This window comes from Oryctolagus cuniculus, chromosome 3 (genome assembly GCF_964237555.1).
Source record: "Oryctolagus cuniculus chromosome 3, mOryCun1.1, whole genome shotgun sequence".
NCBI lineage: Eukaryota > Metazoa > Chordata > Mammalia > Lagomorpha > Leporidae > Oryctolagus > Oryctolagus cuniculus.
In genome coordinates, this window is record NC_091434.1 from 36,102,223 (window position 1) to 36,171,243 (window position 69,021).

Here is a 69,021-nt window from a genome sequence, read left to right on the forward strand (position 1 = left end):
TGCTATGGCCTGGGAAAGCAGCAGAATGGCCCAAGTCCTTGGGCCCCTGCACCTGTGTGGGAGACCCAGAAGAAGCTCCTGCCTCCTGGCTCCTGGCTTTGGATCAGCACAGCTTGGGCCATTGCAGCCAGTTGAGGAGTGAACCAGTGGATGGAAGACCTCTCTCTCTCGCTTGCTCTCTCTCTCTCTCTCTGCCTCTCCTTCTCTCTCTGTGTAACTCTTTCAAATAAAAAAAAAAAAAATTAAAAAAAAAAAAAGATACTAGATCAAGGCCAAAGGGTTCTTAGAGTGATTTCCTTAAGTTGCCCACGTTCCTTCCCCTTCGGTATCTTGTTTAGGGCTCCTGAATTCCAGAAGTGGATGTGATGTAAGTTATTTGAAGCAACTACGCTAACCTGAACAGCAGAAACTGGGCCACCAGGATGCCCTGGGAACTCACTACTCCAATTTCCTCCATTTCCCTTCCACTGTACTCCCTGCCCCCCTCCTTGGCGGCTTCAAGAGAAGGAGCTTCCAGACCCGTGGGCATCGTGCTGGAGTCCTTTCACTTCATGGCATCAAAGCTGCTGCCAGTTCCCGAGTTCCAGAGGTGAGCCGAGCTGAGTCACAACCAGGAAGACGCAGGGCAGATGCCAGCAGTGAAGGGCCACATGCTGAGTACACACTGTGTGCCGGACACTGTGCTGCCCACGTGGCATCCCGCTCCACTCACGCTCCGACACAGGTTCCATCCTTAGCCTCCTTTCATGGATGAGCGAACTGAGAGCCACAGAGATGACCTACCCCAGGGGTGTATAGCTGAGAAGTCATGGAACCAGGTCAAACCCAGCCAGTGAGGCTCTGGGTTTCAGAGTCTTGGTTTCCACTTCCAACTGTCACGCCAGTCCTCCTTCGTTAATCAGACATTACTGGTAACACCTCACATTTTTGTGGTGGAAGGGTACTCAGGTCTCAGAGGAAGTTCCAGTATACTTGAATGCAAGGAAAATAAGCTTTCCTAATAAAATTTATTTGCAGTAGTTCCACCTCTAAGGAGGAAATATTGCACAAGTTATGGTTGAATTCAGCATGCGCTCAGCAGGTTGTGTGTGTTTTCATTTGATATGAATCTGCTCGCTTTTTCCCAACCATCATGCTTCTTGGTTTGCAGGACACTGGGTGGTAACTGATCTTAAAGTGGAGCAGGCCTTGCTTCTCTGTAAACAGTGGTTTACACCAAAATCCCCTACATCTGATCTTTCTCATCTTCTCAAAAATCTCAGTTAATACAATTACTTATGCTTTGAAATATTCAGAACTGCTTTTCCTGTGCCTGGAAAATAAACTGCCAAAACTTTCCATTCACCCCACAGGAAGCACTTTTTGGTTTGCTTTTAGTTTATCATACATTTTTCATTCCATGACTTAAGAGGGTTTGATTTATGTGTGCAGATGCCTGGGGTGAGGGTGGGAAATGGAAAGTTTGGTACATTAAAAGTGGATGTTTATTATTTCTTGCTTTGTGGGCAACCAGTTTTGAGGCCCCAGGCTCACTTTTCTGAAGCTCTGCAAATGAATCCTTCTTTTGCTTTGCTCAAAACCTACTGAAAGCAACATTTGTGTGGGCAGAGCTCATACAGGAGGTCACTGAGTCTAAACAACAGGGTTCAAAAGCACCCCAAACATGCCTATGCTTCACCTAAACTTGGTTTGCCATTCTAGATGGACAGGCACCCAAAAGGAAGTATCTTCCCTTAACCAAAATTGTTGCTCCTTCTCCATCGTCTGTGGGGTGGAGTGGCAGCTCCAACCACCAAAGCATGTAGCCAGCCCTCGACTACCTTCCACTGATTTCACCAATAAGCCCTAATTATTCCACTTCCCAACTGTGTCCCAGGTATTTTTGGTTCCTATCCTCTCAGGGTCACTACCTTAGCTGAAGCCTCCAGCATCTGCCTCGTAGTCGTTCTGCTCTCATTCTTGTCCTGTTTCAGTCTGTCGCCCCACTACAACCAGAGTAGTCCTTGTAAAACATAAATCAAATTCTTCTCTGCCCCATTGAGCACCTCCTACTGGCTTCCTGTTGGCCATAAATAAGGCCCAAATCTTCCCAGTTCCTTTACGAAGGGCAGCTCCCTTCCCAATCCAGCCCCATCTCTCGCCATATTTGCTCTTTCTTCCTCCTACACTGAAAGCATTAATCACAAACTCTTCTTCCCACTTCCAGAAGCTTTCTTACTGTGCACAATTTCCCTCCTGACCCATGTTTCCTTCTCCTGTAGAAATCCTACCATTCTTCAGGTCCTTGCTTATATACCCAACAATTCAGTGAAGACGGCATCCCCAACCCATCTCACACATCATCAACCACTTCCATAACCACTGACATTCGGTGGCTTTTCTGCACCCTGCAATGTCCCTCTGTATCCTCAATCCTTTTTTTTAAAGATTTGTTTATTTATTAGAAAGACAGAGTTACAGAGAGAGGTAGAACCAGAGAGAGAAAAAGAGAGGTCTTCCTTCGACTGGTTCACTCCCCAGATGACCACAATGGCCAGAGCTGCACCTATCTGAAGCCAGAAGCCAGGAGCTTCTTCCAGGTCTCTCATGTGGGTGCAGGGACCCAAGCACTGGGCCATCTTCTACTGCTTTCCCAGGCCATAGCAGAGAGCTGGATTGGAAGTGGAGAAGATGGGACTCGAACCGGTGCCCATATGGGATGCTGGTGCTGCAGGCCAGGGCTTTAACCCACTGTGCCATAGTGCTGGCCCCATATCCCCAGTCCAAATATTCATCAAGCTACTGTCATGGCCTGTTTGCTCTTTTGCAGCCCCTCCAAGGCTGTAAGCAACATCAGAACAAGGACTGAAGATACACTCTTTACAGCCATATCTATAGGGCCTAGCACAGTCTTTGGTACACAGTGAAGGCTTTGTAACTATTTGGTGAATGACTGGGTGTTTGAAGAATCCTTGACTTTTGAAGGAACCATATTACTTCGGGGATTCTCACCAATGACTGTTTTGCTCTTTGAATGATAATGCAAGTGCTCAAATCATCAAAATGTAGTTGTGTTTCACATTGAAATTAATTCAGTAAGTATAACAATTCATCATCCTGAGTCATCTCTTATCTGATCAGTTGTTCATCCCTAATCATCAAACAAAAGAATATTTGATTTTAACAGCCAAATGTTTTCTCATTTAAAGTTATTCGTTAATCCACAAAGCCCAGAAAACTAATTGTAAACTTCCATGAGAGATGAAAATCATTGTCAGATGTGACTATAAAACAACATGATGACTATTTTTTTAGAAATATCCCTTCAGGGCTGGCCCTGTGGCATAGTTGGTAAAACCACTGCCTGCAATCTTAGCATCCCATATGGCTGCCAGTTTGTGTGCTGGCTGTTCCTCTTTCAATCCAGCTCCCTGCTAATGCAGGGAAAAAGCAATGGAGAATGGCTCAAGTGCTTGGGTACCTGCCACCCATGTGGGAGACCTGGATGAAGCTCCTGGGTCCTGGCTTTGGCCTGGCCCAGCCCTGGCCATTGCAACCAACTGGGGAGTGAACCAGCCAATGGAAGATTTCTGCCTCTCTCTCCCTCTCCTTCTTTCTCTAGAACTCTGACTTTCAAATTAAACAAATAAATCTCTAAAAAAAAAAAAAAAAAAAAAAAAAAACCCTCCCTTCATTCCAGGGATCCCATTCCTTTCAGTGTCTCCAGGGTTCCTGCTCCCTTAGTCCTATCAGCCCCTGGATTGCCACCCTTAGCTCCTTCCCTTTGGTTTACAAGCATACTAGAATCTTCCCAATCATTCACACACACACACACACACTGCTGTCTACTTCTGTCTTAGTAAAGACAAGTCCACATTCCATCTTTGCTCTTCATTTTTTCCTTAATTGTTCCTTGACCCACTGTAGATTGGCTTCCATCTGTCATTCCAATGGAAGTGCTTTTCCTAAGCTCACCCATGAGTCCGACACTGCCAACTCCAGTGTTCACTCTCTCCTTACTGCTCTTGACCTCTCTGATGCATTTGATGTTCTACTTTATGTTTGATGTTACACTTACTTTATGGAAATAGTCCCACTCACTCCTGACTGAGTTTTTAGAACTAAGAGATATCTGCTAATTTTAGGCTCCCTTGCATGCCTCGCTAGTTATTCTATTCTGAATTTAAAGTCCAACTCTCAGAAGGAAATCTTTCTCCTCTCATCTCAAGCAACACTTCACTGAAGTCCCCATTAGGCTCTAGAAATGGGCAGAATCGTTGCCTTCCTCTTTCTTTCTTCCTATCTCTCAGGTCCCTTTCTTTGTGTGGACTCCTTTACCAGTTCTTTTAATTCTGCTCTCTTTCTAAATGGTGATATTGCCATTCCCCAGAATTCAAACTCCAGGTCTCCTTTTAACTCTGTATACTCCATTTAGTTCTATATACTTCTCTTGAGTGATCAAGCAGATGAGGCCATTTGCCAATCAAAAACAAAATGGGCTAAAATACTGTCGCCACTTGTCTTCTGTATGACTCTTGACCTCATTCTGAAAGCTGTTTCAAACATGTTTTGAACCACAATAGAATAGGGGAATAAGTACACAATCATTCCCAAAAGATTTTTTAAAAACCCTCAAAACTTATAAGGATACAGGGCCACATAGATAGGCCTAATGAACGAGGTAGAGTGATGAAGGGGCAAGTTGAACAGCTCACAGGAGGAGGCACAGCCAATTGGCTCCAGCTATACATTGCCACAAGGGAATATCTTCTGACTTTATCTGAATACACACAAAAGTCTAGTTTCTGTTGTTGGAAGTAATGTGATTTTTAGATCTGCAACTTATTCAACAGAATTAAAATACAATGTAAGCCAACATTATGAAAAGCAAACAAAATATATCTGAAGATTCACTTTGGCCCATGGACTATTAATTTTCAACCTATGCTTTTGAGGGTAACACTTGCTATGCAGTACATATTTACCCATATTCATATAAAGTCAGGGGACCCTTGCTCTAGACCTGACTCTGTCATTTGCCAGCTGTGTGGCCCTGAGTCAGATGCCTAACCTCTCTGAGCAGAACTGCACTCATATGTAACCTCAGAGGATTCGTCTGAGGATCAAGTCATGTATATGAAAGCTCTTGAGAACTCCTACATTATGCCAAAAATCTAGTGATGATGGTTTGAAAGTTTCACGACACTTTAATATGCTTTGATATTAAAAAAATCTTTTTACATTTGATTCACCTTGACTTTTCATACGCAGGATGAAGACTAGTGACTCCCTGGCAAAAAGCAGGCTTTTATGTGTGCTTTTGGTAGTCACATGACAACAGCCTCACTGGCCTCCTTCCAGTGGTCATCCAATAATCTCTCCCCAGTTGTCAATGTGTTTTTTTAGGATATAAAATGATAACTTCAAACTTAACGAAATTCATTCCATTTCAAAAAATGCTTTTTTTTCTTTCTTTACAAGAACCTAAAATTGGCAAAAGAAACCTCTTCTTCAAATAATATTTAGAGCCTAAGTGTCCTTCACTCGAGGGGCTCAGAAGGCTGGAACATATTATTAGAATGCAGTGGAAACTACAGAGGTTAAGTCAAATCACACTGAGTTCCTCAGGCTGTGCTTTGTGTGAATGGATGACACCTACTGGTATAAACTGAAAATCCACTTTCTCTCTTTAAGAAGAAAAAGAAGGCCGAGAAAGAAATTCACAGTGAGCAGAATCCAATACCGTCAAAAGCACAGTGGCCAGAGTGCAAGCCAACGATTTCATGGAATCATAAGAAAGTGTTTACAACACAGTAGTGGAGAAGCCAAAGTGTACGTCTGCCGTATCTCTGAGCTATTACTTGAAAGTGTATATAAAAGTTTAGAAAGAAAGCATGCAGAAATGATACATTAAAAAATGAAATGATAGGCACCAGAATATTTATTTAGTATTTAATTTGTATTAATCACTATTTTTTTGTTTCTATTTTTCTGCACTTTTGATATTTTCTCCTACAACCATGCATCATTCTCATAACAGGAAGAAATAAACACTCTGTGTGGGATGTTGTTTATTCTTCCTTAAAGCCTGTTATCTTACATGTGAAGAAGTAAAATGTCTAAAGCACAAAGGTAGAGGTGATTAAACAGCTTTATGGGCCAGTGCTGTGGCACAGTAGGTTAATCCTCCGCCTGCGGCACTGGAATCCCATATGAGCACTAGTTCGAGTCCCGGCTGCTCCTCTTCCAATCCTGCTCTCTGCTGTAGCCTGGGAAAGCAGTGGAGGATGGCCCAAGTCCTTGGGCCCCTGCACCCACATGGGAGACCTGGAAGAAGCACCCGGCTCCTGGCTTCGGATCTGCACAGCTCCAGCTGTTGCGGCCATCTGGGGAGTGAACCAACGGAAGGAAGACTTTTCTGCTCTCCCTCTCACTGCCTGTAACTCTACCTCTCAAATAAATAAATAAAATCTTAAAAAAAAAAAAAAACAGCTTAAGAATGAGCTTTAAAACATGGCCAGCCAAGGTCTCTGTTCTTGCAAGACCCACTGTAACCGAATATTTCACAAATGAACCTGAGGGTCACTGTCAAACTATCACGGGTTCTCTCTGCCCAATCTCACTGCTCCCCGAATCCACCGGAACTTTTGATTCTCTTCAGTATCGAATGCCTAGAGCTCTGTTACTACTTCTAAACCCTAGAAGCATCCCAAGCCTAGTAATTCACAGATTTCATGAGCCATTTTATTTTTAAAGGCAAATGGAGGATTAATAGATGCAGTTACAAGTGCTAGGAGAATGTCTAGATGTAAAACTAATCTCATACTTGCTATCAATCTCCATCTCCATTTCTTAATCACTACTTCACCTGTGAAGGCAGACTTTTTTTTTTTTTTTTTTTTGGTGACTGTAAGAAAAGAACATGTAGCGAGAGTACTTCCCTTTAGTGAGTTCTGAGTCACTTGAGAAGAGAGGTGCGAGGGTCTCACAAAGGCTCTGGGAATTTGACAGAATATGAACAATGACAGCTGAGATAGGTCAACAGGTAGCTGTTTTTGGATCATGTTGCATCAAGAGATGTCACAAGTGTCTTTGAAGTTCGATGAAGAATATGGAGTGACAGACCAGAATGTTTAGAGATCAAGGCCAGTAAAAGTGACGATAACAGAAAATGTATGGATTCACAGTTGCACAGCCTGGTACAGTGTGCAATGACTCGTTCCCACTGTGTTAGAATGGAAGCCGGAGTCTTGGAGAAGTCAATGTTTAGCCCAAATGTAGTTGAGACAGAGACAGAACCAGAACCAGAACTCAGACACGCCTGCTTCTACATTACTGTTACATGTGCCTCGAAAGAAACAGAGAAACAAACGTGTGGGGCTTACGGGCCTTTATCCTGAAGGCTCCACCTCTGTTTATCACAGTTCACATTTTCCTAGGCTGAACGACAGCCACTATAAATAATTCTGGACTAGGCTTCTCCTCAGTTAACCATTGATCATTCTCCACATCTTAGATGCACTGAAGTGTCTAGACTTGCCTGAAGTTAGTTTTGTATAAGTCATTTGATATAAATTTGGCAGGTGCAATTTTAAAGCCAAGTAAGTGAAGGTCACATTTTAGTTTCCAAACCCCTACCTTAAAGTTTTAGAATCGTTTAATGACAGATACACAAGTCATTGGGAGCTCAACCCCAGAGCTCAAAGGACAAGAAGCTTCTCTGAATGACACACAGATCAAAATCCCCAAGGAACAGGAGGCGAGTAGAGTGAGAACCATGAGAACATTGTCAGAGTGACAGCGATGTTCATACAGAGGAATATCTTTAATAAAAAAAGAATAAAGAAGACTGCTCAGCTTGCACATGTTAAACCATATTATGAAGTTATAATAATCAGATCTTTTTATACTGGCACACAGGTAGACAACCCAAACAGAATACACATATAGAATAAGGTTCTTCTGCATATAAGAAGGTAAAGTCTGATAAAGTCAATATATGAGGTAGATTTAAGCTGCATTTAACAGAAAACATTCTCTCTAGTTCACCCCAAAAGGGATTTGTTACCAGGTACTATAAAATCTTTGGGAGGACTGAAGAAGCAAATTCTACTCTTTGCTTCCAGAAATAACTCCCAGCCCCAGACTTACACAGGTTTTAGCTTGACTGTACAATCTGCCATGGCTACCTTTGTGGGTTTCCCTGTCAGGAATCTACTTACACTGGGGCTTTCCTGCGTGTGCCATAATGTGTTAACAAAATACACATCTTCCGCTAATGCAGTTCCAAAAACAAGTGTCATATTGGCATGTATGATGGGAGAACCAAAATTACTTCTGAACCACAACAGCAAGAGACCCTGGAAAAGGCAGCTTTTAGATTGCTAGCCTCTGCAATACAGAAAACCTCACTTGGAGGAGAAAATGGACCTAGAGTCAGCCAATTTCAGTATCCATCAAAAACAGCATTTCACACTGGCTATAAGGAAAGAGTGGCTTCATAACTGCTGCCAAAGCATTTGGGTAAGTAGTTGGAGAAACATTCATGTAGAAATAAGCTACATTCAAATGTAAAGGTTAAATTATAAAATTCACATTTAAAAAATGAAAGAATATGAAAAAATATTTTCTGAGGACAAAAGCAATAAAAGAAATCCCATATACACATTAGTAGGTTGGATCTAAAAATAATTCTCTTCACATAAAATAGAATGACTGCAATTCAAACAAATTAGGAACAATATTTACAAGCCAAAGGATTAAAATTCTTATATTTAAGATATTTACACAAATTGAAAGAAAGCATTAAGAAACCATGGATAAACAGGCAAAGCACTTGAATGTAAAAATAAAAATATAAAAATGCAAACATTTAAGAATGTGTGTATGATAAAAAGTAACAAATATAAAGAAATGTGAAGTACAAATATTAATATATTGAAAAATCAAAGCTAAAAATAGTCATAAATTATTGGTGAAAAGTATAATTCTCAATAAAGCTTAGTAATTATAAATTTTTATATTTGCATAATATTTAAATATGTAATGTAAAAGCTACCAGATATATGGAAAATTGACAAAAACACAATAATTATGAGAGATATCTCTAAGTCTTTGACAGTTCTAATAAGCCAAAAGTATTAAGTAGAGGGAATTTGAATAAAAATGTAAAACTTAAATTTATTAAATACATATTAAAATTTAGCATATCAGAGACTACATATGCTTTTCCATCACATATGGAGCATCTCTGAAAAGTAATGGTGTGTTAAGACTCAAAGACATCCAAAATATCATTCAAAGGCTGAAAGTATCTCTCTTATTTGACCATTATTCCATAAAACCAAAAAATGACAAAATTTTAAATGTTAAAGCATAGCTGCTTGTAAATTTTAAAAGTCACTCTCTGAAATGATTCTTTGACTGAAGACTCAATAATAAATTCCAATAATAGAGTATTTGGAGAATATGACAATAAGACGCAACTTACCAAAACATTAGATGTGGCCAAAGCTACCACTGGGAAAAAAATGAATTCACACAACTTTGATTCTTTTCACTACTAAACAAGAATGAAATGACACTAACAAACAAATCATTGAAATTAATAGATACAAAAAAGAAAAAGTGAAATAAGGTTTTCCAAAGCCTAAACTCAGAAGCAGGCCTTTCCCTAAAGGCAGATCCACCCGTGTCCCACTTCAGTACTCAGCTCCAGCCCTGACTCCACTTCCTGCCCATGAAGATCACTGAAAACAGTGGTTACTGCTCAAGCGACTGAGTTCCTGCCATCCACAAAAGAAATTTGAATTTAGTTCCCATGTCCTGGTTCTGACCCCAGCCATTGCAGGCGTTTGCAGGTTCTCTCTCTCTCTCTCTCTCTGCCTTTCAAATAAAATAAATATAATTTTAAAATAATAAACAGTGGTGGTGAAATAAGTTTATGTTTCAAAATTAAATGTAAAAAAAAGAACCATAAAAAAGAATTTGAAGAAAATTCAGATTAGAAAAGTAAATTCTAACTGTCAAGAATGATAAACTCCTTCAGTTACTTCTCAGGCATTCTCCTTATCTGTATTGTTAGTTCTGTTAAAACGATGATCATGTGCTTTAAAATAACAAAACATTTTTGAGAAAATACATAGATGAATATTTGCCTGATAGGGGTAAACAAATAACTCTAAATTTAGAAACAAAGGAAAAAACTGTGATACATATAATTCATAAAAACTCACAAATTCCCATACATCACAAATTTATAATTAAAAGTAAAATGGTGAAGAGTAAAAATATTTGCAACTCATATAACAGCAAAAAGCCAAAGAGATCAATGTAAAAACATCTTACAAGTCACTAATAAGATGGGCACTCTAATTTTGCAAACTGGCTTAAAAACTTCAATGGCTAATTTACAAATAAAGAAGGGCAAACCTCCAAAATCCACATTAAGAAAATAAAAATATAAGCTCACTAGTAAGCCAAAAGAAACGATATATATGAAATCTGGAGACACAATTTTCCCACAAAGTTGGCAAAAACATTTCAATGTTATTTGAAAGATACTCAACGATGTTTAAAAGAAATTACATAAAATCTAGCGTTCTGTTTGGTAAGGAGATAGGTAATGGGCACTTTCACCCACAGCTTGTAGGAGTCAGCACCGATAAAACTTCTGAGGGGTAATAAACAGGAGAAGTCTTTTAGTAATCATTTTGTATTTATTTATTTTGAGAGGCAGAGAGAGAGAAAGACTGGGGCAGATCTTCCACCTGCAGACTCACTCCTCAAATGCCCACAAGATCCAGTGCTGGGTCAGCCTGAAGCTTGGAGCCAGGAACTCAATCCAAGTCTCCCAAGTGCACAACAAGGACTTGATTACCGGAGCCTCCACCTGCAGCCTCCCAGGATGCACATTAGCAGGAAGCTGGAATGGATAGCAGTGCCAGGACTTGAAGTCAGTTCTCAGATACGAATGTGAACTTGCCAAGTAGAGTCTTAACCACCAGCCCAAATGCCTGCCCCACATTACACTACAGCGCACCACAGCACGGTCTCCTAATCCACCAGCACTCTCTCAGGAGGCTCGATCCATGGCTCTGCCAGGCATTTCCAAGGAGGCCAGACTCACCATTGACACTCAGGTTAGGACCCCAAACCCACGCACATTTATACGTCTCCATTATAAACAAACTTATAACTACACAAACTGTAAACACGGAGATGCTATTGCATCTTCTGTCTGGCCATTTGGAATATTCCAGATGGCTACGTGAATTTTATTCTCTTAATCGTTTAACAATAGAGAGACAAAGCCTAAAGAGTAATATGTCAGGGTATGTATTTGCTCCAGCTTTGAGAAGTTTCCATGGAAATAGCCTTAGATATATACAGCCTGAAAAAGAACAACAGCAAAGCAAATAGGACATGTAATTGTTAAGTACTTTTTAACCTTCCCGGACTAAAAGGAAAGATTCCCCAGAATATTTTCACAATAACTTAAAGATATATAACCAGCAGCAACTTCTAAATGTGCTATATTTTTCATTGCTCCTGCAGATTGTTAATATTACACAAATTATAAATTAATGTTACATGTTCCTGTGGATGGTCTGTGTCTGCATTTTGCATTCACAATGGATAGGTAACATCTATTCCCCAAAATTTGCCAGCTGACAATCTCTAAGGAATTTCATTTTTCTGCTATCAAATGTATTTTTTTTTTTTTTTTGACAGGCAGAGTGGACAGTGAGAGAGAGAGAGACAGAGAGAAAGGTCTTCCTTTGCCGTTGGTTCACCCTCCAATTGCTGCCGCAGCCGGCGCACCGCACTGATCCGATGGCAGGAGCCAGGTACTTATCCTGGTCTCCCATGGGATGCAGGGCCCAAGCACTTGGGCCATCCTCCACTGCACTCCTGGGCCACAGCAGAGAGCTGGCCTGGAAGAGAGGCAACCGGGATAGAATCCGGCACCCCGACCAGGACTAGAACCCGGTGTGCTGGCGCCGCAGGGCGGAGGATTAGCCTAGTGAGCCGTGGCGCCGGCTCAAATGTATTTTCAACCTTGCTAGTCTTTGTCTTACAACACAAATCACAGAAATGAAGGAACATGTAATGATAAATGAGATGTATAGAGAACAAAATAAAGAAAGATTGACTTTAAGACCACAAGAATGTATTAGTTGGGAATTTCTATTATAAATCACAGAAACCCAAATTGGGTTAACAAAGAAAATGAAGCATTGTCTCATGAACTAAAAAATAAGTGGAAGGGGATTTATCTTTGGGCGCAGTAAGATCCAGGAAGCTCTTTATTTGTATCTTTTTTGCTGTTTTCTGTGTTGGTGTCATTCTTAACCAGCTTCTTCCAAGAATTTCTGTTTAAATCTCCCAGCTTTGCAAATACAACAACAAATAGAGTTTTTGGCATCAGCTGAAGACCTAGCTGCAATATAGGTCTCATTCCTATTTTTCAGCAATCACTGTAGCAAAGGAAACGCAGAGCTCTGATTGGGTGGACCTGCTCATGTGCCCATCCCTGGAGCCAGAGGTAAAGTGAACCTTAACCCCGTGAACTAAGAGTTGCAAAAAAGTAGTCCCTTAAGAAAAACCAAGGTGCCATTACCAGAAAAGAGGGAAAGTAACGTAGCACAGACAAAAACGCCAGAAGTTTGCACAGATGGGAAGATGTTTTCTTTACCTGCCATGGGAGATAAAATAAATGCTCAAGATACAGTATGAAAACTCACGGTGGTAGATGTATAAGGAAACTTTTAGACTAATGCGTAGTGATCGGCAGAAACTTTTCCACAGTCCCTGCATCAGCCCAAATATTTGTAGGGAAGGAGAAAACGGGAGACTGCAGTTAGCACTCATTATTTTGACATGGGCTAGGCAGGCAGCAGTGAGGAAAAAGGAGCTAAGAGACTTCCAGGTGTCTCCTTGCTGCAGCCAAGCAGCACCGAAAGCCCCACCCCTGTCTGTGTTGCTCCAACATGCTACCGGCTCGGAACAGCCACTTCTCCTCATGCACCTGAACCTCCCTTCCTCATCCCGGCCCAGGCGCCATTCTAACCACAAGTGCGCTGAGCTCCAGGTGGGACCCCTCCAGACCGTCCCAGAGATCAGCGCTCGCACCGAAGCCCAGCCAAGCTCCGCCCTGCTTGTATATTCAATTAGGACAGCAGTCCTTACCTCATTAAGGGGCAACCCGAACTTCAGTGGGCACAGCAGCAGCAGATGCCACCCTTTCCTCAAGAGGAGAAGCTCCCACACTCAAGTCTGCATGTGTACTACCTCTTTAAATAAATCCTGCTCTCCCACTGCACTCGATCTAGGTCTCTGCTTTGAATTCCTCTGAAATAAACCCAGAGGGAAGCCTGTTTCTCCAACTGCTTGGTCAAAGGCCTGGCACAGTTCATGCTCCGGTCCTCAGATTCAACAAGAAAGGAAAACCTTGGAGTGAGCCCTTTTCCACCCTGCTGTGGACTCTGGGAAGCTGACCCTTCCACCACCGGACCACAGTAACTTCCCCAACCCCTGCCTTCCGTTTCCTTCCAGTCATGGGAGCTCTGGCCAGAAATTAGAGACAGCAGGAGGAAAGTGAACCCAGAGTATTTACTCTCTGAGCTATCTCCCTTGGAAACCTCAGCTCCTGTAAGAGATCGATGCCCCTCCCCCTCTCCCTCTCATACACACACACACACACACACACACTCTCTCTCTCTCTCTCTCTCTCTCTCTCTCTCTCTCACAGCGACTCCTACAGTTCTACAGTAATCCTCCTTCCCTCATCCCCTCCCCTTGACCTTTACACCTAGAAGGCGCTGGTCATGACTTCCTGCTGTTGCTTGCCCTGGGAGGTTTCTCCATCTCTTGTTTTTCTTAGTCCTGTTCACACCTCTGCAGTCTCTTAATTAACTTTCCAGTTGCCCCTACTGGAGTTTTCCACCCATTTTCCTTCCAGGAGGGTAGGCGCTGCCCAGTTGATCCAAGGACCAATTCTGTAAGGAGATGAGTTTGGTAAGTGCCTGGCTCCATATTATTACTTCTGGGGTGAGGCCAGGAAAAGGTCTTTAACTCACTGACCCTTATCTACCGAGCTATGCGCTGATGCCTCAATTTCCTCTAAATGCAACCAAAACCTTTCATTACACTGTCACAGAGAGGACACAATGTGTGAATTTCCCTGACGTAAAACAGCTTTGCTGTATCAATGACTGAAAACGGATTCTTTCTTGAGAAATAGCTTTGTTGACAGAGTGACAGAGTGAGATAGAAGAGCCAGGCTGCCTGACTCAAGACAGTGGTCCCACCCCAAAGAATAGCCACCTGGAAGAAATGAGGTTACCCACTGGGCTGATTGTGGCTCTCAAAGATCAGTTGTTGACATCGTAACCCCCAGTACCTTAAAATGTGACCATATTTAGTAGGGCCTTTAAACAGGTAATTAAGGTAAAATGAAGTCATGTGGAGTGAGCCTCAACCCGTAAGACTGGTGTTCTTATAACAAAAGGGTGGGACACAGACGCACAGAAGTAGAACTGCGTGATGATGTAGAAGTCAGCCATGTAAAGCCAGGGGTCCTGGAACAGGTCCTTCCCCTGTGGTCCTCAGAGGATAAACAACCCTGACAACATCTTGATCTTGGATTTCCAGGCTCCCAAACTCTGAGAAGTTTCTGTTGTTCATACCCAGTCCACAGTAATTTACTGGGGAAGCCCTGGCAAGCTCTTACACCCACTCCCCATTTCCTAAGGTAAAGCCTTCTCTCTCCACCAGACCAAGAAAACCAAATCTATTTTATCAGCAAGATGAAGCAACAACTGGTGTGTATAAACTCTAAAGTAAGGGGATTATTTTCTTACCTACCCTTTCATAATTATATGCTATCTGATCCATCATTTTGAGCAAATTAGTGCATTTATTTAGTTGGCTGTTTGGGGAATTAATGCTCAGCAAATACTGGTGCATTTGGGGGTCACTTCCTATCCTACCAAATACTGGGACAAAGCCTTGAGAAAGAACTTGGCATTTCAGGACATAATGTGTCATCTCTTCTCACACAACGATAGTATTCAAGAACCAACCACCCAGCAAAGAGGTATAAAGTCTCCAGGAAATTTTACTAACGTGAAAAGAGTAAAAAAAAAAAAATGAATTAAATAAATGAGATCCCTGGATTGCAGAGGTCAATTCCCTTCCTGAGTCCTAGGTATTAGTACTCCAACAAAAGCTATTTATATAGCCTTCCCTGGGAGTGCTGGGTCTCTTGGAATCCATACCCTGGCCTAACTCAGACACCTTAATTTGCAGGATTTGCTTGCTAAGGATCAGTCTATGCAGTTTGTTGTCCGTCACTGCCCTGTCTGAACAAGGAAAGTCAAAACAGCTACAGAAAGCCAAGCGAAGAAAGAGCCCCAGGCAGTCATCGTTATTTTTCTCTCCCTAGGGATAAATGCTCTCTGGTTACCTTCTGTTTCTATTGCAATTATTAAAAAGTAATGAGATTCCCTTCTGAAATTCGTGCTGGGGAACCCACTGCCTTAGAATAAATGTAAAAGCATCAGGTACGTTTGGCACTGATTAAAAACTAACTCAAAATCAAAACCAAATTGTTAAGGTTTTAAAGGTCTCCGCCTCAAAAACCAAATGTCAAAGGTAACAGAAATGCCACTAGTGGAATCACTTGTTTTATTCTATCTCACTTTAGTTTCAAGTTCCAGAGCGGCTCATTTTTACTAGATTTACTGAGGTGCCATGCTCTTAACAATAGTTTACGCGAGTTTTCCCTTCAAATATACAAAATTAGAAGTGTTACTGCGTCCCTAAATGTGATTTTTATTACATTCCGTGCCCGCCCAGGAATTTTTCCTGCGAAACACAACTTGATTTCATAACAGAAATGCTGGATTCCCTTCACAGACTCTTGCTTGGCTACAAACTTTATGGGAGCAACAGTGTTCATTCAAAGAAGCTGGCTGGCTGGCTGGCTGGTGCGGAGATTAAGTGCCGGCTTCCAAAGCAAGGCCTTCTGGGTTGGCATCCTGGCTTCCCCACCTTACCAACTGATGGTTCCATGGTCAAATGGAACCTCCCAGATCCCAGCCTTCTCATCGTGTAAAATGAAGATAGTGACAGCCCCTAGCTCATTACTGTATCCTAGGAACTAAGTTAACACGAGTAAGGCACGTCATCTAGCATCTAATCTGTTTTATTTGCTCAAGAAATATTAGCTGCTGTTGTTGTCAAGGAAGCAAAAAAATTGTACTTCTCTTGCTACTCATCAAGGGCAAGTCTCAACCCCACCGCCTACGCCTAAGCCATGCATTCAGCCAATGAGCAGACTGGGGTCGCCTTTGTGAATGAAAGGGTGACCTTGCGTGGTTTGCCAGCCACCACCCCCAGAGGGCTGTCAGGGGCTCTGAGCTGGGGATGTGTTGTGGTGAGGTTTTTGGCCTAAGCTTTCTTGGTGGGTTTGGCTTTGACGCAGTTGAGGTTGTTTACTGTTTCTAAAAAAACATGTCAGCATATTTCGTGTTCTGCCTGTAAGATTTAGTAAAAACCTAAAGCTATTCCTTAATGGATATGCATTAACATCTGAATATAGAAATAAGACAACTAATGGGAAGAGTGAGAAAGAAAAGAGGAGCGAATGAAGCGAAATGCTGAGCTTGACATTCAGGTTGGAGGTCAAACAAGTTTTCTTAGACTAATGGATAGTGGGAAAAACTCCCTTAAACCTTTCCTTCCTTTCCAATTCCATCCAGAACATTTGTGGAAGAGAAGGAAATCATAATTACTTTTTAAAAAGTTTGCAAAAATTACTGCAGGGGATATGTTTATGTAGAGTCTCGCATCGGCAGTGTTCTTGCTGAATGACCCAGAATTGAATGCTGTAATAGCAATCCGTCAAGAACATAAGTTAGGAGCCAGCGCTGTGGTGTAGTAGGATAAGCACCAGCCTACAGTGCTGGCAACTCATATGGGTGCCGGTTCAAGTCCCAGCTGCTTCGCTTCCCATCCAGTTCCTTGCTGATAGCCTGGGAAAGCAACAGATGGCCCACGTGCTTGGGCCCCTGCACCCACCTGGCTCCTCGCTCCTGGCTTCTGGCTTCTGATTGGGCCAGCTCCGGCCTTCGCAGCCATTTGGGGAGTGAACCAGCAGATGGAAGACCTCTCCCTGACTCTCTGTAACTCTGCCTCTCAAGTACATAAATAAATCCTAACAAAATAAAACAAAAAATGAATGTAAATTACCTAAGTCAGATTTTAGAAAATTTCGTTGTACTCCCGCATTAATGCATAAAACAGGCAAAATGGCACATACCTTGAAAACCCACCCTCTCCAAGGGCGTCAAGGATAAAAGCATCATGGGAAGTAGTTCCCTCTGGTCACTGTTCACAGCCCTGCAGTTGCGCAGAATTGGAACCGGAAATTGCGAACGTTACCTTAAAGAGATTCCAACACAGGGAAGGAAGGGTTCAGGTGTCTGGGGTCCTCCGCTGAAGACCTCGCTGCCAAGCCCTAGCCGGTGGCTGCCGCTCCCGGATTGGTCAGACCGCTGAACGCCAGCTGAGAGACGAGCCGTGATTGGTGGGTGAGGAGAGCCGGAACTGACGCCAGAGGGTGCGAGGTGAAAGGGCAAAACGTGCCGGGTGCAGATGGGCCGAACGAGGACGAGAGACGGACGGCGGCGGAGGGAGAGAGAGCTGTGAGGAGACGGGCAGTCCTTGTGGGGAAAGACGTGACGGGGAGGTTTCTGGAGAGACCGGTCGTCTCCCCGTCTTCCAGACGTCCTGGAAGGTCCTGGGTGGCTTTGTCTGGGTTTTAGCTATTTCCCAGTGCCACTTGGGCTGTGAGAATCTTCATATTTATACTTTTAGTAAACTTAGTTCTGATAGTTTTTATCTGAAGGTTAAATAAGTTCAATTTCATATTAATCATAAAGTGGAAAGCCACTGGTGTTTGCCGTGAGTAAAAGGTGATGACAAAATAGTAAGAAATAATTCATGAAATTCTAGCCAAATACTATTGGGGTGGGGGAAGTTTGCTTGGTGTTAGGGAGGTGTTAAAGGTATCAGGGCACCAAAATGAGACCTCGCCCTTGATGTAATCAAAAAGAAGCGAGATAGGAAAGAACGCGCTCGTTTTGCAAGGCAGTGTCTGAAGTCACTTCTGCTCGGACCGCCTAACACTGGTGCTGTCCACTCTACCTTAGTGCTTCATTCTCCTAGAAGAGCTATGCTTGTATAAATTAACCCAGTTTTCCTTGAACAGCCGTCAGTGTTACTAGAATCTCGTTAACCTGAGGCGCCCGCCCCGCCCCGCCCCACTTCGCCAGACTAAATCATTTCCCGGGTTCTGAAGGTTTACAGTAGAAGCCCCAGGACTAGAGCTGGGAGACCCCAGAGGAATGCCAAGAAGGCGCTGAGCCCATGGATAACACCTGTGCCATCCGGGGTGGCAGGCAAGAGACACACGTGTCCTGGAGACTGGTCCAAGTTGAAATGTGCAGTGTAAAATACGCACCAGGTTTTTAAAAATAGTACAGAACATTCTTCTTATCAGTTTTATGCTGGTTGAATATTACTTGTTTTATTTGTGGAAGTTAATACATAGTATACAAATTATGTGGATGTCACACCGTTTGATATGTAGTTATAAATGTTACTTCACTGAATTATACCATGTGCATAAGAATACACCCTTGTTTCCCCATGCTATGATCATTGTTATGAATCCCTCATTTGGTGATATTAATATTCCTGTTTGCAAGATACTCCTGTTTGCAAGAAAAAATGGTATATTCGTATACATATATAATACCTACATTTGAAGTGAATGTGGCAAAATGTTAAAAATTGTTAAATTTTCAAACTAAAAACTTTAAAATAATTATCTTTATGCTGATTACACATGTAAATGTTATTTTGGATATATTGATTAAATGTACTAGTAAGATTAAATTCACTTCTTTTTAATTGTTAAAGTATTTTATTTGACCAATTTTAGACTTCTTACAGAAAAAGGGCAAAATTTTAGAGCATTCCTACATGCCTTTTACCTAGCCTGCCTTTAAGTTACTATTTATATAACCACAGCAAAATTATCAAAACCAGGGAATTAACAGTGATATAATCCTATTAACTAGACTACACTCGAGTTTCAAATTTCACCGGTTTTCCCACTCATGTCTTCCCCGCCCCCGACCCCCTGTGCTGGTTGACACCATACATAGGTAAAATAATTAGTACGTGACTTAAAAGAGCATGTTCATAACAGAAATATATGGGTTTAATCATCTACACTCTTCTAGGCTCTTTGATGTATTTTGCTTTCAATACCAATGACACCAAAGGTTTATTGAGAACTGCTCTGTTAATCGCTTTTCTAAATACTTCGCATGTATTCAGCAATTTAATCCCCGTCTTATCTCTGCTTTGCAGCCAAGAAACCTGAGGCATGAAAGCTGTGAATTGCACAAGACCCTCATTGAGCTCCAGAAGTGGCAGATCCAGAATCTGAACACAGAGGGAACTCCAGAGCCTGGACTTAGAGCCACTACACTCTTTTAAAGGTACAGCATCAGTTAGTTCCCATTCTACATCTCAGCTGTTACCCACTGTCAACTCTCTCTCTTCATTTTTCTCTCTTCCTGCATGACAGAGTGGGAGAATGGATGTGGACTCAGTGAGTGTCTGTCCACTGCGCTAAGAATTTCACAGCACAGTATCTTGTATAATGCTCACACAGTTCCATTTTACAGATAAGAAAACTGAGGTTCAAAAATCCCAAGGGGCAGTGGCTTGGATTCCCTTCTTTGACTCTCTGGCTTTCTGTTCTATGCACCTACTCCCCAGTTAGCTGAGCAGCATACATGTTTTGAGTGCTTCCTAGCTTTGAGAGATCAGTGCTCCCAGGGATTCTCTCCAAGACCCTGATGCGCCTTTGCAGGCAGCAGAAGGGGAACATAGCATCCCTTTAGCACAGAGTACAAAACTGGGTAAGTGCCAGATGTCGGTAGCCTGTTCACCTAGGTAAAGGATGTGAGATAACTCTTGTTAGCCACACTGTCTGGTGGAGAAACTAGAGCGTTTGACCTATTTGTAACTAAGCAGGCTAATTCCTTTTACAAGCAGTACAAAGACACAGCCTAGAAAGTGATATTACAAGGGGTAGGTGCTGCAATGCAATGGGTTAAGCTGCTGCTTTGTGCTTCTGATCCAGCTTCCTGCTGATGCTCCTGAGGCACAGCGGATTATGGTTCAAATACTAGGATCCCTGCCACCCATGTAGGAGTTCTGGCTGGGGTTCCTGGCTCCTGGCTTTGGCCTGGCCCAGCCCTGGCTTTTGCAGGCATTTGGGGAGGGAAGCACCAGATGGAAGCTTGCTCTCTTGTCTCTGTTTCTGTCTGTGTCTCTCTGTGTCATTCTACCTTTCAAATAAATAAGTACATAAAATCTTTTTTTAATGGAACTGCTTATTGTTGAACGTGGAGTTTGTTATATTAATCAATGCTCACGCCAGTGGCTGAGTGACAGAATATTCTTTAATGAAAGGGTAGAACTGGGCACCGCTTCCTGGGGCTGTGCCTTCTAAGTGGAGAGTGCCAGAGTCTTCCAGTGACTCCTGAAACCATACCAGTGGGGCTGCCTCAAAAAATATTTTAAATGGTGATGTGATTGAACGATTGAAAGGAGTTATATGCAACTAAGCATACTTTGATAAGATGCAGGAGTGAGGTCTCCTTTTATTATCTATTAAAAAGAAAAAAATTTCTATTTCTAGGGGTTCCCTGCTCTGTAATCCCTTTCCTTCACATTATAGAGCCTTCTGTAGTTCCTAAAGATAGCCACTAGATGGAGCTCCTGAACCACATTTAACTCCCCAAACCCACAGCTGCACAAACGTTTTTGTTCCTTTTTGGAAGGAAACAAAAAAAGAAAAACTAACTCCATAAGCCTGCATGCAATGCAGTGTAATGGACAAGATATTCTTAAATTCTTTTATAAAAACAGTTCTAGGAATAGGCCCAGGGAACAAAGAATTCCGTCTCACCAACAGAAGCCATGACTTATTGCCTGGCGTACCCTGACACCTGTCCCTTGAATTGTTCTCTTGAGAGGATTTTGTGTCTGAATTGAAGGAGAGGACTGCCAGGAACACTGCCTGTTTTGTTTTTGCTTTGCTTTGGGGGTGAGGGGTACACTTCCATGCAGATCGGAGAATGAAAGGGGTGTTCTGGGAGGGTTATGCTGGTGAGGGCAGTATTTTGCACGTCTTCCTGCACACACTCCACCATCCCAGAAGCTTGCGTGGCCAGCGGTGGATCTGCACCCCAAAGGGCAGGATGAGTGATTTTGAATAGACCATGCATGCACACCTAGGGCAGAAACAAAACAAGGTGACAAAGACTGCTAAGTACAAAGCACCAGGCATGGCCCCAGCACCCTGCGGGACCTGGCCTGAGCCACCGGAGGAGAATGAAGAGATCAGATGGAGGCTTGCACCAAGTCGTCGGTCCAGTCCGTGCTTGGCGTTGAGAGAGCGTAAAGGATGGTGAGAGTCTGAGGCTGGCTAGTCAGTGGACCCTGAATTCACAGGCTGGGCTGCAACACTGGCAGGGGACCAGCCTGCGCTGAGCACCTGCTGCACACGGGGACTCCCGAAGCTCTTGGAAAAATGGAATTAAAAGAAAATGGTCATTTTTTCATGAACTTTTTGAAGACCACCACACATCCATTCAGAAGATAGCTTATTTTTTCTCATTTAAAATTTTTCATTGATGTATTTTTATTTATGTGAAGGGCAGAGAAAGACAGACATCTCCCATCAGCTCATTCAGTCTTCAGATGCCTGCAGCAGGCTGGGCCAGGCTGAAGCTGGGAGCCTGGAACTCCATCGAGGTCGCCTGTGTGATTGACAGAGAGCCAGCTAGCTGGACCATCACCGCCGCCTCCCAGGCTGCTCATTCACAGGAAAGCGGCAGCGGAAGCAGAGCTAAGACTCAAACCCAGGCCCTCCAATATGGGATGCTGCTGTCCCAAGCAGTGTCTTGACCACTGTGCCAGATGCCTCCCTCTTACTTTGCTCTCAAAGCAGTTCCAGAATGAAGACTGGAATCTAGATAGCTCACAAGACCCTGCTCAGAGTCCAGCAGGTAGCGAACGGCAGAGCCAGGCCAGTTCTCAAAGCCAGTCCCCGTGCACTTGCGGCAATGTCTCCTCAGTGCTTGCAGTGTGTCGGCGTCAGTGCATTGTTGCATTTTACACCCAGGACAGGTGTAACCAATCGGTGTTACTCTGATCCCCACTTTGAGGATGCAGCAGCCAAAGCACCTGGAGGTCAGGAAGCTCATCTAACAGAACACAGCTAGGGAGTCACGGGCTTTAGATTCAGAACCAGGTCAGCGGGTTCTGCACTGTTGCTCTGAACCAAATCACTGCCCAGAGTCCCTTGGCCTTGCGGCAGGTGCTCAGGCTTTGGCCCAGTTACAAAGCCTTGGCCCAAAGGTCTTAACTGCCAGAAGGGAAAGGAACAGGGTTTGCTTTCCCCACGCTGGGAGTGAGACTAGGTAACACTTGTTTAGAGCCTCCTAATGGCCAGTTTCTGTGTTTCTGCTTTCTATGGATGACATCATTTGGATCTCACAGTCATCCCAAGAGAAAAGAATCATTACCCTCACGTTTAGGTGGGAAAATCTGCACCAGAAAGATTGCTTAACATACCCAAGGACAACAATTAAAAAACGAATAGAGGCAGAATCAAAATGTAATGGCTGTTTAACTTGAAGGAATTTCCATGAAATACTGTTGAATGAGGAAAGCAAAATGCAAAAATATATAGGCAATGTACATACATAAAAATATACTACCATGGAGAAAAATGTAGGATGGTACATATCAAATTGTTAATCTGGCTTTTAGGGATGATGTGTTAAGAATGCAAAAACATTTATGCATCCATGAAATATACACAGATGTATATTTAGCCTAGGGATTGAAACAGTAGTTATGATGCTGTACCCCAGGACCAGCACTGCGGGTATAGTAGGTTAAGCCTCCGCCTGCAGCACCAGCATCCCATATGGGCATCAATTCAAGTCCTGGCTGCTCCACTTCCCATCCAGCTCCCGGCTAATGGCCTGGGAAAGCAGCAGAAGATGGTACAAATCCTTGGACCCCTGCACCAACGTGGGAGACCTAGAAGAAGCTCCTGGCTCCAAATTGGCTCAGCTCCGGTCGTTGCGGCCATTTGGGGAGTGAACCAGCAGATGGAAGACCTCTCTCTCTGACTCTACCTCTCTCTGTAACTCTTTCAAATAAAAATAAATAAATAAATAAATATTTTTAAGAAGTCATGAAATACATACAAAAGGGCAGTATACAGAAATTAATTTAAACCAGTTAATTGATAAAATTCAGTAGGCAATCTAATAAAATCTTTTGGTTTATACTTCATTATTGTGGATGAGTTCTTCTAATGCTGTATTAGAAATGAAAGTAAGCATAGTATTTTAAGATGGAAACTCCAACTATTTTCAAATTAATGTCAAACAAGATTGAGAATCCAAATACCATTCTCTCCTACTCAGCATTATTCTAGAAGTTCTCGTTAATGCAATAAAATAAGAAAAAGAACTAAGAGGTAAAATCTTCAGAAAGGAAGACACAAAATTGCACATGAAGATAATTATGTTATAAAAGAGAAAATAAACAAATACATCAACATAACACAGCCATCACACAACTTAGGACCAACCCTAACATGTTAGTCAGGATTGTCTGGACAAAGAGCAATAGAGAAAATGATTTATTATAAGAAGTTGGCTGGCGTTATTATGGAGACTAAGAAATCCCACAACCTGCCACCTGTAGAAGGCATAGGAAAGATGGTAATGTAGTTGTGGTCTAAACCCAAAGGCTTGAAAGCCAGCCAAGCCAGTAGTGTCAGAGCAGATCCAAGTTTGAAGTCTGGAGAGCCAGGAGCTCTGATGTGAAGGGCTGGAGATGGCTGTCCCAGCTCAAGCAGGGAGAGCAAATCCCCCGCCCTCCTCCACCTTTCTGCTCTGTTCGGGCCACAAATGGATTGGGTGGTGCTCACCCACATTGGTGAAGGCAGTCTTCTCTGTTCAGTCTACCAACTCAAATGCTAGCCTCTGCAGGAAACACCCACATGGACACACCCAACAAGTAATTTTTTAAAGATTATTTATTTTGAAAGAGTAGGATAGAGAGAGGAGTTTTTTCACCCACTGGTTCACTCTCCAAATGGCTATAAGGGCCAGCATTGGGCCAGGCCAAAGCCAGGAGCCAGGAGCTTCATCCTCACCTCCCACTTGAGTGGCAGGGGCCTCAACACTTGGGCCATCTTGTGCTGCTTTTCCCATTAGAAGGGAGCTAGATTGGAAGTGGAGCAGCTGGGACCTGAACCAGTTTCCATATGGGATGTTGGGATTGCAGGCAATGGTTCTACCCACCCATGGTGGTCACATGCTGGCCCCCATCAATAAAGTTTTATCGGCATACTGGGCATCCCTTAGCTCAGTCAAGTCAATACATAAAGTTGACCATCATATTAGATACCATTTTTAAGTTGTCAAAACTTATTGATACTGTTTCACCTCCTCTGTTACCTACTACTGACCATATTTCTGCACTGCTACATTTCCCTAAGCCTTAAAATTACCATATTCTTCCTTTCTCTACCCATAATCATCAATTACTTTTTCCCTTGGTAGAGGGTAAAGGAACCCCATCCTCCCACCCCTTATTTTGCTGAAGTATGACTAACCATTAAAATTCCCTTACTATGCCAAAATGTTTCCCTTTTTGTTGATAAATATTTTTAGAGCAGCTTTAGGTTCACAGTAAAGTTGAACATAAATCACAATAAGTTGCCTTGTATGAGTGTCCCTACAGTCCACACCACAGAGCTGTATTTTTTACCATCAGTGAACTTGCACTGATACATCATCACCAATCAAAGTCTGTAGTTTACTTGGACTCCCTCTAGGTGTTGTACATTGTATGGGTTTGGACAAATGTATAATGACATGTATCTACCATTTTAGTATTATACAGAATAGCTGCACTGCCCTCAAACTCCTCTGTGTTCTTCCTGTTCCTCTCACCCTCTCCCCTCTCCCCATTCCAACTCCTAATCCTTCTCCTGTCTATTGTTTTGCCTTTTCTGGAATGTCATATAGTTGGAATCGCATAGTTGGTAGGCTTTGCAGATTGGCTCCTTTTGCTTGTGATATGTATTTAAGTTTCTTCCATGTATTTTCTGAGGCTGATGGCTTATTTCTTCTTAGTGCTGAATAGTATACTGTCACCTTAATGTACTACCATTTATTCATTCATTCACCTACATCTTGGTTGCTTGCCGGTTTTGACAGTTATTACTAAAGCTGCTATAAACATCTTTTTTTTTTTTTTTTTTTTTTTTGGACAGGCAGAGTGGATAGTGAGAGAGAAAGACAGAGAGAAAGGTCTTCCTTTGCCGTTGGTTCACCCTCCAATGGCCGCCACGGCTGGCGCACTGCGGCCTGCGCAGTGCGCTGATCCGAAGGCAGGAGCCAGGTATTTATCCTCGTCTCCCATGGGGGTGCAGGGTCCAAGCACTTGGGCCGTCCTCCACTGTACTCCCGGGCCACAGCAGAGAGCTGGCCTGGAAGAGGGGCAACCGGGACAGAATCCAGCACCCCGACTGGGACTAGAACCCGGTGTGCCGGCGCCGCAAGGTGGAGGATTAGCCTAGTGAGCCACGGTGCCGGCCTGCTATAAACATCTGAGTGCAGGTTTTTGTGTGGATGTTTGTTGTTTATTAATTCTGGTAGATGCTAAGGAGTATGGTTGTTGAGTCATATGGTAAGAGTACACTTGGTTTTGTGAGAAATTATCAAACCGTCTTCTAAAGTGGATGTACATTTATGCATTGCAACCAACAATGGGAGTTCCTGTTGATCCAACCTCGCCAGCATTTGGTATTGCCAGTGTTTTGGATTTTGGTCATTTTAGTGGGTGTTTGGTAGTATCTTGCTTTAGTTTATAGTTGCCTTATAATTGACATGTGATGTTGAACATCTCTTCACATGCTTATTTGCCATATGTATATCTTCTTTGGTGAGGTGTCTATGTAAATTCTTGCCAGTTTTTCATTGGGTTATTAATCTTCTCATTGTTGAATTTTAAAAGTTCTTTGTATATTTTAGATAACAATCTTTTACCAGATGTGTCTTTTACAAATATTTTTCCCAGTCTGTGATTTGTTTTTTTCATTCTCCTGATGTTGTCTTTTGAAGAGCATTAATCTTAATGAGGTCTAGTTTATCAATTTTTTTATTTCATGGATGATGCTTTTGGTGCAATACTTAATTTGATTTTGTCCAAAACAAATACTTAATTTGCTTTTATTTTATGTTATATTCTAGGGGGTTTATAGTTTTATATTTCATATTTACATCTATTATCCATCTGAGTTAATTTTTATGAAAAAATGTAAGGTCTGTGTCTAGAATTTCTTTTTTTTAAGATTTTTATTTATTTATTTGACAGGTAGAGTTACAGAGAGTGAGAGAGAGACAGACAGAGAGAAAGGTCTTCCTTCTATTGGTTCACTCCCCAAATGGCCGCCATGGCCGGCGCTGCACTGATCTGAAGCCAGGAGCCAGGTGCTTCCTCCTGGTCTCCCATGTGGGTGCAGGAGCCCAAGCACTTGGGCCATCCTCCACTGCCTTCCCAGGCCACAGCAGAGAGCTGGACTGGAAGAGGAACATCCAGGGCTAGAACCCGGCGCCCATATGGGATGCCAGCGCCGCAGGCGGAAGATTAACCTAGTGCACCAGTGCACCAGCCCCTAGAATTTCTTTTTTAAACAGGTGAATGTCTAGTTGAATTGGTTACAAAAGACTATCTTTCTTCCATTTATTTGCCTTTCCTCTTTTGTCAAAGATCAATTAACTATATTTATGTGGATGTATTTCATTTATGTGGGTCTATTCTTATCTGCTCATCTATTTGTTGTTATTTCATCTACTTCACTCTGTCAGTATCACTAGCTTCATAGTAAGTCTCAAAGTCAGGCACTGTCAGTCCTCTGACTTTGTTCTTAAATACTGAGTTGGCTATTTTGTATCTTTTGCCTCTCTATATGATATTTAGAGTCAGTTTGTGGTTATTCACAAGGTAACTTGGTGACATTTTGATTAGGATTGTGTTGAATCCATGTCAAGTTGATAAAGAACAGGAATCTTAACAATATTGAATATTTCTATTCATGGAATATCTGTTTAGTTCTTTGCTCATATATTTTGAGTTTTGTAACATTACAAGTATAGAATTTGTAAGATAGTTTATTATATTTATACATAAATATTTCATTTTGGAAGGGTGTTATGTTATATGGTAATGTGTTTTTAACTTCAAATTCCACTTGCTCATTGATGGTATCTAGGAAATCAGTTGACTTTTACATATTAACCTTGTATCCAGCACATTTTACAATAAGTTCCTGGATTTTTTTTTCAAATCTTTCAGATTTCTACTTGGACTGGCATGTTGTCCTTGCATAAAAACAGTTTCATTTTTGCCTTCTCAATATGTAGGCCTTTTGTTTCATTTTCTTGTTTTATTGCATTAGCTAGGATTCCCAGAATGGTGTTGAAAATAGTGATAAAGGAGACATTCTTGCTTTGTTCCTGGTCTTAGTAGGAAAGCTTCAAGTTTTTAATCATAAAGCGTAACATAAAGAATTTTTGTAAATGTCCTTTACCAAGTCTAGGAAATCCTCCCCTTCCTAGTTTGCTGAGTTTTTAATCGCAAATGGGTGGTGGATTTTGTCAGGTGCTTTTTATGCCTCTATTGATAAGGTCATGTGATTTTTCTTTTTTAGCCTGATGATATGATTTTTAATATTGAACCAGTCTTGCATACCTGCGTGACTTCACTATCCCACGCTCATGTTGTATAAATCTTTGCATACTTTGTTGGATTTGATTCATAACATTTTGAAAGTGTTTGCATGTATAATCATGAGATAGTGGTCTTTTTTCTGGTAATATCTTAGTTTGGTTTTGTTATTAGGGTATGTTGATCTCATAGAAGGAGTTAGGAGATATTTCTTCTGTGTTTATCCTCTGGAAAAATATGTAAAGTAGGGGTATCATTTCTTCCTTAAATGTTTGCTAGCCCATCCCAATCTGTTCTGTTCTGGAATGTTATTAATTATTGATTTGATTTATTTACTAGATATAAGCTCATTCAAATTGCTGCTTCTTATATGAGCTTTCATAAAGTCTTTCTTTTAAGAAATTGGTCCATTTCATCTAGGTTATCAAATTTGTGGGAGTTTGTTAGTAATGGCTTTCTTAGCCTTTTAATGTCCATGGGCTCTGTATTGATGTCATCTTTTTCTCATATTAGTAATTTGTGTTATCTCTTTTATTTCTTAGTTAGCCTGGCAGAAGGACATTGAAGTAATTGATCTTTTCAAAGAAACAGCTTTCGATTTTGTTGATTTATTATTTTCAACTTCATTGATATATGTTCTACCTTTTATTATTTTTGTTCTTCTGCTTACTTTACATTTAACATCTTCTCTCTCTCTCCCTCCCTCCCTCCCTCCCTCCCTCCCTCCCTCCCTCTGTCTCCCTCTCTCCCTCCCTCTCTCTCCCTCCCTCCTCCTCTTCAATGTGTTCAGTTTTTCACTTGTTGCAAGAATGCAATAGTGACTTCTAAGTTTCTAGTATGCTGGACTGCAAACCAGAAGTCTGTGTGTGTGTGTTTGTATTATATTTTCTTTATATTTTAATATGTATTTTAAATGCTTGTTAAATTAGGCAGTAATTAATAGAATTTCAGTGAATGAAGCAAAATCAATGTTTAAAAAATACAGATAAATGTCAAGTTGGTCACCGGTGTATTAGCCATGATTCTCCAGAAAAACAGAACCGATAGGGTGTGTGTGTGTGTGTGTGTGTGTGCGCGTGCATACACACACAAACAGATTTATAAGAAATTGGCTCACATGGTAAGAGAGGCCAAGTCCCAAGATCTGTAGTCAGCAGTCGAGGGCGCCAGCAGAGCCAATGGTATCACTCCACTCCAACCGCTGTCAGACCCAAGACATAGGAAGAGCCAATGTTTCATCTAAGAGTGAAGGCAGAAAAAAGGAAGGTCCAGTTTGAAGGCAGTCAGGCAGAAGGAGCAGTTCCCTGTGACTGAGGAGAGTCAGTTTGTTCCATGGAGGTCTTCAGTGGGTTAGATGAGGCCTGTCCACATTGGAGAGGGCTATCTGACTCAGTTCACCAATTCAAATGGTAACATCCAGAAACACCTCACAGATACACTCAGAAGAATGTTTGACCAAATATCTGGGGACCCTGTGGTTCAGTCAAGTTGGTATATGAAATTGACCATCACAACCACATGGAAAACTAGAATTGCCCTTGCTAAGAATTGAATGTCTGAATCAGCTGGGTTGTTTCATAGCATCTACCCTTCCTGTGCAGAGTATTTAAAAGTTCCAGATGGTTTTTCAAAGTAGATCCTAGGGTGACGGCAGCAACAGCATGGAGCTCTCACTTCAAGATGAGGCAGGGATTGGTAATGCTGGTTGCTGCCAGGGTGAATCCTTTCTCTATAGGAACAAATGGTGAGATAAAATAGAAAAGCAAGGACTAAGTGGAACATTAACATTCCTGCATAGAGGGTGATAAGAAGTGTAGAGGTTCATGCATATACATATGTTTGTGTTTCATGAAATATTGTTCAAAGTCCCACATGGGAGGCCCTAAAAAACTCCTGGCTTTGGCCTGGCCCAGCCTCAGTATGTTGGAGCCATTTGGGGAGTGAACCAGTGGATGGAAGATCTCGCTCTTGCTCTCGCTCTCTTGTTCTCTCTCTCTGTAACTCTGCCTCTCAAATAAAATGAATGCATCTTTTTTAAATAAATAAAGACTGGGACTATGGTTTTGAAACTGCCCATCACAGAGTCAGTGCTTTCACACAGGTCCCTGGGTCACTCAGGGTATTGAAGATGAAAGGAGTAGGTCCCATCCCAGCTCATGTACCCACCTCAAAAAAAGAAGCTCCACTTGAAACTGCTTCTTATGTGGATTTTTATGGAAGATTTCATTTGAAGAAAGAATTCTACAGTTTGAATCACTTGGAAGTTTCTGCAGAGTCTCTAAAGTCCCCCAGGCTCCAACATTTCACGAATCTATAAACACCGAGGAGTTTAATCACACACCATTTGTTGAAATCTGCAGTGCCAGAGCCCAGTTTCTACAAATGAAATCATAACATCTTTCATCAAGACTGAAAAAGCTCTTGAAGGTGGGCTGTAATTTTTCTCACCTAACTTGAGTCTTTCTCTTTAGAGTTGACTTTTAAGAGCAAAATTCTTAGGAAGATAATTTGGTGCTGTAGAAAGAATAATGGTTTGTAAGTCAGAAAACCTGACTTCCAATCCTAACTGTAGTATTTTGTGCGAGGTAGTTAATCTCTGTAGGTCTTCACCCCTACCCTTGCCTAAACACAGAGTAGAGAACTTTTTTGGCTTAAAAACTGCAAAACAGAGTGCCATTCAGAGCAAGAGAGTCACTGCTTTGATTCTAAACCCAATGTTTTAAAAAACTTGAGATACTAGTACTATTTATTTCACAGTGAAGATAAAGGAAAAAATATGCTAGGCTCTCCAGAACTTTTGCCAGCGTCTATCATCTTGAATAAATATTCATAAAATAACTGAAGTCAATATGACATTAAAAATGAAGTAATTCCAACAGTAGATACACTTGTCCAAACCCACATAACATATAACACCAAGAGTGAATCATCCCAGTGTTAACCAAGGCCTTTGAGCGATAATGATATCTCAATGCAGGTTCATTATTTGCAACCAATGTACCACAGTGCGGATCATGGAGGAGATTCTGCATGTGTGAGGATGGGGTATATGAGAGCTTTCTGTACTTCTCAATTTTGCTGTGAACCTAAGACGATTCAAAAAATACAGTTTATTAATAAGTACTTGGAATTGCAAAATAAAATGTTGTCTTTAAATGAAGTAGTTTGGACTCATACCATGGGTGCTATTCTTCTTTGTCAGATTTGTATGGGTTGAAGCACATTTTTCTAAGGCCATGGGACAGGGTTGATTTATAGACCATGCTTAGAGAACTTGGAAAGTTCAAGAGCACACACTGATGTGAAAATCATATGGGGGTTTTGGGTAGGTCATCAAAATGTTTTGTAATCCAATAGCTGGAATAATCCTCCCGAGGTTACCAGGGCCAGCCTCAGAGTTTGAATCATGGGCAGATGTGAATTGAGTTGGCCAGCATTCCAGAGACAGAAACTCGAAGCCAGATCTCAGTAGGCTGTTCCAAGGTTAATTAACTGCTCCATTTTATGAATTCCTTCTTGTTGCTCAATCAAATGCTCAGCAATTTTAAGCTAGTTCTTTCTATTTTGATCACTAAAAATATTCAAAGTCCATGCCCTTCACATTACAACCACTCTCCTTTTAGAGATGATACTGGGACTCCAAGTAAAGCAAACCCAGATCCTTCAGGCTGTCTTCTACTTCTTCCCCCACCACCTTTTTCTAGTTCATATCAGATAACACAGTCGAGGAGACAAGCTTGATAGACGAACGAAAGAGAAAAAGAGAAACTACAAGATGAATAGAGATACAGCAAGGTGAAACTAGAGAGCTAAAAAGCCTTGTAAACACAGCTAATGTACCATCCATCTGTGGTTTCCAGGGTCTTGAATTTCCCAAGATGAACTTTCAAGGGTAAATTAGTTAACCAGTAGGGAACTCAGCTTTTCACTTTACCAGGTAATGACATCAAATAACTAAATTTTGAAAATCAACTGTAAACTACTGTGATGAATTCATAGGCAGAACATTTGACACCAAAAAAGTAGGGGGAGTATATTCCCAAAATAATGGCATGTTGTCTACACTGATTTTGAAGCTCACTACTTCCAACTATGTTTTTCTCATTTCATTGCAGGCAAATGATACTTTGCCAAAGGAAGTACTCCAAGGCCCTGACATTTGAAGTGCACTAAACTACTCCGTTCTGAACATGCAGTTGAACAGAAAAGCCCCAAAGGCTGCAGGGAGAGGATGGAAATACCCAGGCACATGTAATTCTGCACAGTGGGCAGAGTCTTCTTCATTTGAACCCTCTTCAGAAAGTGAGTGCTTCAGTGAAGAAGGGCACCAACCAATCCTCGTTATGCTTTCAGTAGATACAGCTGGTTTTTCACATTGATCTTGCATTCTGTACTCTTGCTGAACTTAGGAATCAGTGCTTATAGTTTTTGTGGTGTGGATTCTTTAGGGTTTTCTATATAAACAATATGTCAACTGCAGAGGTTTTTTTCTTCTTTTCCAACATGGATATCCGTACTTCTTTTTCTTGATGACTTACCCTGGCTAAAACATTCTGTATAATATTGATTGCAAGGGGCAAAAAGAGACATACTTTTCTTGTTCTTACAGCAAACATTTTTCATACTTTCACTACTGAGCAAGATGTTAGCTATGAATTTTTCACAGATGTCCTTTATCAGATTGAGGAAATTCCTGTCTATTCCTAGTTTGATAAGAATTTTTTTTAACTTGAAAGAATGTTGTGTTTTGTCAGATACTTTTGCTCTGTCTATTGAGATGACCCTTTGTTCTGTTAATAAGGTACGTTGTGTTGCTTGATTTTTGTATTTTCAACCAACTTTGAATTCCTGGGATAAATTCCATTTGATCCTTATGTATAATCCTTAAATGCTACTTTCAGTTTGAAAGTATTTTGTTGGGTTTTTTTTTGCATTTGTATTCACAAGGGATATTGATCTGTAGTTCTCTTGTGATATCTTTATCTAGTTTTGGTATTAAAATGATGTGGGTCTCACAGAATAAGCTAGAAAGTATTCTTTGGGGGATACTTAATCAAGAAACAATGGAGAGAATCAACAGAAAACTCTCAAAATGAGACACAAAAATCAAGAGAAGCTATTCTTTATTAAAGAAATAACTTGCTACTAGGCATTTTGTATACTATCCTGTGAACAAATATATTTTCAGGAAGTTAGAATTTTATACAACTGGTAGCTACATGGTAAAGCTAGACACAAGGAAGTGACCACTGTCACACAGAAAATACCTGCATGAACCAATGACTAATTCCTAATGGGAAAAACCTGAAATTTACTCCTAAAATCCCACTGTAGGTTAGAATTTGTTGAGTAGAATTGTGTTCACATTTACATAAAACATGTATAAAATGTTCAGTCCTTAATCACAGTTCAGTTGTTTTTCAATGAGAGTGGCAGAAACTTCTAAGTGTCCATCCATTTTCTGTTTTTGGCTTTTCAGTAATAGAAAAATGGAGAGGGACACATAATTATGCAAAGAATACATTTCTCAATCACCTTTGCAGGTAGATAGGCTATGTGTCTGGATTCTAGCCAATAGGAAGTGAGAGAAAGTCCTATACAACTTAAAAGTTGTGCCCTTAAAAAGATAGGAATATGATCATCTCTCTTCCTGTTCCTACTTGTAGGAATGTGAAAGGGTGAAAAGTGAAGGAGCAATTTTAGACCACAAGACAGAAGCCATATGTGGAGCATGGCAGAGCAAGGATCTTGGATCCCCAATATCATTAATTTTCTTGAATCATTTTACTCAGGTCATTAAATAAGAGAAAAACAAATTTCCTTCTTGTTTAACTGGCCTTTGTGATAGCAGCCAAATTAGTGTCCTAGCTAACATAATCTTTGTGTAAAATTCCAGGATAAGACAAGAAAATTCTGAGCTATTGTTGAAGACTAACATTTTAATCTAGCAGACTTTCAATTCTAGTCATGATTTTTATATTATAAAAAAGTGAACAAAAGAAAGATAATATCCTTTCAGAATTCTGCCTTACCAAGGATTTCTTCCACCATTTATTTCTCTCTTCTTGCCCTTTCTTGAACATAATTTAATCAAATCCCCTTTTCCCCCCTCCCCCCACAAAAACTGCTTTCATCAAAATCAACAATGACCTCCAAGAAACCAAAATTCGGGGCTTACTCTCCACCCTGTGTGTACGTGGCCTGGCAGTGTCTGATGCAACTGTGTGTTTTCTCCTCTTTGAAACGTCTCACTGTGTTTCCAGAGCACCTCTCGCTCCGGGATTTCCTGCATCCTCACTGACGGCTCTGTCTCAATTTCTTCCACATCTCCCCCGCCACACGGAGTGCTCCTTGGTGTCGCCCGGAAATCTGTTTTCCGTCCACATGCACTTTCTTGGTGATATTATGCAGTCTGGTGTCAGTTAGATGCTGCAAATCCATTTTCATTTCTGTCCAGCTAGAATGTAAACCTTATGAAGGCAGGGTTCTCTATCACCTTCTTCTGTGGTATGTCTCCATACCCAGAAGTAGGCCGGGTGTGTTTTGATGCAGCATGTAAATTATTTGTTGAATGAATGAAGAAATAGAAGCCACTTTGCCACCTAAGTAATCTCCTTCAAGTGTGTAATATTTACCTTCTTCTTGAATGTCCTACTAAAGGTCAAGGAGAACCCACATGCTTGCTCAGTGTGTGAAGTACATGCAGAATAAATTTCAACTCTGTTTCTGGGGGCACAGCCAGACTGTTTCATTAGCATTGCTTTTGCCAGCTATACAGAGGGGGTAATGATGATGATTTCCTAAGTTGGTTCTAAGAATTTATAGCACTGCAGAATACAGAATGGCATGCCAAAGTCAAGAATAGGCTTTAAATAAAATGAATGCTTGTTAGTATTCAGCTCTTCTTGTCTGCAAATTCTAATCCACAATATGAACTCTTAGGCCCATAAACAATGCTCTAATGACGGCACTTTCAAAGCATGGTTACAGGGTCTCGTTTTCTTCTGGGTAGAGTTAACAACCAGTTGCACTCAGTAGGATGCTAGAGCCTTCAGGAAAGAGCACGTGTGTCTAATTATTTACATGCAGGCTCAGTGAGTCCTGAAACAACCTGTGCTTACCCACAACTGAGCCAGGGACACCAATTGGCTCTTCCCTGTAGGAGCGAAGCTAATAGTGTACCCAAGTTTAATGCCTGGTTGTTGTCTGAGTGAGCAGCTCTGAGTATCTCTATGTCCTTATGCACTCATATGTGTGTAAATGTGTGCCTGAGAAAGTGTGTCTATGTCTGTGTTCTGAAAACACTTTGTTCAGATCTCCAGGAAAAGCAAAAGCTGATGGACTATTATCTGAAAATCTATAAGTAAGCATATAAAGCAATATATTCAGGAAGGAAAATACTTCCTTTCTGGGAACCTAAATTCTCAGAAATGGTATCTTCAGGGCTTGGACTTCATATCTCATTGCCAGTGCTTCAAGTTGGCAGTAGAGAGCTCCCACTCACATCTGAGAGAAATGGAGGGAATGAGAAGAGATAGTTTTGGGGACCCTATTGGTTGTCTACCAAAAAAACACATTTCCTACTTTCAACAGGTCTCAATTTCTGTGCATATTTCCAATTCAGCCCTACATACAGCTCACATTCTACTTAGCCAAATGCCACAAACTTTTCCTTCAAAGAACCAGATAGTAAATATTTTAGGGCTTGTAGCTACCTATGTTCCTATCACATATTCTTTGATTTTTAAAAAAAAATTTTGCTTGGCTTTGTTTTTAATAACCCTTTTAAAGTGTAAAAACTTTTTTTGTATCTCATGAGTCAAAGATAGGGCATGGGCAACTGGATTTGAGCCACAGACTATAGTTTGCCAGTCATGTCTGTTTCCTTGTGCTAGCTCCATTCCCCTTCTGAGTAGATACTTTAGAACAGAACAGCTGATCCAATTCCAGCTAATGAGATGCGATGGAAAAAAACCTGCTTGATGGCTCTAGGGAAAATTTTTATTTATGTATATTTGATGTGTACAACATAATGCTTTGAAAGATTTATACATAGAAATGGTTACTATAGTCAAGTAAATGAATATATCCATTATCTCACATATGTACCTGTGTGTGGAGGGGTATATATGGTAAGAATACCTTAAATGCATTCTCTTAGCAAATTTTCAGTTTACAATACAACATTGTAACTATAGTCCTAACATTGTACACATTTCCTCTTTACATTTACTCATCCAAAATACCTGCAACATCGTACTTGAGGGTTTTTGGAACTAAATAATATTAGTTCAGGTAATCTTTCTAAATAGCAATCTAAGAGGGGGGTGAAGGGGAAAAGGGGAGGGCCAGGGTACACAGGGCTCTGAGGGACTGCGTGTTGCCACTTTATCATTTAAGTATTCTCTTTTCCCCTCCTCTTTTCAGTCCTATTCTCCTTACTTTCTGAATCAGTTACAAAGCTCTGGGATGCAAGTAACTGAAAATATCGATTCAGGTTGGCCTGAATAGTGATAAAAATTACTATCTCACAACTGTAGCTGTAGGTTCAGCCGCAGGATGGGCTCCTGGCATGGGACAGGTACCGCTCTGCTTTCACTTCCTGTGAGCCTCCTTGTCCTGCTTCCTCGCCGTGTTAGCTAACTGGCCAGAGAGCTGCAGCAGACAGCTAACGGGAGGTCCAGGAGAACCAATGGGGAAGCTCCAACCTGAGCAGACGGGCCTGGGACTCAGGAGACCCAATAGTGTCATTGCAGTTTGAAGACAGTAATCTCAAGACTCAGAAAGAGCTGACGTTTTTAGTTCCAATGCAAAGGGAGAGAAAAAAATCAGTGTCTCAATTCCAAGTCAACCAGGCAGTAAGAGTCCTCCCTTACTTGGAATAGGGTCTGCCTTACTGTGCTAGGCAGCCCTTCAACTGATTGGGTGAGGCCCACCCATGCTAGGGAAGGACATCTGCTTTACTCAGTCTAATGCTTTAACTGTTAACCTCATCCAGAATAACATCTAACCAAATCTCTGGGCACTTCTTGGCAAGTCAAGTTAACAAAATTAACCATCACAAGCTATCATCCTTGAATTCCTGGGTCTGCATATACAAAGCAAGCAGAGTTGCATGTATAGCCTCCAAACTTATCTTTGATCTTTGCTTCTGGCCCAGAAACTAGGGAATAATGGAGTGCTAGGGGAAGCAGAGGTCATGGCCTCCTTTCTGAGCCTTTTCTTTTAGCACTGGGGAGAGCATGGAAAAATTAGAGTTAAAGATGATATTTCTGTTTACAGTAGGATTAGAAATTTAAATCCTAACATTTAAGAGTAATATTTTAAAATAACAAAAAGACTATGACTTATAAACTTTTACTCTTCAGTTTTATTAGTTTATTTAACGCTACAGAGTAAACAGCCTTTTAGGCCCTTTTGCTTTATTTTTATGTCCCCAGATGAGCCAGGTAAAGAAAAATGAAACTTAAATGTACAATTCCACATTAAACTAGAATTTTCAAGAGTGGCATGATTTGGGAGTAAAGCATTTGTGTCTGAAAATTTACATGTGCCTGTGTAATTTTAAATATATATGAATTTCTTCTACTTCTCATTTTTGTGTAATAGGAGCCGTGTTTCTAGGGATCTGAGAGTTTAAATTATTTTCATAAAAGAGTATGAGCTACCTTTATAAAAGGTGGAGCATGTATCTGAGTGAAATGAAATGGACATCTTTTCATTTGATTATCGTTTAGCCCCTGCCTGTATTCCTGCTGAACTATGGTCTCTACTTTTCCCTTATTGAACTCTTCCTTTAGTGGAACATTGAGCCTTTGACTTTAATGTAAATTAAAAATATGTTATCTCAAAAATTAGAAAAGATAGACTTTTAAATCATAGAAGATTTTGAAAGGCAGGAAGGTTTATGAGAATAGCATGGTGTCTGTGGTTTTTCTAGAAAGGATCCTCAAATTTTGGTAACAAGGAGGCATTTTTCATTCTCCCAAAGCCTTCTTCTCAGGAGGATAGGGGAGCATGGAGCAGGGAAAGCCACAGTTAAAACAGTGCAAAAGATAAGACCCTTCTTTACTAAATGGAATTTTGGAAAACCACAGAGCTCTGTGCTGGAAGTTATAAAGATCTTGGCACCCCAACAGGAGACGATTAAAGAGCCACTGTTGGATTCATTGGTTTGACACCTGACACCCTGCAAATATTCAAAAGTAAAAATAACAGGAAGGAAAAATAAAGAGCTCTATAGAAGTCACACAGCGTAATCAGAGCACAAAAAGCATTAGAAGTAATGTCAGCACTTTCTAATGGGAAGTGAAAGACACATGAGGAACTCTATTTCAAGAAATCAAGCAAAGCTCCGTGAAAATGAGGGTACTGTTCATGAACTTAAACATTTTTTTTTCTGGGGCTTTTGGGTTGTGGACAGGAATTATTTTTAGACAAAGTGCATTTTGCTATTTCATTGCTCGGGCTGCATACTTAGTGAATTTTCAGGCCATCAAGCAGATTACATAGCCTAGAAAGCCCGAGAGGCAGGAAAGAACCTTAGCCATTACACAAGAATGTGATTATATAGATCCCACCAGCACGGTGTCAGCACCAATAATACCACAAGTGTAACACACCTAAGTAACAATATCCTGTTTTTAAAAAATTAAAGAGAAGACAGTTAATTGCCACTCTTTGCAGATCAAATCTGGTTACACCCTTCTAGACGGAAAACTTTCTTCCTACCAAATAATGCATCTAGAAACCTTCTAAAATGGTGTGTGTAAACTCCATCCTACCTAAGAATTCATTTCTTCACCTTCTGCCAAGTCAAAAGAAGTAACAACCGGTTTCTGATTCTTTCAAGGCCCACAGAAATAGCCCTGTGAACAACAGAACAAGTGAACAGTGAACAAGGGTTCACTGATCTTCAAAACTATGGCAAGGGGTAGGAACATAGGAAGCAAAATATTTGGAATTGGACAAATTTTTTTTAAATTTTGGTATTAAGTAAAAGAGAATAAAAATGCTCAGCATCTGCTTACTACCTAGGCCATAGTCAAGGAACTGAACCATTATCTGCTTAACAGGGGCAGGCTGTCAATATTCTCCCTGTTTGAATGCCTTCTCAGCACCCCAACAGGGTCCCCTCCAGAGACCTCCATGAGCAAGCCAATGGGAGAGTGGTCAGAAGGATCAGAAAGCTTAGCTAACAGTTTGCCAAGCCAGATTCATTACATTAAAACAGATACACTGTATATTTTAACGTCAGATATAAATTTTGGCTGCTTTTCATTGGTGGTTGGGTTTTTGGGTTTTGTTGTTTTTTTGTTTTGTTTTTTTTTTTTGTTTGTTTGTTTTGTTTTTCCAACAAGAATGAAATATTGTGGGATTTAGAGACTTATTCTGTAATTAGTATATGAGAAAAACATCTTTGTGCTCTGGCTGCTTAAAATGAAACTATTGGTAAGGCCAAAAACAGGATTACATTTAAAACTCACAGCTACATTGAGAGGTACAATGATCGTCTGTCTATCCTTTGTATGTGTGTGTGTGTGTGTGTGTATGTATGTCTGTATATATGTGTGTGTGTATATATATATATAAAACAAAAACCCAGTAAGTTAAGACTCACAGAGACAAGTCAGCTGCCCCTGCACAGTGGTGATTTAGAGCTCTGGCTGGGAGGCAAGTCTGTCCTGGGTCCAAAGGGGTCTTCCTCTCCAGTTACCATTAGACTTTTTTTTTTGAGTAGAGGGAGAAAAAATATAAAACTTTGAAAGAGATTCATTTCTTTTTAACTTCATTGTTTCATACAAACTTTAAGTCTCCTGGACCCTTGGAAAGTGTCAAACATGTTGTAAATACCAATAGCTAATATGTGCATTACCAATCTAGTGTTAATGAGATCTCACATTCTTAAGCCCTAAAATAGATGCTTATTTGTCAAATTTTCTCTTTTCAGGGTGAAATTGACAGAGAAAAATCATGGGAAAATAAAGCTATTGTTCTTTTTTCTTTGCTTACAAATGTGTTTCACTGAAGATGAGTTTAAAAGACACTTCTTGCCTGGATCCCATGGGTTTTCATGATAGCCAGTAGGAAAAAAAAAGACGTGTGGGAGAGACTGCGTTACTAACCTCAGCAGGAAAGGGGTCGTGTGCTGCTTCTGCTGTGCGCTTGCTAAGTCCAGTGTGTTCTGTGCTTTGGGCCAGTGCCAGTTCTGAAAAGGGCAAGATGAAGTATCTGAGGCTTGACCAGAGAGGTTCACTTGGTGGGTGGGGAGTTGATGTCCTTTTTTAGCAGACAAGTTAAATGCCAGTGGGCAAGAGGTGGTAATATAGCTCCTCAGGGAGGTATAGGCAAAGTCTGTTGAGGAAGGAGAGTTTGGATGAGTTCGATCTCTGCTTATGTACTTGTGAGATGGGCAATGGCACAGTCAACACCCCCGTGTCTCAGGCTTCCGATCATGCAGTATTGTAGGTGGGCTAGAGAGTGTAACCATTGCACTCTGGTTTCCCTTCCAGCATGCCACCCTCATCTTAAGGAATGTGCGCACACTAGGAAGATGGAGACTTCCTGACCGCGTTCCTCAGCAGTGGTAAGAGAGGAGACAGTTACCTCCTCAGGTAAGCCCTGGTCAGAAAAGAGTGGGACACTGGAGTGGAGAGACACGGACCCAACCTTTGTCTTCAGTGACCCAGACCGAAGGCTTACAAAGCCCTCGGAATTCTTGCCTGGCCCCACAGAAACTGACTGTGTCCACCCAAACTGTTGGTAAGGAATCTTCAAGAGCTGAGCCTGCATTCTGACTCATCATAGTTGTTTCCTGATGAATAATTTTTTTTCCTCAGATTTCCATGAGTACAAGTGCCCATTCCTTAGTGTTCTGCCTCCCTCTTTAGATAGGTCCCAGGTATGAAGCCAAATAAACTCAATCAAAGGCCATCCACCCTCCACCACATTGCGCCATAGCAGACAGCGTTATTCAGACTCTCTGATGCTGTAAAATGAAATACATTAGGCTTCTTTCAGATTCACCCAGCTCAATATCTACAATGAATTACTTGAAGAGTCCCTGCAACTTGAGGTGGGGCAGCAAGCAGAACTATTTTCCTGCCCTGATTCTGTCACACAGTGGGCAATGACAAGAAATGTCCAGTTCTTCAGTGCATGTTTGTCCTGATCTCATGCATTATCTGTGTTTCTCAACTCTGACTTGTCAGGATCCCCTGGGGAATGTTTTCAAAAAATAATGTTGGTGTCCCAGCCCTGGTGCTTCTGATTCAATAGTCTGGTTGTAGTAAACAGTTCAGGTGAAGAACTGCAAATCCCAAAAGTAGTACATTCTCCATTTTTTGGAAAGATTTTATTTATTTATTTGAAAGGCAGAGTGCCTCTGCCTCTCTGTAATTCTGCCTTTCAAATAAATAAAATCTCTTAAAAGAGAGGGAGCGGCAGAGGCACAGAGAGAGAGAGAGGTGTCTTCCATCCCTGATTCACACCCCCAAATGGCCGCAGTGGCCAGAGCTGGGCAGAACTGAAGCCAGGAGCCAGGAGCTTCTTCTGGGTCTCCCACATGGGTACAGGGGCCCAAGCACTTGGGCCATCCTCCACTGCTTTCCCACGCCATAGCAGAGAGTTGGATCAGAAGTGGAGCAGCCAGGACTCAAACCAGCACCCAAGTGGGATGCTGACACTGCAGGCGGTGGCTTTACCGGCTATGACACAGTGCCCGGCCCCTGAAATCCATTTTTATAGTCAGAATTCTATGGCCGTGTCTGAGGGAAGTGGCTTAGTGATGTTTCCTGCTCTTGCCTCTTACATACATCTTCTTTATATTTGACTTAGAATGGTTCAATGACTTATTTCAAAACTCAGAAAAAGTCCAAATTCCATTTTAGGTAGATCTGAATAACTACAGTCCTTTTCATCCTGTTACAGTTGAAAAGTGCCTTCCTGATGTACATCAGATGTTATTTTTCCCATTTTAAAGATGAGAAAATCAACACCGTAAGAGATGGAGTGATTTTCCCCAGGGTCAAACAGGGGGAAGTGGCAGAACTGGTAGAACCCAGGTCTTGTCTCTGTTCTTCCTACCCTAGCCCACTGTCAGGGTTTCTTTGCAATCCTGTCAAACCAGTACTGCAGTCTAATACTGTTTTCTGTCATGCTTTTTATCTTAAAATGCATCCAGGAGTCTTGTTAAAATACAAAATCTAAGTGATTATGTTTTTAATTTTAACTTTAATTTCTATTCTCCTGCAAATGACACCAATGCTGCTGGTCCTTAAGCCACATTTTGAGTAGCAAAGTCATTTTAAAAAAATCGCAAAATATGTCCTTTCAAATAATACTGAGCATCACTTGTCTTCTGGAAGCCCCTGATATAACACACATGTCCTGCAGTAAACCATCAGATCCTTGGCACGTCCCCCTGGCCAGAATATGTGTTACTCTTTCTGTAGCCAGACTATCATTATACTCATATCTGGAACTGGACCAACAGCTGGAGTTGCAGCAGCCACTGGCTGTAATTTCTCTCTCTCTCTCCCTCTCTCTCTCTCTCTCTCTCTCTCTCTCTCTCTCTATTTCTATTCCTCCCTCCCTCCCTGCTTTGCTTCTGATTCTCTCAGGCCAGCCGGATAAGACCCATGAGGCCACTGGGCCATCTGGCCATGCAGCTGGCCTGGGCTTCTGATTCTGAGAACATTATGGTGATTCACTCTGTGCAATCCAAATCCTTAGATGACATCTTCAGTTCCTGGAAATAAACTGCCTAGGCCCAGTTACACTGACAAAGAGTTTTGTCTTTGAAACCCATTAAAATAGTGTTTTACTGACACTAATGGAGATGTTCTTTTTCCGTTTCCCCTTATTCTTAAAATAACCAAATTGCTAATTATATGTGTAGTATATACAACATCCTGGAGAGTACCATGGACAGAGACCCCAACGATGGATTCGTTTCCATTCTTGCTATGGAGTAGACAATTTGGGACAAAACTTTCAGCTTTCTCATCCTTTAAAAATTTAGAGGATGGAAGCCTGCACTGCTCTCCAGCAGTCTTTTCCTGGTACTAATGTCCTTGACAGTGGCTCTATCTTTACAAAGTGAAAGAAGAAATTCTTTTAGAGAAAAATTTTCTTTCTTCCTACTACTTACTTACTTCCTACTACTTAAGTGTTTCCTCCTGCCCAATTGTTCTACAAGTCATTTGAACATTACCCATAGTACTACAGAGCCATCCAATCTTAACCAGTCATTTTTAAGAACTGCTCACTTGTATGGCATCCAAATTGAAACAGGCATCGCTGAGAATGCAATTATGTCTTGAAATACCAGAGTCCATCTCAATTCCTGAGTATCAATTAGAGTCTTCTTTCTTCCTGATTATCTTTGCTCCCTCATATTGCTGGCATTTTGATGAATATGTAAATTCACATCCATGGGGATGTTGAAGAATACTAGTTTGAAATAATCAGTTTTTCCCTCCTAGTATTACTCTGTTTCCCTTCTCTCAGACAGTCCCAATCCCATGTTCCCATAATTTGCCTCTGCCTTCATCGTCTTGAAGGCAGAACATGTTTGAGAAAAAGACAAAACTATCCCCCAAGAGCCTTTTTTACCTTTACTTAACAAAAGTCCTTAGGATAAGGGAAGTTTCAAAGAAACCCAAATAGCCCCTAAAGACTGTCCCAGGTGCCAGGGAGAAGAGAGCTGGGACGAGAGACAGAGAAGACCTGTGCCTCAGTCCTAGTACCACTATCTGAAAGGCAGCAAGCCCTCAGAGGAGAAAGGAAATTGGCTTTAGGGCACACAAAGACCTGTGGGGCCAGAGATGCCTCACTCCAAATTCATCTTCCCCAAGCTGGGGAAGTGACTGAGAATCAGCATTCCTGAAAGGCCAAAAATATGGAAAGATAGCAGTGGACAGGTGTAGGGGCACCTGACAGAACCCTACCCCCAGGGTCTTAACATTGCACAAGATCCAGAGAAGTGTGACACAATCCTGGGGAGATGTGGGAAAACCCCAGTCAGGACTGAGGTTAAGATTTCTTTCCACTAGCCTAGCAGAATGAAGCTCACAGCCAGAAATTAAAATCTGTAGTTGAGTTACTAAAATGAAGAAAATTGTTAAACACATGATTCCTCCCTTACCCTGCATGAGCAATTCTAGTTGGAATCTACTCCAAAACAGGGGGACTCAATGATTGTCCATTGAATGTGCTCCTTGCAAGTTGAAGAGTCCGTGAAGCAACGCATGGCACACAGTAGCCTCTTTGAACGTCAGTGTCTGGTTCCCTGCTATTCTGAAGAGCCAGTGTATTCAATAAAGCACTGAGACAGCTCCCTTCCTATATTTCATAGTCAAAGTTTGAATACAGAAAGAAAACTTTTGACTCAGTAAAATGTGAGTGAAGAGTGAATCCTTCCTAATAGTTTTTCTTCTAGATCCGTTTTCTCAAATTACTCCATCAAAGATCTAGCATGAAAGAATTCAACTCTTTTTACCAGAGAGCCAACCCTGGCAGGCAGACAGCTGCTATCTGTGGTTTTACAAGGACTGTAGAGGCGTTAACAGTTTTGAAGCCCTAAGACCAACTGTGAAATCTGGAATGCTGGGGTTCCAAGTGAGAAGTTTGCCTTTGGCAGCTGTGCTATAACCAAGCATGCCCAGGTGTTAACTGAAATTGAAAACAGCCTTTCAACAGCCTGGGTCCTCATTATTTTTTACATTATAGTTCATGTTGCTAAAAATAGTCCTAAGCCTCTCCCTTTTGATAATTTGGGAGGGGAGGTATTATACTGAGAAGCAGCCAAATAATCACCACCTTCCTCACCGAGTTCAGGGCACACTATAGAGAAGGAAGCAGATTTCCTCCGGGTGGCAGCCATATTGGACTGTGTCTGTCACAGCCATGATCTTTCTCCTCTCTGCTAAGACACACTTCAAACAGCAGCTTCTAGATCTCTTCTTGTCTGAAAGTGACATAGTTTCACAGTTTAGAATCATTAGTAGTCACTGCTTAAAATTACTAACTCATCACCCGCCCACCTATCCTGTTTTGTCACTTTCTTTCTCTTCAAATATTTTTAAATAGGACTTGAAAGTTAGGATATAAAGCAAGAACTACAAGGAAGAGATGCAATTTCGATACTCAGTCACAAATGGCAGAGTTGTTACCTGAAGCTTATTCTAATATCAGCCTTCATGCCAGATAGGAATGCCTTCATTAATGATGTTTTGAATCCCAGCTATATTTAGCTCATGGGGTGGATGATTTTGCTGGTTACTGTCTACATTAAACACCAAGCAACAAGGAAAAAGGCGTGAGATGAATTTTTTCTGTCCTCTCCTAGTACAGTTCCAAAGAGTCTGCAGATACTCAATGACTAACAAGAACTTCACATCTCTACTTCTCAAAGACAATTAGAAAAAGGAAGTCAGGTACCCACAAGTTTCTAACAAGTTAGAAACATGAAGATACAATATAGGGCAATTATAGAAATGCTCTTAGTCAACCCAGACCAGACACCCTTCTGCAGACTTGGTTAAATCACTTGAAAATAAGTTGTTCTGTTGTTCTGTCTCTGAAATAATTCCTGTTGCTGAATGTCCACACAGTCACACAATTCTTGGCTGTTTGACACTTGCTCCCTAGTTCTTAACTCCAAATGCAAAGAAAACCCTTCAACATCTTTTTCTCTTGCCTGATGTCTTTACTCAATCACCTCTAGAATCCCCCCTAGCTAGAAACAGCCTGCCTAGTTTTTCTCCATCTTTCCAATTAACAGTGAACAAATCACTAATATACCTCAATTTTCTCATCTTACAAATGAAGGTAATATTAATTTCTACCTCAAATTATTCGTATGAAGATAATCTAAATTCAATTCTAAAAGTTTAAGATACTTCTGCTACATGCAATCCTTAAATGTAAGTATTATCCTTGGAGATTCCAAAAGATTTTCTCTCTCTCTCTCTCTCTCACACACACACACACACACTCAAACACACACAACACACACACAAAACCACTTGCCAAATTATATAAATGTCATTTTAATGACTGTATCATGATTGCGCTAATGCCTATAGGCTAATTCTATGGTTTTTGTCTGTGTCTTCTCTCAGTGTGGTTATGCCACTACCATTCCCCTAAAGTTCCTTGGACAAGGTGGTCTTTCTGATTCACCAAACTCACTTATAGTTTCTTCATAAAACAGTCAGTAAAAAACTCACTGGCATCAACATTGAATCTAAGCTTGACCCCATTGACCCAGAAGACATCCCACCATTTCAAATCTGAGAAAGTACTCTCTGTTGGCCTACCAATGACAGGAGAAAATTCTGAGTCTGCAGTTGGACAGAGACAACAGAGGACTGTTATACTAGGTGCATAACCAACAAGGAGGTAGCTGGAGATTTTTCAGATTTAGCTTTTCTGATAGAAGCTGTTCCAGAGAATCTTAAAGTATGGTTAAATTGCAACAGAACCAACAAATGCTCTTTTCCTCTCTCTTTGCCCTCTTCTCTAAGACTATGATTTGAAACCAGACAGACTACCAAGGTTTATGTCAGTATAAATTTCTTTAGCAAGGAGACAGTAATTCTCAGATAAAAGTTATTGTTAAATAAACAAATAAGCAGAAAATATATAAAGTTGGGGAAGATACCACAGTTTCAAAGTAACTATAGAATCAGCCTTGTTCCTACTAAAAAATGGCTTCAGCGATACTGAACAGGCTCCTTATTGGTTCCCAGTCCACATTTTCAATAGTCTTCCAAGGACTCCAGCCAACAGGCAGCCAATTCGATTCTCACAAATGTTTGATCACATTCTTTCAGCATGGCCTGTCCCTCAACAGTTTCCAATCTTGAATTCAGAGCAATTCACCTTATTGTTTTAGACTTGGACTAACACAGTATGTCAAGATTATAAATAAGTGATTTAGTCCTGACCTCTTCTTGAGCAGCCATAAATTAAAAAATGATCTCTACCTGTTTCCTCTCTTCAACATTTCTCACCTCTCCAGCCTTGATCTCAATTCTTCTCTTCTGCCTCACAAAATCTCGTGCCCATGCTTTTCTTTTTTACTTAATGACTATATGTGGTAAATGACTAGATTCTGTGTAAGCCTCTAAGGAAGATAGGCTATGAAGAATGTTAATGCAAAATGCCCTTTTCAAAAATAATGAAGAATTTGCTCTGTTATCACTTTGCTAGCTACTGTGAGAGATTCAGCAGAAATATGTCACACAACCTTGATCTCAGAGAACGTATAATGATTATTTATCTTCTGCAGTGCACATTAATCCTCACTGTATCATGTTCTAAGAAAATGGTTAGTAAATCCCAGACAAGGAGAGTGATGTATGGCATCATACGGTGGCAATAAATGGATGCTAAATACATCCCCATTTTCCAACCCAACAAAAGTATTAAGTATGCCTAATAATAAGTGGGTTTTTGAATGAGAAAAGCTATCACATCATATGCTAGAGTTATCAATGCATGTATACACAGGAATGAGTTCGGGGCTTTTCTCTAAATCCATGAATTTGAAGTTCTTTTGCAAATTCTTGATAAACAGGCCAAGTTCAGGCTATGTGTCCTTTACAAAAAACTTGACATCTGTTTCTTGTAATTTATTAAGTGGCAAAATGCCATTCTACTAATTCTATGCAGCTATTGTTTAACTTGGCTCTGTTTTCAGCAGTCTGAATGGTATTCTTTCAGCTGAACAATGTGTTTATTCATGTAGCTATAGCTGTTCTGTTATTAGCAATGTGTTTCTGAAACAGACATCGTGTCTGGGAGAAAAGAAAATGTCCAGAAGACAAAGGTAAGCATGTGTTATTTTTTCCTTAGTGCTCTTTGCCACTGTAAAATCTAAACATACCATCCTCCCCAGGACACCTTTATAGAAGTCTCCTATAGCTTCTTTACAGAAGACAGCAATAAAAATAGAAGGCTATCTGAAGATTAGACCTAAATGGATGAGCTTCAATTCTGCATTGCTCAAACATTGATATCGACTTTTATGAAATGTCTCTTCCTTATGGAAAACAAAATAATGTTTCTACTCATTTTGCAATGGCAAAAATGCCTAAATAAATCCTTTAGCTTATATCATATGAAACTTTTGGTTATAATTTTTGGTACAGCTTCTGATTCAGTGCACCATTTTGTAGTGTGGGAGCCTAAGAGTTTGAATAGTAGTCTAGAAAGCAATTACAAAGAACTTCCTGTGAAATATTTCAACAGAGATGAGAGGGATTCTTGGGTCTACCCCACAAGAGTTTGGCATGGGAAAAACTGAATGACTGCTCCTGAGAGAATGGACTTAAGCTAAATGATGCCCGAGTCCCTTCATGCTCTAATGTTGAGTGATTCCATACTAATGATATGACTGTGCTTTTAAAAAGTATTGTGGTGACAAGATTTTCTAAGGCGATAATACAAAGCAAATCTGAATAATGAGTGAAGCTGCCTGTCAATCATAATGTAATTCAATAGGTGAAACAGAAAGAGGACTCTTGAGAAATGGTTGGCCACAAGGTACAACACCTCATCAAATTTCTTGCTGGCAAAACCCTCTTGCGTTGCTGAGAAGGTCTCATCTGCTGAGCTTTCACAGATTTAGAAATATGGACTCAGCAGTTTGCAAAGCCAATATGCAGTTTCAATCGTGTCACTTACAAGAAGAATTTGATAATCAATTTAGAAATGAATTGTACTCCTTTTCTCTCTTAATTAGCATACCTCACCAAACCCATTCTGACTGTTCCAAGTGTGTGGCCTCAAGTCTTATTTGTTGTGGAGCGTATTTATTGAATTCTTTCCCGATAACAAAACTCTGAGGTCTTGAGGGGAGGGAGAAGAGAAGGACATCTATTAAAAAAAAAAAAATCAAATGACTTACCTTTCATTCAGTAACAAAAATTAACATTCTAGAAGGACCTAAGACTGAATAAATTTTACTTGCACATTTCAAAACTTACAAAGCAATAATTTTATTATTATTTATGTTTCTTCTCAAATATATCACAGAGATAGTACCATGATAAAAAATGAATCGTAAAATAGATTGAAGCAGTAAAAACATTTTGTAAAAAAGTCTTGAGCCAGTGTTGTGGAGTAGCAGATAAAACCTCTGCCTATGTTGCTAGCATCCTATATGGTCGCTGGTTCAAGAAAATCATAATTAATATCCCTAAACCTTGATTTTGTCATACTAAGATTATGATCTTACTGTACAACATACTTCTTATTATCATTACCTTCAACTACTAATGATGTACATGATATACATGAAAATACTTTTGAGACAGCAATGTGTTTCTCAAATGGAAGATAGTGAGAAATTTTGAGACCAGAGAAGTTTCATGAAAGTCATGAAAGACAGCTAATTAGTAATGGGACTGGTACTCATAGCTTCCAGCCACTTGAAGAACTCCTTTAATATAATTTTATGCTTGAGATTTTATCTTAAGATATACAGAATCCCATTCCACAGCTTGATAATTATCTAAGAAGTAGAATTCAGTTCCCTACCTAGTGAGTAAATGCACATCCTTTGAAACTCTCCTTATACTGATCTCGAGTTCATTCAGTGGTGATCTTAGCCTTGTTTCTGTATCCAGCCAGGCATTTATTTCACTGAAGGTATTCATTGAAAACCTGTCCTCTACCAGTAATTGTTCAGAGTTCAAGCCATCACAGTGAGAAAAGTAGTCATAGTGAAAAGAAGTTTTCCATACACCTCAACACCACCAGTAACAAACTCTTTAACAGCCTACAAAGTACTGATCATTGTAACTTATATCTAGGATTATGTACATGATTAACCAACATGCAGCTTGCAGAAAGCTATGCTTTGAATATGGTTTGTCCTCTACTGGTTTGTGTGCTGAAGGCTTGATCCCCAATGTTATATTGAAAGGTGATGTAATCTTTAAGAGGGAGCTCATGATGTCATTGGGGGGGTACTACCCTTGGAAGGGATTAATGGTCCTTTTGAGGGAGTGTGTTAGGTCTCACAGGACTGGATTAGTTACAATAAGAGCAGGTGGTTATAGAGCATGTCAGCCTAAGTTTGGTGTCTTCCACCCATACCACTCTCACGTACATTCTCACCATGTGATGCCATCACCATGTCATGATTCAGCCTGTACATACTATTTCCTCACCAGATATGGCCAGCTGAGGTCACTATATCCTCACCAGGTATGACCACTTGAGCTTATAATTTCAGATTTAAAAACAGTGAGCTAAATAAAGAGTTCTTTGTAAAGAATGTAGTCTCTCTTATTTTGTTATAGCAACACAAAATGAACTGAGACACTCAGCATAGTTCATATCCAGGATATGTAGAGTTGAAATATCCCTTCATATGAATGAGAAATATTCCTTAATTCTGCCTTTAGGCTCCTCACAAATGGAGGAGGGAAGGAAAAACAGAAGAAAATGGCTTTTCTATAAGCCTTTTCCAATTTCAGTTTAACTTTAGGTCTCTTTTCCCCTAAGTTTCCATCTTTCAAGTTACTAATCAAATCATAGCACCAAAGCCCATAGTACATAAGAATCTCCAGGGGATAGCCTTGTACTTCCTGCAGGTCACACCTCCTTATAGCACCCTCCTTATTTGTTGTTAGAACAACATCATACACTGATTACTTATCTCTCTGTCTTTTGTTGATGTACTCATACACAACTGGGCATTTATTGCTGGTATTTTTGTAACTTATTTTTCTTCCCAAAGAGCACTTCTCTACTTGTTTTTAATTGAAATTTGGCTTGTTTATGTCTGAAAGCCTCTGCAGCTTATCAAGGTCACTCAAAATTCTAGTGATAACTCTCTTGGTTCTCAGATCTAGACGGAACCTTGGAGCTAGCAAGTCTGTCCAACAACCTTATACTATGGAGAAAAACGTAGATCCAGAAGTACACAATGACATACCCAAGGATATGTGATGTATCAGTTCAGATATCAACACAAAACAGAACTCATTCAGATGATCTGACCATGGAAATTTAAATAAAGAAATCACTTACAAAGAGGTAAACAGGATTAAAGGAAAATAGTGCATATTGAGACTCCCAGTGGCCAGCAACAGCAGACATTCCTTACTTTCCCTAGGGCTCTGCAAGAAACGGAAAAAGTGTTATTAGAGCCTAATGAAAGCAGAAGAGGAAGAGTCTCCCAACAAGAGCTATAGTGAAGAAAGATGGAACTAGTGCCCTGGACACTGTGTCAAAGTAGAAATGAGTAGAAGTAACCCACCACTCTGTCTTCCCACTCTTCCACTTCCATGGCACCTTCCATGGATCAACTGCCAGATAGCACGGCAGGCAGATGATTGCATCCATTCAAGTCAGCTTCCCCAGGCACAGAGCAGAGCAGGGAGAAACTGGAAAACAGATTTACAGGGGCAAAGGGAGAATAACCAACAGAGGTAGTGAATTCCAATGTCCAGCCTTACCATACATCTCCATTTTTTTAATTTGGAATAACAAATACTAAAGGAAAAATGAAGGAAAGGTGGAAAAAAAAAGCAGGAAAAAAGAATTTCCCTAGGCCAGGCAATGTGTATAAAGTATAGACAATGGTATTTGACTTACAATGATGATTTTTCCAACTACACAATAGTGCAAAAACAATACACATTCAGTAGAAATGTTGACTTCTTGTCATTTCTTGAACCAAAGATATGTGATAAAATGCTGTCTCATGATTCTGGGCAGCAGCAGTGAGCACAGCTCTGAGTCATGCAATCAGGAAGGGAAACAGCCACTCCTCTGCAATGTACTATGTTACTAAGAATGATGCTCGATAGGGTAAGTGTATTGAATGCTTCATCTACGCATGATAGAATCAGCTTACAATGGGTTTATCAGGTCATAATCTATCATTAGCCAAGGAGTATCTGTACTCTGTGGAGTCATGAAGAAATGATAAAAGTATATTACAGTAATGTAGTCAGTTCCCTATATCCTTGGGTTCCACATATGTATAGAGTTGACAATTTTGGACTAAAAATATTCCCAAAAAAGTTGTGTCCATACTGAACACATACAGATTTTTTCTTGTCATTATTCCCTAAACAATATAGAATAGCAACTTTTTTTAAAATGTTATTTGAAAGGCAGAGAGATACAAAGAGGCAGAGGGACAGAGACTTAAGAAGACAGATCTTCCATCTGCTGATTCCCTCTCCAAATACCCACCAGCCAGGACTGGGCTAGGCTGAAGCCAGGAACCTGGAACTCCATCCAGGTCTCCAAGGGAGGCAGGAACACAAGTACTTGAGCCATCATTTGCTACTTTCCAGAACACACATTAACAGGAAGCTGGATCAGAAGGGGAGTAACCAGTACTCAACCTGGCCATTCTGATTTGGGATGCAGGCATCCAAAGTGATGATCCAAAAGCTCACCCCTATAACAACTATTCATATAGCATTTTCATTGTATTAGTTGTTATAAGTAATCAAAAGTGGTTTAAAGAATGTGGGAGGATGTGCATAGGTTAGAGGCAAATACTTTTATATAAGGGGCTTGAGCATCCACAGATTTTGGAACCAATTCCCCAAGGGTGTTGAGGGACAACTTATTACATTTATTACTATATATTTAATGTTGGGCCCATCCTAAGCCCTTTATATACACTAATTCTTTTAATCTGCAATGTCATTTTACAGATGAAGAAACCAAGGCATAGAGTATTATACAGGACAGCCCTGATCCTGTGCTGCGGAGGCCACGCTTTAACCTTTACTCCACACTGTCTCCATAAAGTAAAATGAGCTCATTATGTGTTGGGAAGATAGTAACGTGAATGCAGGAAAACTTACTTATGAGAGTTAGGCAGTCACAAGTTGTCTCATTGTAAGAGCATGAGAACGAGTTCAGGGGCAGGGAATTCCTCTTGGGCTGCAGCAATCAATGTGACTATATTTGTTAGCTCTTCATTACAACAACAAAATACCTAAGACAAGCTACTTATAAAGGAAGGAGGTTTGTTTATTTGGAGGTAGACCCTCCAAACCTGGTCAGGCCCCATTGGTTTGCCTGTCTGGTGAGACCAGAAGATGACAATGACAGAGGAATAGTCACATGGCAAGCCAGAAAGCAAAGAGTTCGACCCAACTCAACTCATGAGAGCTACCCTCTAAGGGTGTGTCTCAGTGAACTAAGGATCGTCTATGAGGCCCATTTTTCACTCTCTCTGCACTAGTACCATAAGACCCTGGGGTTTAAACTTTAAGTGTCTGCTTGAGTTCAGGAACTATGTCCTACTTAAACCATGGAAGTGACTATTGAAAAGAGCCTAACCCAGAAATGGCTGCAGGTAACTGAAAACTTGCTAGACAGAGCAAAGAGCAAAGCTTAGGACTCCTGGTTCACCAAACAAGCCTCCTTGCCCTTGACAGTTCTCTTTTCAGAGCTCCACAGAAGGGTTCTCACAGGAAGGGTTGCCCGTTATGGATGTGGGACTTCACAGTGCTCTCAGCTCAGGAAAAAGTATCTGTGCTTTTGTCAAGTGATGAAACTCTCCTACACTCATTTTCTGTATTCTGTAAGAAGGCCAGTGACGAGTCATTTTTAAGGAACTAGACAGAGACTTGTAACTCTGTACACAGGAAAACATTCAAGCCATTAAAAATAGGAAAAGTAAGATTAACTTCATGTATTATGTTGTTCCCCATTATGCCACTGTTGAATATAATTTAGACTTGAATAGATGATTGCATTTACTCTCTTAACTATCTTTCTCTGAGAAGTGCACAATATTTAGTAAAAATATTAACAGTGATCTTTTCGTTCAAGGACAATTTGTATATATTTCAACCTTGAGGAGAATAAGCATCCCCTTTGGTATTATGATGTTGCTGTGTGGTTTTCAATTACGTTTCTGTTATGTTCTACAAACAGAAAAAAAAACAGCCCATGTCTAATTTAATACCTACAAATTTCCACATATGGCCACAGAATACTGTAGAGGCCAGTGGATAAAGATTTTGTTGCATGTTTTCCAATTCTGACTTAAAATCTGTTTCTACCACATTCTTTTTTATTAAAAATTTCCATTGACTATTTTTTTTCCAGAGAGGGTAATTATAAAATAATTTTCTCAGTTTCACTAGGCTAAAAGATGTTTGATTTGAAAGAGTTTACAGATTAGGCAGCCAAGTTAGACTGAAATAGTTCAGCTGCAGCTGCAGATTCATCGAGACTAGTTTGATCCCAGTGTATATAATGCACCAGTGAAGATGGAAATGTCTGAGATTGGAAGAGAGCAGCTCCACTCCCAGAGGAGCAATGAAGTTTCTTTTATGTCTGTCCAAACTCACAAATGCAACCTCACTGTCTTCTTAACCTAAGTCTATGCCAACACACTGAAAGGCACACAGCAGAGTACAGGATTTAAGGAAAAGAACCCAGGGTTTGAAATCAGACTGACATGTATGCAAACTCATCTTTACAGCTTGTAATGAAGAGACCTTAGGCAAGTTATTTGACAAAAGTCTAAATAATATCATCTTGTCCAAAGATTAGGATAGACTGGCTGGCACTGCGGCTCACTAGGCTAATCCTCTGCCTTCGGCACCAGCACCCCAGGTTCTAGTCCCATTTGGGGTGCTGGGTTCTGTCCTGGTTGCTCCTCTTCCAGTCCCACTCTCTGCTGTGGCCTGAGAAGGCAGTGGAGGATGGCCCAAGTGCTTGGGCCCTGTACCTGCAAGGGAGAACAGGAGGAAGCACCTGGCTCCTGGCTTCAGATCCGCGTAGTGCGCCGGCTGTAGCGGCCATTTGGGGGGTGAACCAATAGAAGGAAGACCTTTCTCTCTCTCTCTCTCTCACTGTCTAACTCTGCCTGTCAAAAAAAAAAAAAAAGATTAGGATAGACAAACACTTCCATGGAAAGGACTCTTTCATTAGCCACAGTGAACTTAATCTAAAGAAGAGGTTAAGTCCATAAACAAACACTGAAACTGCAGAGTGGTCAGAGCCAAAAGAGTAAAGACAAAATGCAGTGAGAGTAAGCACACGTGAGAGTTTAGGAAGGCATGACAAAGGAGGGGACATTGGAGGTGGGTCTTAGAAAAGGTTGAAAGTAGTTAAAATCCCTAAGGTTGTCAATGACATCTTGAGTGCCAGCTGTGATAACTGCCCATGGTTCCTTTAGAGAACTGTGTTGAAAAAGAATTCAAGGATACGGTAGTGTACCCAGGCAAGGTGTCCAGGAGAATATAGTCCTCCCCAGCTTACGAGTTCAACTGAATATTGGTCTCAGTTAACTTGCCCAGATTTCTAATTCTCGCTGACACACTGCCTAGCCTCCACCTAACCACAGGATCCTATTCTCTGTACCTCCAAATGGTGGCAGGAATCCTAATGTGAATCAACTGACCCACCAAAAGGTCAGTAGTCATCTGGCTTTGAGTATTTCCTATGGTACCAGCCTGCCCAGTTAGACCTCTGTAACAGTGATACCTACTTGAATGGAACATGAACCTATCATAAGTGCCTTCCTGGAGGGAACCAGTCCTTCAACCAGGTCCATGTCCCAGTCCCCTGCACTACCTTGTTCCCTGATTCCTTCCCTTCCCCACTAGCTCATGTTATGATGTTGATGAGAATCTAGCAGACTTGCCCTGAGCCAATCTGGAATCTAGGACAATCCCATGCAGTCTCCTTGGCCCTGAATCCACGCCAAATGTAGGAAGAAAATAATGTTAACAATATCACTACCACCCCATTCCATCATGTGCTGTTGTGGATCATTAGAGCTGAGCACTCCAGGAAGTCCACAAAGCAAATCTAATCCATCTTTAGCCCTTAACACATTGAACACAGGTATCGTGCCGTCCTGGAATCATCTCTGCCAGTCACAAAAATTCAAACACTATAAACCCTCTAACTGGCTCAAGTACAGTCTGCCACTCCGATTTGCATAGGCTTAAAGCACTCAGCAGTTCCTTGGTGATACTCCTGACTCTGCTCCCCCATAACCAGCTTTCACTCATGCTCACTGCCCATCCACACCCACACAACACACCTGCTACCAATACCACAGATCCAGAGTGCAGCCCTGGTTACATGGATCCAAAATGGAACCAGAAGAGTCGAGGCATCTAAGGATGAAGGGTAAAGCCATGGCCACCACAGAACCAGAGTGGGACCATGCCATGACAGATCCCCAATGGAACAGTTGCCACCATGGACCCATAGGGGAGCCAGAATGAAACCATTTCCTGTTAACGCTCATTCCCAACAGAAAATGTCTTTTGTTTTTACCCCAGATATTCTCACACTCCAACTTCTGGTAGAATTTACTTCTACATAGCTATCTCCAACATAGTCTCAGCTGAATGATCCTTGGTTCTGACTGAGCCTCTCTCAAGTTTATACATGGCCTGTGCCATGAGTCCTGCTCTAATTTTATTCACTGAATACTAGCCCACTTACTTCGCCATTTTGTGGAATCTGTAGAACTCTGTCTTCTGCTGTTCTCTGTGTTTTTCCCTCAAGGAGACTACCATTTCTCAACATCTCACAACTTCAACTCAAAGTCCCTATCTCCTCTTTACCCTCCACACCCTCATCCCCTGCTCCAGGCTCATTATCATCCTTTTACAAACTAGCACCACTCGCAGTTCATGGGTAGACATGCAGTGTAATGCCCATTGGCCATTACTTTTTATTACCTCCAGCCTGGTTTGAATGGGGAAATCACCCCCACATGCAGAGAGCATGCTATAGGTTACATGAGAGTGTTAGCACCTCACTGGCTGTATTCATTATTTCTCTTTTCCCCCATCTCTGAGACAAGCATCAGTGTGAGGGCCAGAAAATCATGCCAGCCAGCAATGTGATGTTTGACTTCAATGCCAGTGCACAGGAAAGTAGATACTGGTGAAACTGTAGACTGGAACCAATGGTCCATTATTAAGTGTCCCAGCTGAGGCAAACATTTGGCATAGCAGTTAGGATGTTGATGGGAATGCTCAAATCCCATATTGGAGTACCTAGGTCCAAGTCCCAGCTCCTCTCCCAATTCTGATTTCCTGCTAATGTGCACAGGTGGGATCTCGCTCTCTCTATATATATATATATGAATTTATATATATAATTTATATACATGAATTTATGTATGTTATATTTATAAATATATAAATATAGGAAATAAATAATGTAATATAAATAATATGTATATGTTATATTGATAATAATATAATAGTACAATAATTTTATACTATATACTTTTTATATTTTTATACTATAATATTATAGTATATTAATGATAATCTAAATATAAAATAAATGTAAATATATATATGAATATAATAATTTATATTATCCACTCCGATTTGCATAGGCTTAAAGCACTCAGCAGTTCCTTGGTGATACTCCTGACTCTGCTCCCCCATAACCAGCTTTCACTCATGCTCATGAATATAAATTATTATATTCATATATATATAAATTCATTACAAGAATTTACTCTAGGGGCCAGCACTGTGGTGCAGCAGGTTAAAGCCCCCATCGGCAGTGCCAGCAGCCCATATGGGTACTGGTCTGAGTACTGGCTGCTCCACTTCTGATCCAGATCTCTGCTATGGCCTGGGAAAGCAGTAGAAAATGGCCCAAGTCCTTGGGCTCCTGCAGCCACGTGGGAGACCCGGAAGAAGTCCTTAGCTCATGCCATCAGATTGTCACAGCTCCAGCCATTGCAGCCGTCTGGGGAGTGAACCAGCAGATGGAAGACTCTCTCTCTCTCTCTCTCTGTCTCTCTCTCTGCCTCTCTGTAACTCTGCCTTTCAAATAAATAAATAAATCTAAACAAGCAAAAAAAAAGGAATTTACTCTAAACACATTCTTGAAAGCAGACATTCAGATTAGCAGTTAAGATGTGCATACCCTATATATGAGTGCCTGAGTTCAACTCCTGGCTCCAGCTCCTGATTCCAATTTTCTGCTAATGTGAATCATGAAAGCTACTACTGGAAGAAGTAGTAATGGCTCAAGTAATTGAGGGCCTACACTCACATGGGAGACCTGAACTCTTAGTTCCCAACTCCTGGCTCCAATCTGGCTCAGCTCCAGTTGTGGGCATTTGGGCAGTGAACCAGTGGATGGAAGATATTTCTCTCTCACTCTCACTCTCTCTCTCTCTCTCTCTCTCTTTTCTCCACTTTCTCTGCCCACACACACACACCCTGCTATTTGGCAGTTTTGTGACTTTGGCAAGTAAGAAAACCTCTCTTAACCTCAGTTTTCTCATCTGTAAGGTGGAGCTGATGGCACAACCCCTTTTTGCGGGAGCACTGTGAAACTGCTTTAGCTACTTCACATCCATGTATGTAGTATTTGGGGCTTCGTTAACTGATGTCCTTTCCCTCTTCATTCAGAATAAGGAAAAGAATACAAGAGAATCATAGTCTTAATTCACAAACCCAAGCTTCCTTTCCTTAATGTTTGGCTGTGCTTGAAGAAAACTTTGAACTGCTAAGGGCAAAAAAGATGCTTGCAGGAGACTCAGAACTGCACTCGAGTTTCTAGCTAGCTGCAAAGAAGGAAAGCAGAACTCATTTTCAATAAGTTGAGGGAAATAAGCTAACAGAGGAGTGACTGCAGCATACACTAAAATGTTGTCAGGGTACAGCAAAAAAGAAAAGACAGAGTCCTTCACAAAAGTACTGCTCATGAGAATTCATTTGTGTTGCTTTCTAAAATTTGAACTTGCCTCCTGAGATATAGCTTGCAATTCCCCAAGAGAGAGTCTCTTCTTTTTGTTCCAGTAGATAATAGCACTTTGTGTTACTAATATCATGTTTTTGAAACACCATGGGTTGCTATGGTGACATGATTGTGTATGATAAAAAGAGCATGTATCATCTCCATGGTTGCTACATGACTTCCAGCAGAACTGAGAAACTTTCCCAGGGTTCTGCAGGCTTTGCTGACAGACTGCTGACTGTCATGGTCTGTTCTGTGTTCCCAGGAGTGTTTTCCTGTAGGATTGCTAAGACCAGGCCAAGGACATTGCTAAGGTCATCTAAGACTCTTGCAGGAAGCCCTGGAAGGTTAAGAGAGAGAAAAGGTGGAACCAGTATCAGGCTGGCAGTGGTGGTGATGATCACACCACAAGCTTAACAGGAGCCCTGGGGTGGTGGTGGGAGTGACTGGTTCTCTAGGGGGGATGTGAAGGGGTGGCAGTGACCCTCTGGAAGCAACCGAAAGGTTCAGAGCATCACCCACTGCAGAGCCCTGGGCTGAAATCGGAACATGTGACTTCTCAGCCCAGTTCAAATCCTCCGCAGCTCTGTGAACTTAGACAAGTTTCTTGATGTCTCTGATCCTGATTGTTTTTCTAAAAAGTGAAGATAATTTCCAAGATCCTTTCTCTAATCCAAATTGTCTAGGGTGATTGGATCCTGAGTGAAACCTGAGCTGCTAAAAGTACACTCCAAAGACCCACTGAAGAATGGGGTCCCCAGGCTCAGCTTCAGGTTCTATAAACGAGAAGCTCTGGGTCTGAAGCACTTTCTAAATGCTCCAGATTATTTTTATGCACAATAAATATAAAAACATCCATGATAAAGTACACTCTTGAAAGCAAATATTTCCAAGAAGGGTCTGAATGTCCAGCTCCACGCCATAAACACTAGAGTAGGTTGAACAACTTCTAGGAAAGTTGCTTATAAGACAAATAATTGCCTCCTCCTCAGGACCCATTAGCCCTCAGTGCTACAAATCAGTGCAGATGTTCCCAGGAATAGGAACAAGACTTTGTGTTAGATCGGAACAGTGGTCACAGTCTTCATGTCTTCTTGCCCAGAAACTTCTGAGGAGGACCGCCAGCACAGTCCTTATGCATACCGCATTAGATGTATAAACTGTCCTGCTGATAGGGTTGTCAGAGTTAAATACAGGGTGTACTGGATTTTTATTTGTTTGTTTTTGTGGTGTTTCTTTGAACTGAACCTTGCAAAAACTATCTACTAATCCCTATCCCAGTCTAGAATCAAGGAAACATAAAAAAAGAAAAGAGGAGCCTTTGCTCCATTTTCATCAAGAGGGTGTGTCATTTTTCTGAACTGGAGAGAAATTTGACCTGAGACATGAGATAGACACATGTGAAATAAAACAAGGCCTCACAGGAACCTGAGTCATGGCTTTAATCAGGCACAAAAGAGAAGTGAGGCAATCAGAATAACTTTCAGAGCAACCCTTTTTCTCTTCTGCTTTGAGACCTGCCAAACAATAACTCAAATTTATAAATTGTTGAACTTCTTCATTGGCTTTGTTCCAGGGAACTAGACAGTGACATCAACATTTGCAAGTTCAGCTCAACTAAGTTAATTAAGTGTGTATCACCAGTGGATATGGAAGAAGTCCCAGACTGGGTATAAAAAGATAGTTGATTTTAGCAGCAACCCACAGTTCAAAAGAGAGAGAATGAAATTGAAAATTTTAAAAAATATACTGGAAGTATTTAAAGATAAAAGAGAAATGTGTGGGGCAGCATAGTCCCCTGTAGTTCACATTCCAGAGTCTTTTTTTTTTTTTTTTTTTTTTTTTTTTTTTGACAGGCAAAGTTAGACAGTGTGAGAGAGAGACAGAGAGAAAGGTCTTCCTTCCATTGGTTCACTCCCTAAATGGTTGCCAAGGCCGGCACACTGCGCCGATCCGAAGCCAGGAGCCAGGTACTTCTCCTGGTCTCCCTTGCGGGTGCAGGGCCCAAGCACTTGGGCCATCCTCCACTGCCTTCCCGGGCCACAGCAGAGAGCTGGCCTGGAAGAGGAGCAACCGGGACAGAACCAGCACCCCAACCAGGACTAGAACCCAGAGTGCTGGCTCTGCAGGCGGAGGATTAGCCTAGTGAGCCACGGCACCGGCCACACATTCCAGAGTTTTAAAGGCTTAAACCCAAATGTAGATACATGTACACACAGTTCTGCTGACTGAATAGGGAAGAGATTAGGCTGAAGCTGCCTAAGGGAATACAGATAGGTTCTGCAAAGAAAACAGTTATCCTTACCCTGGTCTGGGATGTCCTAGCTCCCCAACTCCAGTAGCTCATTCTGTTCCCCTAACAAACACTCGTGCCTGAGACATGTGGTGCCTGGGACATGTCATCCCAAGGACAGGTGGTTCTGGGCAGGAGGGTGACAGTGCACAGGCTCCCCTTCCATGGTAAGCTGAGCCCTCGTTGAGAGATATGGAGCCTTTGTGCTTCCCCACAACTCTGATCTCACAGGTGACTATGATGATGGTTAGAACACCATGCAACAGTTGTCCTCTGATTCGGTGCAATGCATTCTCTGAGTACTGCAGTCAAACGATATATGCCCACAAGCAAAATGAGGACTAAGCTTTCATTTGGCGTCTACCCTCATATTTTCTTCTGCCCTTGTCAACAGAACCTCAGATCACAATCTTTCTTCCCTAATTCTTCTGCCATAGGGGAAACTTCTCTGAGCTTCCTATTTTATTTTTTGCAAGACTGAGACTGAGTGAAGAGGACAATACTCAATGAATAGTAAATGGCAGAATCTCAGGAAATGCAGGAGACACTAAGATTATGTAAACTGGTCTATTGTCTAATGGTGTCTGAAAGGAACCTCTGAGGGCCCTGAGACCTTCTCCATTGACCTCTCTGAAGACATTTGCAGGAATGGAAATGGGATCGCATTCTACACAGGGGCTACCAAATTGTGCATTTCTTCCCAGCTGCCAAGAAAGGCCAACAGAGCAAGCAGCATTGTCTTCCACATAGTAGGAGCTCATTCTAAGTAATAACCATTATCTTATTTAGAAAGACCTACTCATTTATGGAATGATTAGATTTTGCTGTCTCATTTGCTTGTTGGACCTGCTGGAGAAACAAAGAAAGATAAAGAGCAGAGCAAGGAAAAGAGAGATTGAGAGAGAGTGAGTTGTCCAAGCATCAATTCTCTAAACTTGATGGATACATGAACACTAGGAAGCCTCTTGAAAGTATAAATTCATAGCCTTACCATCCAAATATTTTGTATCAGTGTACCTGGGGTTAAGCCCTTGAATCATTGTTTTTAATAAATTACCTAGTGGATTCAGTTACAGGTGGTCCATGACCACACTGAGAATCACTACCCAAGATAATAACAGGATGTTGAGTGCAAGAATATAAAACCTTAAGTGGAAACCAAGCAGGCTGAAGTTATCAATTGGTAAACCAAAAATCAAGAAGCTCAGTGGGCCAAGCCCAGGTTTATCAGCTGATAGCAACCTAGGACCACAGGTGTGTTTTCCCCACATTTGCGACACAGTCCATTTGGAAACCGCAAGGAAAACCTCCATTTGCCACAAAGGCAGACCACAATGGCTGCTAGGGGTGCAGCTGACAACCTCAGGGTTGCCATGGCAACCCTAGTAGCTGTGCCTATTGAGCTGAGAAAGCTGTAAGAAAGAGGAGGTGCTAAACAGCTTGCCACGTGATTATAAGGGACTGCCACATCTATGTGAACTCACATTATGTCTCTAACAGTTGTGAAGAAATTAGAAGGAAGGAGGATGTCTTCTTTCCAAGAATGGCATGTAGGTAACGGGCTGGGGTATAGCTGATTCATGAAGCATTATTTTGTGTTTTTCCTGTTTGTCTCCAGTATTTCTGATATTGGAGACTCTACCAACTACTGAGTAAATCAATCAAAAACAAACTCAAACACAAGGATCATAAAGATATATCTGATATATGACCACCACCGATTTTTATTTAATTAAAAATATTATACACGTTGTTGCATTTTCACGGAAAATATTGAGTTAAAAAACACCAACAGTGTTTTCAGAAACCATGCACACATTCTGCCACCTGCTGCTTTCTTCCGTCCATGACACTAACCATGTGTGTGTAAGGAATCGAGCCCATGGAACTGGAGCTTCCTATTTGGTTCCACTTACAAGTCTCTTGGATTGAGCCATCGTCTTGACCACAGTGTTCTGTTGAACAGATAATACCAGTATGGGCTTCCTTGCAAACCAATGGAAGGAGCTGGCATAACAGCCCAAAGCTGTGTCAATTTAAATTATGTTTCAGTACAGTTGAGTATTCCAGTGACCTCCTCCAGTTTACGAACAAGTTAGCAAGTGACCTTGTATTCTACCTCATGTATTAGTGTCCTGAGCGCCTCCACAAAACTTTCCTAGAATCCGCAATGGGAAGACACTGCCATATAGTGTTTGTATTCAGACGATCAGCAAATACGCAAAAGCACATGTGACCCCCATGCACAATACTATCAGATTAAAAAAAAAAAAACATATTGGTACAATACAACCTTTGCAATCACAGGCCAAAACAGCCATGTGAGTATTTTTAAAGTCTTCATGTATTTATATTTTTGTTAAGAAAAATAACATGACAAAATTTAACTCGAAAAGATCATTTCAGCTGTAAATGTCTCACACGTCAAAAACAAGGTGTGGACAACATAGTCTTCTCCCTCACTCCCTTCTGCTTTTTCTTTGAACTGTGCCATTCCTTAACTTATTGACTTGAACTTACATTGTAATGCTGCATCCTCATTTTGCTCCCAAGTGATGTTTTAATAAAACTAGATCAGACATGACTGAACTCTGCTTTCCTGCTCCTTTGCTTTAAATTTTAGCATGCTTAATTTGGATTCTGCATCCATCTTTATATTAAAGAGGGATGAATTGCCCCAAAATACACAAACAAATAAAAATAGCTGGATTGCCAAAAAGTTACAATTGCCTCAGCTCTTGGAAATTGGAACATGGTCTTTCTTCTTCATAAATCGCCTCTCAATTAATAGGAATAAAATAAGGCTGGAATTGCTTTTCACACTCGGGCTCTGTTGGGGGCATTTTCACATAGACCCCTGTTGTGAGAGGGCTTCTTTTCTTTAGCTGTCAAAGACAAGAAGAAACAGTCATTATTATGGAAGAGTACAGAAGCCTAAGTAGAATAGGGCCCAACAAATATTGTTGCGGTCCCCCTTTGAAAATGAATGTTCATAGCAAACAATTATAAACCCCAGGATGCTTTCTTGATTCAGCTATTAACTGCATTTTAGATAAATTGCTCCATGATTTTGATGTAAAATAGCTGTCATTTTCCCTGACTAGAAGATAGATGAAAGAGAATTGGAGAAAACTTCCCAAAGAACACTCATTTAGAATGCCTGTGTTACTTGACTGGATCTTGTCTGTGAGGGACCAAGGTTGATGGTATAATAAACATTTGCTATTTTGTTTGAGAGCTGTATTTCTCATCAGCACCCTTCATATTTTCTTTACCACTTTTTCTCTGTCTACAGTAGTTCCAAGTATTTATCACCTCAGTAAATTGAAGTCTAGTCTACTAGCCTCTGTTTAGGTAACAAAGTAGGAAGAACCTACAGCAATATAACATCATTGTCAGACTAAGAGGAGGCTCATACTAGAGAACGTGTCTTTATGCATGTGAGAGAGACAGAGAGGTATAGAGGAGGAGGAGAAGGCCAGGGAGGAAATGGGGGTGGGGTGAGTTTACAGTGGCAAAGCCAGCCTTAGCCAGGGTTGACTGAGAGAGACTGTCAGAAAGAAATTCTAACAGGCACCCTGATTCCATACCTCTGCCTTTTCCACCACCAAAAATGGCAGTAAATAAAATCTAGGTCTTTCATTTAATGAGCAGGAGGGGAAGGCAAGATACCCTCATCAAGAAGATTGCATAAAAGGAACAGGTGTCATGCGGGCAGTGACAGCTTAGATAGGGAAGCCAGAGCGCAAAAGCAATGGTTTCTAGGTGAAGTAGCGGGACATTTAAGAGAACCAAATCTATCCAGGTGGACCTCTCTAACAGTATTTTGCCCAGCCTATCCCAGTGTTTCAAGGGTTATTAACTTAAGTTCAGTCATCATGCAGACAAAGAACAAGACAGCTGCCCCATGTTGTTCAAATGCTTACTCAAACTGAAACCCTGTTCAGGAGCACACAAACATTCAATGCCAAACACATTCAACTAAAGTATTAGTCATCCTGAAACCTCAAAAGTCAATACCTAGGGGTCTAGTGTGTTCTTTACTACTGTCCTTCCTCCTCTTCATTTATTGCTTTGTCTCAAGAAAACTAAGCTGAAAACCATCGTTTGGTCAACTGATGCTACTAAAGGCATTCCCAATAAACATGGGGCATTGTCAGCAACACACTCACCATTTTGCTCAAAGAAACAGCTGTGATGAGGAAGCTGTAAAAAAACAACCCCGAACTAATGGCTGCAAGGATCCAGAGGAGGAAGTCAGAATCTGGACATGGTTCTGGATCTGCACAAAAGACAAAGCAGAGCCTCCCTGTAAACCTTCATTAAATCCTAGGGCCTTCATGCCCCATCAGTTGGTAATTGACTCTTCCCCTAAATTATATTGGTAGCCCAAAGATAAGTCTGGCTGAGACTACTTCCATAGGAGTGTCATATGGAAGGAACGAGGCCAAACTTCATGCAGGCTAACACTCCAGGTGAGTTCCCAAACCTGCCAGAAGAACTCACTTTATCTTATAGTCACAATGCTGTTTAGGTTGCCATCCATGATAAGCAAGACTACTAGGTGGTAAAGAAGTTATAGAAAATTTCCATAGTCTTAAAATTACACCATGTCAAACTAAGGAACAAAACTGTTTTCATGCAAAAAAAATGCAAAATGTATCAATTAAGAGAAATGGCTTTGCTCACCAATGACATAAATCTGGGTTCCATTGCCCATGCCCACATAGTACGGTGGTGGATACATGAGCTCCACCTTGCAGATGTAGAGCCCCGTGTCCATGGCACTCAGCCCTTGGATGGTCAGGTTCACTTTGTTTCCATGGGAGATGCCAGTGCAGGTAGAATCATCAATGAAGGTCAACTCATTCTCCACGGTGTACGTCATGGCGCATACTTCAGTCATCTGGCTGTTGGCCTGCCGCAGCACTGTCACCCGGACCTCGGTGGCTTTGTGAGAAGATGCATACTCACACACAAAGCTGGCGACACCTCGGCTGCTGGCCAGAACCACTGCAGGCTGGGACACATGCAGTGCTAACATGAAAAAGCCAAAGGGAACTCAGTGAACTTGTGCTCATTTGTGGCCAGACACAAGCAAAACCTTCAACTGGGGAAGGTTTACCTTTGATGAGCACTCTCCAGATTCTCCTTAAAGCCCTCCCCCTCCCTTCAGCAAACCTATCATCCTCTTTTACCCCTTCACCTCTCCACCCATCCCAGCTTCCCCTCCATCTCAGTATCTTTCAGCTGCTGTCCATAAATATGTTTCCCTGTTGGTAAATAGTTTCCTTAAAAATATTTATTGGTGTTTATTTGAAAGGCAGAGTATCAGAGAGAGAGAGAGAGAGAGAGACAGATCTTCCATCCACTGGTTTACTCTCCAATGGCTGCAACATCTGGGGCTGGGCCAGGCCAAAGCCAAGAGCCTGGAATTTCATCTGTGTCTCTCATGTGGATGGTAGGATCCCAAGTATTGGGGCTATCTTCTGCTGCTTTCCCAGGTGCATCAGCAGGGCGCTAGATCAGAAGTGAAGTAGCTAGCATTTGAACTGGCACTCCCGTATTAGATGCCACTGTTACAGGCAGAGGCTTAACCTGCTGTGCCACAACGCTGGCCCTGGGAATTAGTTTCTTGAAGATTACTGGTTATGGCAGGAAGAACGCTGATGTGACAAACAGAGGCCTTGTTCTGGTTCTTTGATCAAATATATGATTTTGGGCAAACCGTGCTCCCCTGTGGCCTTTATTTTTCTCACATACAGTGAGAGATTAGATCAGCTGATTATCAAAGGGCTTTCCAACCCTGATATTCTGTTTTGTTTTGTTTTGTTTTGTTTTTGACAGCCAGAGTGGACAGTGAGAGAGAGAGAGAGAAAGGTCTTCCTTTTGCCGTTGGTTCACCCTCCAATGGCCGCTGTGGCCGGCGCACCGCACTGATCTGATGGCAGGAGCCAGGTGCTTCTCCTGGTCTCCCATGGGGTGCAGGGCCCAAGCACTTGGGCCGTCCTCCACTGCACTCCCTGGCCACAGCAGAGAGCTGGCCTGGAAGAGGGGCAACTGGGACAGAATCCGGCGCCCCGACTGGGACTAGAACCCGGTGTGCCAGCGCCACAAGGCGGAGGATTAGCCTAGTGAGCCGCGGCGCCGGCCCCAACCCTGATATTCTAAGACTATGATAGAACTACAGGAACTATATTCAAGAACTACAGTGAGTAATGGAGGAAATTCTAGAAGTTGGGTACAGAATCTTGCCTTTTCTCTAAGCACACCTCAGCAACCTCTGCTGGCCCTGTACCTCTGTCACCAAAGAGCAGCTGAGCCGAGGCTCACTGTGCCAGCTAGGCCCTCTCCAGTGGGAGATACTGTTAGATGAGGGAAGCCACAGAGCTGAGGGCACCAGGTCGTTTCCTCTCTAGGTTGAGGCAACCCTGCTGTTAACTTCTGTGGGCTTCCCCTTGCACCGCCACCACCGCCTCTTCCGCCCTCCTTGTCTCCTTCTCATGAACACTCTTATCCTCCTTTGTTCTTTCTTTTCCTTTTGACTTCCACAGGATAAGGAGACCTGTTCTCCATACAAAGAGTTTACATCATCTACAAAACTATGGCTTCACTTTAAATGATCTTCCTGTAACTAACCTGGCCCCTCTCTGGTCAGCCTTCCAAGTCACACCCAAAACATGAATTAAATGATTTATTCATCTGTTAAAACTCTTTGACACTTCACTAGCATTGATTAGAAAGACAAATGAAATAAATAATATCCAGTGCCCTCCATATTCAATCCCAAGGCATCCCTCCAGTCTGAGTTTAAAGGGCTCCTTTTCCTGCCTATATATCATCCTAAACAAAGGACATTAGTCCTTTCTACCACGCACTTACACCAGGCAGCATCTGCCATTGCCATGATTATTCCAGCAGCTCTGGCAGGGTAGACAGCAGTCTCCTTTGCCAACCCTCGTTTCTACTGTCAGAGGAGCCCTCTGAGCATCCTTTGCACTGTGATGACTCCGTTGCGTAACTAAATCAGCTTCTGCCCCATATTAAAGCTTCTGTGAGCTAGTCCTACCTTCCCCATCTTCTGCCTCCTGCTCATAAACTCTGGGGAGCTGTAGTTATACCCTGCCTGATCAGTGGCTTCATGTCAGATGGGCAGGATATAATCTTTATTGGAGATGGACATTCAACCTAATAGTTAAGACATCAGTTAAGATGCCCACATTCACATCAGTTTCTGGGTATAATACTCAGCTCCAGCTCTTGATTCCACCTTCCTGCTAACACAGGCCCTATGAGGCAGCAATGGAGGCTCAAGTAATTGGATTCCTTTCACCCACAAAGGAGGCTTGAATTGAGTTCCTGGCCCTGGCCAAGATCCAGCTATTAAAGGCATTTGGGAAGTGAACCAGTTGATAGGATCTCTGTCTCCCCCCCCACCCCAACCTCTCTCTAATAAATAATCTTCTTGTATAGACTCTAAGGAAACCCAAATTTCCTATCCTCTCGGTCAGCCTGCATGTGCCACACTAGATTAGTCACACTCGATTTTCCAGGAATCCACTGTGGGAGATTCCTAGTTAACAGTTGAAATAAATTGGCTAAAAAGGAAATCTGAATACTTCTACAGGTATTTAATCTTTGCATGTTTAAAACATGTAGAATAAGTTGTATGAGAATGTTACTTCTCCAGTAAAATTTGTATCATCAAATATCTTTTGAGCATCTATTTACTTCATAAAAACCACATGGTTCCCTAATCCAGAAGGTCTAGAGAGCGATAAGGTGGCAATTCAGTGGGAATGCTTAGTATTTTAAACTGGGTCAGTCACAAATCAGGTAAGAACTCTAAAGAGTCTTATTTCCTTTGAAAACTGGGCATCTACATCTGAAATCCACATGGCCAGGCAGCAATTAAGTACTTTGTGCCAGCAAGACTAATAGCTTCTTTCCTTTTTGTTTTGCAATTTCAAGCTACTTCATTTTAAAAATAATTGGCTAACTTGCTTTTAGAACTGATTAAGGGTCCTTCAGAACCTTGAATTAGCTTTAAAAGGTGTTTATAGCATGATTTCCTTAAATTTTAAGCAAGCTGGCTTATTCAT

At 41.4% G+C, this 69,021-nt stretch overlaps 1 protein-coding gene and 1 long non-coding RNA gene across 5 annotated transcripts in view; one reads left to right on the top strand and one right to left on the bottom strand.

Moving 5' to 3' along the window:
- The first annotated feature begins 17,629 nt into the window (after positions 1-17,629).
- On the top strand, positions 17,630-54,774 carry LOC103348861 (uncharacterized). 3 transcript variants are annotated; one of them, XR_011387150.1, is made up of 5 exons: positions 17,630-17,690; positions 19,426-19,556; positions 32,007-32,193; positions 40,404-40,505; positions 47,798-54,774. It is a non-coding gene; the product is annotated as an uncharacterized lncRNA (long non-coding RNA). The 3 variants fall into 3 exon arrangements; XR_517127.4 differs by having other exon boundaries at positions 40,404-54,774; XR_007920310.2 differs by lacking the exon at positions 17,630-17,690 and adding an exon at positions 17,759-17,960 and having other exon boundaries at positions 40,404-54,774.
- Positions 54,775-62,625: 7,851 nt separating this feature from the next.
- The window catches only part of CTLA4 (cytotoxic T-lymphocyte associated protein 4), a 7,125-nt gene continuing 729 nt past the window's right edge, over positions 62,626-69,021 (bottom strand). Inside the window, 3 exon segments of one of the 2 annotated variants that reach the window (NM_001082685.2) lie at positions 63,697-63,804; positions 65,092-65,201; positions 65,609-65,956. In NM_001082685.2, coding sequence (NP_001076154.1) covers positions 63,700-63,804; positions 65,092-65,201; positions 65,609-65,956 — 563 coding nt within the window. In that variant the 3' untranslated portion in view covers positions 63,697-63,699. 2 annotated transcript variants of the gene reach the window in all.